This window comes from Diadema antillarum, unplaced genomic scaffold (assembly GCF_040938485.1).
Source record: "Diadema antillarum isolate AM-2024a unplaced genomic scaffold, OU_Dant_1.0 seq00002310_RagTag, whole genome shotgun sequence".
Taxonomy (NCBI): domain Eukaryota; kingdom Metazoa; phylum Echinodermata; class Echinoidea; order Diadematoida; family Diadematidae; genus Diadema; species Diadema antillarum.
The window spans coordinates 7,793-79,881 of NW_027272932.1; the positions used below are offsets into that span (position 1 = coordinate 7,793).

At 38.6% G+C, this 72,089-nt stretch overlaps 3 protein-coding genes across 3 annotated transcripts; 2 read left to right on the forward strand and 1 right to left on the reverse strand.

Moving 5' to 3' along the window:
* The first annotated feature begins 10,768 nt into the window (after positions 1 to 10,768).
* Positions 10,769 to 38,029, forward strand: LOC139714540 (partitioning defective 6 homolog beta-like). The gene is made up of 3 exons (XM_071626232.1): positions 10,769 to 10,948; positions 34,666 to 34,888; positions 36,980 to 38,029. The coding sequence occupies exons 1-3, from the start codon at positions 10,850 to 10,852 to the stop codon at positions 37,795 to 37,797; spliced, it is 1,140 nt and encodes a 379-aa protein (XP_071482333.1). The 5' UTR covers positions 10,769 to 10,849; the 3' UTR covers positions 37,798 to 38,029.
* Positions 38,030 to 53,453: 15,424 nt separating this feature from the next.
* LOC139714541 (uncharacterized) lies at positions 53,454 to 59,084 on the reverse strand. Its single transcript, XM_071626233.1, has 5 exons — positions 58,892 to 59,084; positions 58,327 to 58,451; positions 57,614 to 57,779; positions 55,694 to 56,243; positions 53,454 to 53,763 (listed from the first exon to the last, which is right to left on the reverse strand). Exons 1-5 carry the CDS (start codon positions 59,082 to 59,084, stop codon positions 53,454 to 53,456), a joined length of 1,344 nt encoding a protein of 447 aa, XP_071482334.1.
* A 2,164-nt stretch (positions 59,085 to 61,248) lies between these two features.
* On the forward strand, positions 61,249 to 70,251 carry LOC139714539 (NADH dehydrogenase [ubiquinone] flavoprotein 2, mitochondrial-like). Its single transcript, XM_071626231.1, has 7 exons — positions 61,249 to 61,389; positions 64,282 to 64,341; positions 64,710 to 64,772; positions 65,796 to 65,983; positions 66,674 to 66,771; positions 67,756 to 67,942; positions 69,087 to 70,251. The coding sequence occupies exons 1-7, from the start codon at positions 61,351 to 61,353 to the stop codon at positions 69,178 to 69,180; spliced, it is 729 nt and encodes a 242-aa protein (XP_071482332.1). The 5' UTR covers positions 61,249 to 61,350; the 3' UTR covers positions 69,181 to 70,251.
* Positions 70,252 to 72,089: the final 1,838 nt, after the last annotated feature.

Genomic DNA, 72,089 nt, shown 5'->3' on the forward strand with positions numbered 1-72,089 from the left:
GCTGCGGCAACCTACGTGTACACACTGCGATATACAGTACTTCTGTCACCTGTCGTCAAAACATGCCGGTTTATTATTGTGTCGGGTATCGTTGCACAATTACTCCGCAGAACAAAACAGTACTACAGTCATAGTGGATATACAACTGTAATATCACTATAGAGGACATGAGGACATGAGGATGTGTCATCTGTTGACATTGGTTCTGTACCTTGATGCCTACACTCCGTAGTATTATCCGTCCGTTTGACAACATTGACATCGAAATACAGAAGGGATCAAACAAAACAGCATATTATATTGACTTTCTTCGTTTTGAGATAATCCATGATACCGAAATGCTATCTTTGGTTTTCATAAGTTCCTTCTTATACACTGTATTACATACCTCACACACACAAACACGCACTCAAACACACACACACACACACACACACACACACACACAACACGCACGAACACATGTTACAGTGTATACCTTCGCGACGTGAATGAACCAGCTCTCAATGATGATTGCTTGAAAAATAATAAAATTGGCAGATAACACAAATCAAATGCAACGAAATGAAATGCAGATGAAAGTATGATGCCAGCAAGCTCATCTGATAAAACAGTTTCTCAGTTTCCATGGTAACACTTTCATCACTACTGTCACTAGCATAAGAGAGAGTAGGCCTACAATGTTTTCAGTTCATGTTCGAGGAAATTCCGGTGATGATTTCAAAATAATGGCAGTAAAGATGAAGATGAAAAGAATAATATTCATAAATGACAATGAATAGATATCATGGAAGATATGAAGATGATGATGATGATGATGATCACAATAATGATAATAATCATCATCATCTGATAATAATAATAATGATAATAATGATAATAATAATAATAATAATAATAATAATAATTCTATACGGAGAATGTTCTATCTTCATTTTAAACATTGATTATCATTATGACTTATCACGAACATATTCCTTATTCCCAAAGGCTGTGTGCACGTGAGGTGATGGGCAGAAAAACCTTGTTCAAAAGGGGTTATCTTATTTTTTTAAAAAGCATGCACAACAGACGATGTCGTATCGTCACCTATCAAATTTATTCATTTTCTATACCTTAGCACATCGACTTTGGCGCTTTCGCGAATGTTTACTATAAATTGTGTTTACAGTTGACCAAGGCAGGCTCGTGATCAAAATATTTAATACATGTCCTTGTGTCTACTCACACACATGCAGTTTCTCCACAATCCATTCGGTGACACAGTACTACATGTATAGTATTTGTCACGTTGGAACCGCAGTTGACCACATAGGCCACATACATTTTGTACAAGGCACACAGAAAGGTTTAAAGATCATGTTTCCCCTATCTATACAGCTGTCTGCATGCAGATATATGATTATGATTTATGAGAAAGATATAGGCCTACACTGTCTGTATGGGGAAAATAATCTTAATCCCTCCTGAATACTCTTTTGTGGGTTGTGTGTAGAAAACAGAATAATTATGATGTCTCAGTTTCCATGTTGCATGAGAAAAACAATATAATACACACGTACACATGCAAACTGAAAAAAACAAACAAACTGACAACTACAACGACAATGGAAATGTATAAGAATTGAACATCGCATGCACATGTGGAACATACACAAATCAGGTGATTCGTCAGGCATCTTACTTACCGGTTTCTACATTCTGGTTGGTGGAGAAGGTGCCAGATACGAATAATAATGTCACCAGCAGTTGAGTCAATACCGAATGACCCATTTTTGCAGTGTCTTTCGATCCTATGTGTCTTGTCGTCTGAAAGAAATCCACGCTTCTGACGTGTCCCTGAATGGAGGATGCTGTATTACCCGCGATGCGAAAAAACACGTTCGCCTCCCCCAAGTATCAGCTGCGGGTGAGGAGAGAGAGGTTCTCCAGACACACAAACGACATGGAAGGAGGGATGAGATATGAAATATATCATATATATCTCTCTCAAACGGTGCTGCCACTACGTCTCATACAGTCGTTTGCTGCTCGTGCTCCATTCTCATCTGTGGAACCACTTCACTGTTGTCGTCTCCTGCGAGTATTTCAACCGTCAGGGGAACATTATCCAAATTTTAATCCCGATGGAAGTGAACTACTGGCTACTCAGAGAAATTTCTGCCCAAGAGAGCTGTATGACGTGTGTGAGTGTGTGTGTGGTTGGAGAAGATTTGGCCAAATCACTGCCACAGAGGTAAATGGCGCACACGCTCGATGTGTGTAGCGATTGTACGCTAGGAAACCCGGCGTACGGAGCCTCGTTCGCTTGCCCCGACCACACTGCTCTGCTACAACACACCAGCAGCATGCAGTGTATTCGTCTGTCAAAAGTTACTCCCAACTTCTCAGCTCCGCTCCGAGCAGCTGCGCGTTATCGCTTCAACGAAAGCTTCGTAAATGCGAAGAATTTGATGAAACCTTCCGGAAGACAAACTGCCGAAAAGATGAAGCTTCGAAAATACGAATATTAGAAAGAGAAATACAGTTGTCGTGCGTCTTTCAAGCACATTACGAGACCGCTGTCAGATTACCAGTCCCGCAAAATTCCGACAATAGTCACAACAACAGACGGTCGTTTCAGCTCAACGGCCGTGCAGGTCCGTGCATTCGCCCCGTGCATTTAGCTCCGTACAATGGAACGCTCCATCCATATGCATACAGAGCGTGAGTCCATTGATGCGGCTTGTCATATAAAACACCAGCGGCGTGTGATGCAGACCCGCTTTACTCGAAGCAGCGGCGTGCATGGGGGGCCATATAGAGCCGAGCAGTGTACACAAACCTTCCCTCATGCATTTGTTTACCTTCGCCTCTCCGATGAATTCCACGCTGGAGTGTGTGTGCCGGTGTATGTGTGCTGTGAGTGAATGGTGAATGGGGGGGGGGGGGTAGCTTTGTGGTCCCAAGTTATCCTTCCACCTTGGTTGGCCTACAAAACGGTAAAAACCCGAAGAATACAAAGAAAGAGGTGTGAGAGCTGGGAGAGAGCCACCGGGGAGAGACATTGATGTTGCGGGGTTTTTTTTTTTCTCTTTTGGTTTATGTATAATATTTTGTTCTTGTTCTTCTTGTTCTTGTTCTTGTCTATCTTACCCGTTTGATATCTTTCGCCAATTGATCCTTAGCTTTAATTCTACACTGGGTGACGTAGGTCCATGACTGCCAATTAATGGGATGGGGTGCGTATGTTACCCCCTTCTACCTAATTAGCCTTTGCAAATCGACTCAGGTGCGACCTTTGACTCCCAAGACGTGCCACTCACACATGCCACTCAGGCTTATCACACCGATCACCGCCCTCTCGGCAGGCGAATGAGATTCGTTTGCAGGTGCTGCCATGGCCCTTTATTTCCACAAGTCTTCGTAGGGGGTCTCGAAGAGAAAGCGCCCCTCTAAAATCAAAACTCATGATAGTAGTAGTAGACACGTGGTAACAGTTGCTTCATTGTCCCATTGTAATATTTGTATGGACAAAATCGACATGGAGATTGTCCAGGCGTTACATGAATTCTCAATTTTCAGGGATATTTATCGTACAAGAAAGAAAGGAGAAAGAGAGAAGGGTCGCGCATGTGTGCGTGTGTGTATCAAAGAGCCTCCACTGACATGCCCACGACGCCATTTTCCTCGTTTATTTTCTTTTTTAAAGTGCAGACTTCTTGATCGAGGTAACTTCCTTTAAAAAAAAATCTTTCGTTTCGCAGCTGTACTCTGTACACTCAAAATAAAACAAAGCTCCTCCGATTCCAAACTCCAAAGTCTAGTCTCTGCTAATGTTTGTACAAAAAGTAATGAAGTGAAAGTGTAATTTTGAATGATACAGATTATAAGTAAATCTTGATATAACTCTTGTTTTCTATAGAGTAATGATGACAGGACTGTAGGCCATAATGTGTGATGAGTGTTTTGATTTGTTTGTTTGTTTTTGCACAGGATGGACGGTTGCCGTTGTTTGTTTTTACTTTGTTTCTTAATTCGTTGGCTGGGGGTCAAAAACAATCAATAATTATGATTGACTCTTGTTTGTGGTCAACAATGTATACCTGATAACTATGTGAAGATGGAAGACCAAATCACGACTTACAATAAGCATGGACCTACTACAACACATTATAGACGGAGGTCTTTCTTTGATCCCATCATCACCGCCACCACCTGAGTATGTGCATCTTGATGTATGATGAGTACATTCAGATGTTTGGACAATGACAATTTGTGTAATCGTGCATCGTCACTGACAAAAGAAGCGTTTCCCTCATTTCGGTCTTATTTGGCTGAGGTGTATTTTTAAACTCAACTGGCTTTGAATTAATACCTATGATGGGGAGCAGCAAACCTCAAAACATTAAAAAAAAATGTGTGCCATAAAGTTACTGAAGTGGACACGAATGTTAATGAACGTTGCTTAATGGTAAGGAATACGTGTCACCTACCGTTACTGTCTATGTTTGCTCTGAAACAATGTGCGAAAATGGGAAAAATTAGCTTACAAATCACATTCAATCTGCCAATTTGAAAGTATATACTGTTCTCGAGTAAAGTACGTGTATTTCGCACATGGAATTAGCTGAAAATGATTTTCTAATATATACTACAACTGCACATGTATTTTTCTTGATTTGAGAGGGTTATTATCTTCTGTGCAATAGTTTTTAGATTTCTCAAAGCGCCGTCTTGTTTTATCTCGGCTAGCCGTCGGCGGTCATGATGAGATCAAAGCAAGTGTAATGTCCCTATGTTTTTATGGCACTTTTGACATGAGTATTGTGTAGTAGGTCCATGCTATAAGTGTCTCCAATGGAGAATGGACGTAATGTCATGGCTTGGCAGGCCCTACTTGCTTGTTTAATAATTCCTTGTGCATTTATTACTTTAGCATAATATGCTCCTTCTCCCGGGGTTTGCTTCACAGTCAATGTATATCAATTTCGTTTATGACAGCCCTTTAGAGTTGATGTCTTTTTTTCAATCGCATGCAGATGTTATCTATAAAGGGAATGCACATCTAAAAACGCGCATGCACAGCACACAAACACACACACACACACATCTAAATACACACAAGCATGTGGTGGTTGTCATATCAAATTAGTGATACTGGTCTTTTCCTCTGATCGCTAAATCGTGCAGAAAATCACCCATGTTCGTGCACAGATCTAGTATCATGGTTCATATCCCCTCGCGTCATGGCTGCAAACGCAAGATGGCGCTATGCAACAGATACCTACCGATGAAGTACGTTTTAGTAAAATTTGTCAAATACAGAACAACTATAGACCGTGTTTTACCTTGCTTTCTTTTCCCCTTTTTCTGTCCCCATGTTTCTCTATGTGTGCTCCAAAGGATACCGATAAATGACCGGTTAACCCGTTGAGTGCTGATTGGCACAGAAAACCAGATGGCGTTTTATACACTGCAGTCCAAAGTCCCTGGCACAAAAAGCGTTGATAAAAGCTTTGTTATCATGGAGAGTTGCTACTGGTTGCAATGTTTTTAAATACCCATGGTAGATTTTAAGAAACGATTGCACAGGTCTTGCAGACAAATTGCTGCATCGTAGTATGCTATCATAGACTCATAATTTATGATAATTGATAAATAGGGTTTTATATACAGTATATACACGCACGTACAGATTGAAGTAGGAGAGGGAGTATACTCCCCAGCAAGGCAATAAACAAACACACGCAAAAAGCACACAACAAAAATGATATACGAACTATCTGACTAAAATTTCTGACATCAGTGATTAACAGCAAGATACCCAATTTAGCACATCCACTACACCACACCGACCTTCAAACCACTCACCAACCCCAAATAGTAACACCTATTTTCTAGTTTTTATTCCTACGTTTTACGCACGAGCAAATTATCGTCCATCTTAAACCTATAGAAGAGAAAGAGAGCGAGGTGATAGTTGCGCTTTTAGAAGTCAGTTGCTATATCATTTTTAGTCACGTCATAATCTGTCGAGAGACAGCAGCGTACACACTGGTCATTTATCAATAATTAGTGTAAATAGGCAGTAGTATATACATGTACCCGTTCGCACCTCGTGGAGCAGTGGAGCTGTGGAGCGGTGGAGCTCCACAGCTAATGAATATTAATGAGCTCATGAATAGTAATGATCATGAATATGTATGAATATGTATTTATGTAAATGTACATGCATTATGTATGAGTGTGAGATATAATAGTCTGTGAATGGGTGTGGCAATAGCAATAATGAATTGTGGAGCAGTGGAGCTCTATGACCTAGCATATCATATTAGTGAGCTTAATTTATGAATATGTATGATTATGCAATTATGTTAACATTGTATAAACTATGCGTACGCGGTGGAGCTATGGAGTTGTGGAGTTGTGGAGCGGGAGTGACTCTCAGGACAAATTAGTGAGCTTAAGCCATGAATATGTATGATTATGCATTTATGTTAACATTGTATAAACTATGCGTACGCTGTAGAGCTATGGAGCTTTGGAGCTGTAGAGCTGTGGAGCGGGAGTGACTCTCTTGCAACATCATGGCTAGTGTGGAGTGTGAGATGTTGTGGAGTCTTTTATTTTTGCACGTAAAGTTGATGCGAATACAATTATGCAAATGCGTATGACAGTAAGGTGCGAAGAAATGAACATGATCAATAATGTAGAGCTTCAAGATGACCTAACATATGAATATTAATGAGCTTAAACCATGAATATGTATGATTATGTATTTATGTAAATATGATTTGTTTATGCGTGTGGAGGTGTGGAGGGTGACTCATTGCAACCGATGGTATCGCTTGTGTGGAGTGTTTGTTGTGGAGTCGTATGATCGTCATTTCGTCATTTCGTCATTTCGTCATTTCGTCATTTCGTCATTTCGTCATTTCATTTGTTTGATGACGTCACTCCGACAAGTTCGGACCTGTCCTCTAACCAACGCTCGCCCGATCGATAACAAAAGAACTTTAAAAATAAAGAAATACATAAAAATGGGACTCGAGCCCGTGACGAGTTCGGACGTGCCCTCTGACCACCGCTTGCGCAATCAAAGACAAAAGAACTTATAAAATAAAGAAATACATAAAAGACTTGCGAGCGTCGGTCTGAGGACAAGTCCGAACTTATCGTGAACTTGAGGTCCAGTCTTATGTATTTCTTTATTTTATAAGTTCTTTTGTTTTCGATCGGGCGAGCGTCGGTCAGAGGGCACGTCCGAACTCGTCACGGGCTCGAGTCCCATTTTTATGTATTTCTTTATTTTTAAAGTTCTTTTGTTATCGATCGGGCGAGCGTTGGTCAGAGGACAGGTCCGAACTTGTCGGAGTGACGTCATCAAACAAATGAAATGACGAAATGACGAAATGACGAAATGACGAAATGACGAAATGACGATCATACGACTCCACAACAAACACTCCACACAAGCGATACCATCGGTTGCAATGAGTCACCCTCCACACCTCCACACGCATAAACAAATCATATTTACATAAATACATAATCATACATATTCATGGTTTAAGCTCATTAATATTCATATGTTAGGTCATCTTGAAGCTCTACATTATTGATCATGTTCATTTCTTCGCACCTTACTGTCATACGCATTTGCATAATTGTATTCGCATCAACTTTACGTGCAAAAATAAAAAGACTCCACAACATCTCACACTCCACACTAGCCATGATGTTGCAAGAGAGTCACTCCCGCTCCACAGCTCTACAGCTCCAAAGCTCCATAGCTCTACAGCGTACGCATAGTTTATACAATGTTAACATAAATGCATAATCATACATATTCATGGCTTAAGCTCACTAATTTGTCCTGAGAGTCACTCCCGCTCCACAACTCCACAACTCCATAGCTCCACCGCGTACGCATAGTTTATACAATGTTAACATAATTGCATAATCATACATATTCATAAATTAAGCTCACTAATATGATATGCTAGGTCATAGAGCTCCACTGCTCCACAATTCATTATTGCTATTGCCACACCCATTCACAGACTATTATATCTCACACTCATACATAATGCATGTACATTTACATAAATACATATTCATACATATTCATGATCATTACTATTCATGAGCTCATTAATATTCATTAGCTGTGGAGCTCCACCGCTCCACAGCTCCACTGCTCCACGAGGTGCGAACGGGTACATGTATATACTACTATAGGCATACACTACAACATTGAGGCGCATTTCCATGACGCATGTTATCACTGTAAGTCAGTTATCTTGAAGGCTGAACGAATATTCACACCCCTGTACAAAATTTGAAATACATGTAATAGCAGCTCTTTATACAGTAAGTATATACAACATGTTCATAGCTCCTCTCATGGAAATCACCCAGTCCTCACGACGAATATCACAATAATCCCCACCCTTAAACTTACAAACCATTCCTCTTTTTCTAACCATTAGGACGTCTTCAAAACCCATAAGGCGAATCGCGATGATCAGGCTTTGATACCTATTTTATTGCCAAGAACACTTGAAAACCTTTTTTGATGGCTGAAATGTTAATCATTGTGATGTTCACAAAAAATATACACATATTTTCACAGTTACTCTCACACTCCCCTTCCCCAAAAGAGGCAGCACACGTCTTCGAACCCGACCATCCAAATCCAAGAACGTCATAACTTTTTCTGAAACTCAAGAGACGGTGGCATTAAAGACAACAACTTAAAAGATTTCTAGAAGCCCCCCACCCCAAAAAAACAAACAAAAACAAAAACAAAACAAAACAAAAGCAGATAATCACGCACAGTTCCCTTTTTCCAACTTTGCTGACAAAGCATTAGGGTGAGTGTTAGGCCAATTATTTTTCCTCTGAGTACGATTTGATAGCCGGTATTCACGTATAGTGGTAATAACGGTACAATGCATTCATAATATCCCGACTTAGATATATCAGTAAACTGGCCCAGTTGTTTGACAGGGCTTGACCAGGAACTTTGGAAACTCCATCGGGTTTATTTTTTGTCAATCAACTGATAACTTGATAACGGCCTACAATGATACAAATTCAAATATAGGATCGGCATGCGATCGTCAAGCCAATATTGTGACAGTGCAACTCAAGTAGGAACAGGGGCGGATCCAGGAATACCGTAAATGGGAGGGGACTCTACAAAATTAAAGGGGGCGCACCCCCATTTTTTGTTTTTATTTATTTTGTTTTAACAAAAAATAAAGAGGGGGCGCGCGCCCGGTGCGCCCTCCTCTGGATCCGACACTGATGCAGCAACTCAAGCAAGATCTACACGGCCAACCTGACATCATAATACATGTATATGGTACCTGGCAAGAAATGACTGACTGTTTTTAGGGCGGCATACCTTGTTTCGACCATTAGCAAGCCCAGCCGTTTAGACCTACAGAACGGTCCGCCAGGTGCGTGTGTACACAGTTTCGGCACTGCGATTATCACTCGTTTCGTCAACAACAACAACAACGACGACGACGACGACGACGACGACGACAATAACAACTATTTACAATGATACAATGTAATACCAATAACGACAGCAACATATTATAAATACGTCTGGGATGGTAATTGTAATAACAGATAAAAATAGATACGAAGCATTAATTTCATTCTAATTTTAGCGACGATTCTTCATAATGAGCAACTTGCTATGACGAGGAATATCTCAAGATTTGAGATTATCTCGTAAGATTGTTTTTTTTTTTTTTTCAATGCCAGTTGATTCCATCTGGCATGCTTTGTCCGTTGCACGAATCTGGAGCTTCTTTTTTACCAACCGTGAATGTTCTCGGTAAGGAAACAAACCAAATAAATAATAATAATAATAATACATTTATAAAGCGCATAATAAGCAAATATCATTCTCTCTAAGAACACGGCAGAAGTTACGTATTTTCGAGATCATTCAGAACAAAATAATATTGCTTTCCACCTAGGCTATACATGTCTATGCTGTTGCTCAATCTCGCGAACGCAGTGGTTCCGTCAGAAATCAAGGACTTTAATAGCGCCATCTGTCGTCAGTAACTCACGAACGCCGGGTTCTCGTTTTAAGTGCACAGTGTAGCGCAAATCCGATTCCAGAGAGGTGTGTCAAGAATGACTCAACTAAAACATGTGAACGCCCAGTTTCGTGGGAAAACTACCAATTCCAGGCAGTGGTTGTAGGGAATATGTGCAACTTCCTGTTGAGAAATAATGTGAATATCCTACAAAACTGTCATGAGGAGAAAACGTTTATTTAGTTGTTTTCTTAAATTCCAAGGCTGTAGGCCGACGGACAATTTCTGGTTGAAAGTGGAACGACAATAATAGAATGCTAATGTTGTTGACAACTTTTTATTCAATTTAAACTCATAGAAACACAATATGTGGAGCCCTTAACTGTGAAAGGTATATATCAGAATCGAACCCTCTCGGTCTCTTAAACAAAATAATGATTTTGTAAATTTCTGTCATGATGGAATGAGCTGAATTTGTCAGACTGAATGCTAGCAACCCCCAAAGTGTACCACTGGAATAAAGTAAGTTTGAGCGTGCTGCATGCAATAACAATCCCATGTACGGGAACGGCGAAGGTTTGCGTTACACCCACTGGGACAGCACTGTGTACGCGTACGTAGTGTCGTAGTGTACGTTTTCTACGCCACACATACACAACACGCGCGCACCACGGTTTTGGTTTTGGAAAAACGTCGGGAATGAGCGGTCTGCTGGTCGTGTGATCTGAGTATTCATTACAACGGCCAGAAATCTGCACTCAGAATTTAGAAATTTGTGGACTTATAATTTCCCGCAACAAATGCGGGACTCGGTGGGCATGATGGCAAAAAATGGATCTACGGCAATGCTCAATGGGAGCAACAGATGGGCTAAAGGTTTGAAAGAAATCAAGAGCAAGGTGAGTTGCTTAGTACGTAAACTTGTGCTGTAGTTACGGGCTCGTGTGTTTTGTACTGTGTTCACGTCACGTTTAGTGCAGGTGCAGCTAGCTAGTGCCAGAGTGCAGTGCAGTGGCAGTGGGATGACAGTTCGCCGTATCGCAGTAGCATAACTGCATAGCCATTGCATTGGCATAGCATAGCGGTGTCAATGGTCAAAAGGGCGTCCCCGGTGACACAGGCAATAAACCGATCATGTGGAATGGCTTCATTCTGAACAGGAAGCCCCGACCAAGAGCAGATTTATTTACATGATGTTCAAGAGCAATATTCTGTCATTACTAGAATCTAATGTTACGTATATTATTATAGAGATTACTAGCCTAGCCCTAGTAGAGTAGAGATCTCAGTTCTAGAATACTAGATCTATTCAAATGAGGTGAATGTTCAGCCTTGTTTGGAGAAACAGTCACTAACGCTAGATTCTAGAAATTCTTGATTTTTGTTCTACTTACTAGACCATGATCACCAATCGTTGTTGTTGTTGTTTTTGTTGTTGTTTTGTTTGGGTCTATCTAGTGACATATAGAAAGATCTAGTGTAAATCTTAAATGTAATGTTGCCACATTTTCTAGACCCGGATAGTATGATAGCCCTACTACTTATCGACCACCTTCTTTTAAATCGACCGTGTATTAATTGGCGCACTGAACACATAGTACGCACTTCTCTGCGCGCAAAGCACATAAAAATGGATTGGCTTTGAATGTTGATGATGATGGTGTGGGAAAACGTGAAAATTCACTGTTCATTAATGGTTTTAATCAAGGACAAAATTTCGAATTAATATTTTCACCGAATTGTAATGACAGCACAATGTAATATCTATGGAAGTTTCTAAAAAGCTTCATACAACACGGTGTTCAATACAACTCGGTTTGCGTGCATTGTCAATGCAAAAACAGCGGTTGATCCTAATAACGAGCGTTACCGCGGGGAGCTGAAACGAGGCCACGCAAGTTCGTCGGCGATAGTTTTGCACTGAAACTTCGAATCGAAAAGGGAACAAGGGCATTTGATAGAGCTGGATTTTCTCAATCACGTACAGTAGGTCAAGTTTTTTACGTGAATTTCAGTGTTAAATATTCTTATCAAGCAAATAAACATTAGGCGGTCGATGAGTAGTAGGTCCAACCATACCTGCTTTAACGGTTAGTAGGCCTATGTTGTGTATGAAATATCCAATTGGCAATCCAGGGGTTGGGCAATCCAGGGGTTGGGCAGTAGTGTTACGGCCCAACTATGGCACTTATTTTATCTTATCTTACAAGTGTACCTCTCTTACAACAGAAATATATTCTGACACGTTTCAGCTTCACAACATTGCCACTGACGCACTGTAAACCAACTGTCTTTGGCAATCAGAAATTTGCCAAATGTTAATTTAAAAATATTGCCGGATGCCTGCAGAAATCACAGTAACTGATTGATTGATTGGAATTAGATATGCAAGTGCCCCAACAATCATTACTTTGCTATCAGTTTGGGGAAGACTTCCTTATGTCCCCCACCCTAACTCATGCATTATCACTTTGCCAAATATTTGTGGGACTGTGAATGCGTGCATCCGTGCGTAAGCTAGCAAGGGTAGGGTAGTGGTAAAGTGACATTGAAAAATAAGTGGGGAAGGGGGATATACTGTACATGTACAGAAGTCTTTCCTCAATTTGAAATCCATCTTACAAAAAAGAAAAAAATGATGGCGAGAATTAAGTGAAAACCACCAAGAAAGAAAATAAAATAGTCTGCAAGGTACAAGAAGTAAAGGTTATTCTCTTCGCTTTAATGAGGTACCGTAGTGTGATGTACATACAGTATGCTGTAATTATTTTTCGCATACAGATATATTCAGGAATGAGGAGATCACAGGCATTTTCGCGAGATGTTATTTTCGTTAAGTGACACTGATGCTGTCATAAGTGGACTTTTACCTAAGCGCATGGCGACATTTTCATGTGTTTCTGGATTCCCACTCCAACAGTGATTCACGAAAATAGTAGCTTATACTAAGTTATAGCAAAGTGATGTGGCTGAATCCAACCTCTCCAGCCATGGGTACAGTCTTGTCACATGCATGTGGCTGTATATCTAGCCTGTCATACACATCACTAACACTAGTCATGGATGATACATACTGCAGAACTTACAATGTTTAACAGTCTGTATGTAGGCCTACAATGTGTATGTCACAGTCTACCATGGGTCTAGAATGTGAGGTGATACCACTCATCCAAGGCCAACCGTTCTACACAATGTCCAGTATATGTCTCACTTTCCATGTTACCCATTATACGTCCTGTTTAGCCTGTAGCCCTAATGAAGCCAATGTAAATGTGTCAAGCTGTCTGGTTTGATAGTTACAGTATGTGATACCCTGTTCTTACTATTAAACAAAGAGTGATAGTATGACAAAGGTGGTCTGCATGTTTGCTGGGAAAGAAGACCATCAGTACCGGTACGCAGGAGAAAAGGGTAGAAGCGCTCTTGAGTCTCATTGGATGGAACTGTAATTCCTGTCTTCAACTGTTCATACACAAAATATGTCACACAGACTGAGACCACGTTTACAGTGTGAGGCTCGGCCGCGGCCGAGCCCACCTTCATTTCAGTGTAAATGCGCAAAAGGCCAAATGCATTTTGGCCTCGCATTTGGCCACGCTCTGGAGGTGGTCTCGGCCGTGGCCGAGCCGCGGCCGAGCCCGGCCTTTTCTCAGTGTAAACGCAATCTGGGCCAAATGCGCGGCCAATTTTAGTGTGGCTTCCAAACCCTCTGCCTGTACTATTTCACTATTCAGGATATTAACCCCCTCAACGTTGAAAACTAGTAAAGTTTAAGGTGGTTTTGTCCTGCAAAGGATTTTTTCCTTCGGCAAAGGCCTTTGCCAGAATGGCGACTTTGTCGTCATGGAATTCAGTTGGCAAAGGGTTTGAAAACCAGACAATACCAAATTGCATTTGTTTACAAGCAGAGCGCCACTACAACAAAACATTGAAAGGTTTGAATCAGAAGCGCTTCCGAGCCCGGCAGTGTAATCGGACAAAATTGCGGGGCTCATCCGTGGTTCGGCCGCGGCTCGGCCCAGCCCCGCACTGTAAACGGGGTCACATACTTGCTGCACAGCAGTGAGCTTGTCATGCTCAGTCCATCAACATTGATGATATTCTAATGACATAATGGGTACCGTAATACAATAAAATATTATCAAATATATGATGTTATTAATTCAGAACATTTTTTTCTATTTAATGAAGAGTATTACCAATGCTATTACTATCGTAATACTGAGCATATAATGTACAATACATACAAAAGTGTACCATAGGATGACAAACAATCACCACTGTGTATCCTAAAGAAGCTAGTGCCAGCGGATGATTGCCAATTAGCTGAATGGCATGGTCATTGACAATGTCACATCTTATTCACCATTCATTTCATATGATGACTTTAATACTTTTCATGTACAGAGACAATCATCATTGGGTACTGTCTTCTCAAAACTATGAATACTCAATGTGTCACTACATGTACACATATTTCATGAACCAGATGTACGCCAGTCACTACAATACACTGACAACTTGAAGAATAAGATGGAAATGAAGTTATACTTGTACAATGTACTTTATGTTACACCCTTTGGAAGTACAATGTACTTTATGTTACACCCTTTGGAAGTACATGTTCCTGTGATCATCACTCAAAGCCAGAGGGGAATGACTAGTTACAGATTGGACACACACATGACATGTCATTTTTGTTTTGGCTTATTTCTGTGAGAAATTTATGTGTGTGACAGATTCCTCTAGTGCATACTGCATTGTAAATGACCATCACAACAATAACAATGACAAGCTGACAAACAAAGTTCAAATATAAAATCTTGCTCACAATTGTGTGTAACTGTGTTTGTACTTCACCTTCACCTCTACTTGCATGGACACACTACCTACAGTGTAGTAGTCTACACTAATGAGAAGTGCTGCTAGTGTCTTTTGAACACAGAGAACATGGAGGTCGTACAGTGTACATGTAGTCATATTATGTGATGTCATAGTTAACTGATTGTACAGATGACGTCTCCTCAGGGCAGGGAACATTACAGTATGTCATGCAGTCTGGTTGGTATCATGCCTACAATGTACTGGCTTCAAGCTGCCTGCATTCTGTACAATGTATAATACACATACAATCACACACATTTACAGGCTCCCCTCTTTCTTATTGTATTTTGATTTCACTTCTTGCTATACATTCCACATTAATTTTTACAAAATGAATATGGGCAAGTCCAAGATAAGGTCCCCTCAGAAGGCAAAATTTCATCTTTGCTCAATATTGACATGTTTGGTATCATTTTGAAGCTTATGAGTTGAAGTTTTGATTTCCATGGAGGAAAAAATGATATTATGTAAGTTTATGCAAATTTCAAGGGCTTCATTTGCATAAATGTGAAACACAGCGTTACGTATGGGACATTTATAAAAATTCATATTAATTCAAAGGAAAGCAAATGATATGTGATTAATATGTGGACATAAGAAGTTCATCAAATAGTTTAACTTGGTATAAAAATTTAGGGATTATGCAAATGATTAAATGCAAATTAGCTCGTGTCCTATCATGAGATGTCCCATACGTAACAAATTGAGGTCATTTTTTTAGGTTTTTTCTAAAATTGCTAAGGATATTTTAATGCCCTTTTGGAAAGTTCTAATTTATTGTTTAGAGAAATTGAATACCATAGAAAAAAAGAAAAAACAGTAAAAGAAATATATTCTATTAGGCATTGAAATAATGTTACGTATGGGACAAATGCGTTACGTATGGGACATCCTCATACATACTGCATGTGAATGCATGTAGCTAGCTGGGAAGGTCTCTCAGTACACAAATGGTAAATCATCCTGAAGAAAGCATCCCAACATTGTAGCTACTTTTTGAGTTTTAGACACTTGAAACAATGCATGTACTTGACTGAACAATTTTCAGAAAGGGGGAGGGGAAAATGGCAAAATACAAAATGAAAAATCAGCATTAAAGGGATGGTATAGTTTTTGTAGAAATGGGGATTCAGTTTTCAACATTTAATGAGATGATTGGAAACCAATTATATGAATTACTAAAGAGCATACAATCCTAAGACTAGAGGAATTCAAAGTTTATGTGACGGAGATCCAATTTGAAATGGTTGTGATATATACAAAAAAATATATAAAGTAAAATCATTCTTTTTTATAGCAAGTGATACACAAATTGTCCTTATTCAGTTTCAATAGTAGCCACGACAAAATTCATGGGTATACATACATGCTGTACTGAGGTGTGACTCAAATCAATGACCTGACTGCTAGACAGACATCATATATCTACTCGATCACAGGGGTTCCACGCAGCAGGTATTGCTTATTTATTAAAATTAATATTTCTTGTGTCAAGTCATTTTTTATTGAAACTAAATGGCAAACTGCCCTTCATCAATGGAAGTAAACACTTTAAACTATTCAATTTTTTAGTAGTAACTATCCTGATAAAAATAGGGCATACATACTCAGGTTGGTCATAAAAAATATAGAATATGATTAAATATGATTATGATGGTAAATATATGGGGAATATTGTTCCCTTGTCAATCTGGAACAGCATTTGAGTAATTTCAACTGATTCTACCTCAGTGATTATGCAAAAATGTGTTTATGGGTATTTTGCAAAATAATTTTGCAAAATACCCATATAAACTGGTTCTCCACACACTAAACGAATGGGGGACAAAGGGCATGCATACTCGGGTTGGTCATAAAAATATAAAAATATGATTGAATATGATTATGATGGTGAATATTCAGGGAATAATGTTTCCTTGACAATCTGGATCAGTATTTGAGTAGTTTCAACTGATTTTACTACAATAATTATGCGAAATACCTATAAACATGGTTCTTCACACACTAAATGAATGGGGGACAAACTGTCCCATACGTAACTGTCCCATACGTAACATGTTATGCCTGTCTTTAATTAGAACCTGTAATTAGAGCTTTTTGCCTAATGACATGAAACTTACCTGTGATAATCTTGAGTGTTGTGACTTTCATCACAGTGAGTTACAAGTTGTAGAATGAAATACTTTCAGAGAGTTTTGAGGTTGAAAAAAATGTTCAAAAAAACAAAAGTTTTCTGGTCCCATACGTAACGGCACATATTTTCTCTTCTAGAATATAATTGTCAAGGTCATTTTTCTCAATTTTTTACATGTTTATACTTCTCCTAGATATCAATCACCATGATGAAGTTCAATATGATCAAAGGCCATTAACACTATTTTTCAGGTCATAAAAGTCTCTGAATGTCCCATACGTAACGCGCGCATTGTCTTGGACTTGCCATATAATATGTGACCTTGCATCACAAAACCAACAAAAAGTCCCCGGACATGGATTTTTAGTTCAGGGTAAATTCTGAAAGAGTAGACTCTAAGCTTTAAAATGATGTATAACTCAACTCAAATGGACTCTCCTAACCTGTCTAAATACTGGAAAGAAAACACACACTCTGGAAAAGTGTGAACTGAGAAAAGAGGCTCTGAAGTACAGGGTCTATTCAAGTGCTTAATTTTTACCAAGCCATGCTACACATGTACAACTGTAGCTGTGTGATGAAAGGGACAAAACACAGGATGTAAACCACTGGAGCAACAACAATGAAGAGATTATCAGATTAAGCTGAAATTGGGCATGCTCTATTAACACATTTTGTCCATGATTAATACCAACTTTCAGAGCATTAGCATTATCCATTCAAAAGTTATTACCTAGACTTGAAAGTAAAGAGTGTGCAAAGGATTTCAAGAAGTGAAAAGGGGCCTCTAAGACATACCTGATCATTCTACTCTCCACCCTAAAAGGGTTGTAGAAAAACTGCTGAAAACACACTTTCCCATTCATGTTATGATCCAAAACTAAAGAATAATGTAGAAGAAGGATAGCTCTTTCAGAAAATATGAAAAACTCAAGATTGACTCAGTTGGCCCATTTCACCTTGAGTCCTCATGTAAAATCAAGGGCTGCGACTTTTTGTTTGTTTTGTGATGCACGGTCACATACAAAACATGCTCAGGCCCTGCTGAAAGGCTGTTGGAATGGTTTATCAAGAGACTAGTACAATCTATGTTCACTCACCATGATTAATATGCTACAAAACTGGAAATCAAGAAACATATTCCGAAGTGATGAAACAGAGTTTCAGAAATACAGTATCAAAATTTGTGGTAGAGAGTATCTACTACAATACATTGTATATGTAGTACTGTGTACTCTGTATGTTATAAATATTTGGAAAAAAAAGATACACAAAATATAGAGATGAGGCTCACCAGTAAAACAAAAGCTATGGATCAAGAGTACTAACAAACTTCATTGCTTTGGACCATGTTATTACATTTACATGTACACAATGTATGCTTTACGTATGATCTGGAGTGGGGGGGGACATACATGTACAAATTGTGTGCAGATCTTCAGAGCAAGTGGTTTTACCCTACATGTTTATCCACATCCATATAAATAAAGTTTTGTGTTTTTATACTCGAAATTACACACTGTAGTGATGGACTGTTGCCTGTGAAAACCTTGTGGAATGTTCTTTTAGATTTGCCATTAACAGGGTCACTAGAACATCATATTCAGTGTAGGTCAGTGTGTCTCAGATAATACATGAAGATGTACAAGTTGTATATACCGTAGATTTTCTTTCATTACAGTTTTGTATCCCGTTTGAGTACAACTTAAAGGTGCTAGCTTGGTGGAGTCAAATACTATGTAGCTATATAATACAGGTAGTATGTTTTACAGGTACATTACATTTATCACACCACTGATGTGTATAAAAATTACTGGTAATGTTCAAACTTGTGTACATTTGTACAATGCTGGAGTATCCCCCTCCCCCATTTGAACATCAATGTACAGCTCAGTCAAGCTCAAGTAGTTTAGATTGAGCCACAGTGTCTTTAAACCTTTGGGCCTTCAACTTGTCCTATTCACAGTTTACACTCCACAGTTGCTGAACCAACTTGTCAAATAACATGACAACAGATATGTTTGACTGGACCTGAACTTAATTTTGAGTTCTAGGACATTCCAAGAGAAACTACAGGTGTAAGGTACAATTGTATGTACCGGTACTTAAAAGCAAAGTTCTGTTCATATTTCTGTGTTCAAGTAAGAGTACAAAGTAATTCCAACTAGATGCAATGTCACTTAAGTGTAAACTTTCCCAGTCCATGCATATCAGATCATTTAATGGCCAAGTGGGGTTACAAATGTTTATTGTTAACATGATTCATCGGCAATTGTAATGTTTCTTAATCCTTGCCAGTTTGAACAGTGTGTAGAGCAGTTCGATGCTGAGATTTTTTTTTTTTTTTTTTTGGTCTAAAATTTGATATCAAGTGCTATAAGGTAGGATTTCTGGGTTATTGTATAAAATCTAAAGTGGGGAAAACTATGGAACTATATTGTACAGTGTATTACACGAGAAGCTGTTGCGCTGATGTTGTGTGTATCTATTAAAATTTTTGAGAAATAAGAATAAAATGGATGGTCCTATGCTGTATAAGCCAGTGCGCAATCAGACTCACCTGCCACATTTACTATAATACATACATGTACTATGTATACCATCCCTTTAATAACTCTGTGACGGGGCCATTGAAACTTATTCTGACTTACAGATTGTAGAGCCCACTGCATTAGTGAAGTTTAGCAGTCAGAAGCCCAAACAATTTTGTAGGATTCCTACGAAAGATTTGTCAGATCTACAATTGTATGCTACAGTAGACCATGTTTTGAGCACTTACTTGCTCACCACGAAAAAGACAAAAGTGATCTCTAGAGATGGGATGAGAAGTCTTGGTCAAGAGTCCCAGTGGAACATGCTACTGCAGACTTTACTAAATATCAAGTGGTTAAAGGGAGATTATTTAACACAATGTGAGGTACAATAATGATATTTTATACAGTTTGGGTTTAAATTGATGATTAGTATTAAAAAGTAAAGTGATCAATATGCCATAATTTTGCAGGGTTTTAAATGGAAGGCCCATCCTGATATTATGTTGCTTTGTTTGAAAACAGAAAAATCAGAAAAGTACAAATTGTAGATCAGTGAAAATTGGGGGGGGGGGGAGGGGGAGAGGAAATCAGACACACCAAAAAGTTATTAACTGATAGAGTTTCAAGAGTAAGACAAATTGGCAACTCTGTGTGATGTACTGTAGGTGTTGAGCAGCTCTCTCAATTTATTTGTACCCAAATTTCACTAATTTTCATTTTTCTCATTTTGTCGCAGACAGAACTTGAATCTAGTGAGAAGAACATGCAAAAACGGGTAACTCTTATCTACATCTGTAGGCCAAGGAAAAAAATATTTTGGTTTGCGGTAACCCGACCGACCCGACCTAAAGGTGCCAACCCGGTAAATTTTATCCTCATAGATGCGCTGCAACCATCGTTCGGCCCCCTGTATTCATTATTCGTCCCAACATGCGCGACGTACCGCGCCGTGCGCTCGCCCTGCCTATGTGAATGTATTAGCGCGCGTGCTATGCACGGGCGAAACTGTATAGGCCCACATACTGTAGTACATCGCACTACGAGAGCGCGGTACTATCCATGTACTCGCACGCTGTGCGAGAGATTCAACACATTCACAACACGTTACAATCGAACACTGGTGATACAGCAAATTCTGGCACGGGTGGCATGCAAAATATAAATATCGCGTAAACGCCCAAGTTATCTCAGAAACGGCTGCAAACATGTCTGTAAGTGTACTTGCTGTATAGATACAATGCAGATAAACGGACTAGTAACTTCAAAACTTGTAATGAAACAAGTCTATATGTGTTGCTATGCAACTTTACTTACAGTACCTGTTACTTACCCGTTGAACTGCTTGTGCGAGTTGACCCGGGATAGTTCGACAATGATTTCGGGGGTCTGGCGACGTGGCCCACTGTTGTGCTCTTCGGAACACGTGTGGAGATAGTTGCATAGTTTGAATTTCGCACTTGATATGCGCCGTTTTTTATTCTTGAATTTCAGTGAATTTTTATTTGTAAGAGTGGTTGATTCATGGAACCCTGTCGAATCAAGGGCCACTTGCTTTACTGCACGCAATTTACTGCGAAGTACCGTATAGCGTACCCGATACATTTTTTACATAATGCCATGCATGTGTGTATGGTATAAAATGCATTTAGATGACTGTGTATGCATTGCAATATTGTGCGACTTGCATATGTTCCTGTAACGTATGCTGCAGAGCTAGGTCTGCTGATACGATACGGTACATGTGTGAAAGATACCGATACGTACCACACAGACATACATTTAAAACATACATGGTATGCTTCGTTATTTTACTATGGTACATACACATTACACACGTACACGTTCACATTGAAACAGAAACCAGATTTTTCTGTAGAAAGGGTAAAATTTTTTCGAAAAATCAAAAAATATAATTTTCCCCCTACCTTCCGACCCACTGTTCTTGAGGTCATGTTACCGGAAACCAACATATTATTTACTTTGGCCCTACCAAAAACATCTTAATAATTTTTTTTTTTCTTGTGAGAACAACGAAAATTTGTGATTTTTTATACAAACGAAATGTAGAGCTGCTCAGGACCTATTTGTGTTTTTGAACAAAGCAACCTACAATTTAATATCAGGATGGAACTTCCCTTTGATTTTTTGTAGAGGTTACATACCGTACTGTTTCTTCCATTTCATTTTCAGTTTATCTGAGATGAATGAGCGAGATTAGATTACCACAGTTATAGCATCTTATAATTGTATAACATGTTGACCTGTCATACAAGTTGGCATACAGTACATAATAATATTGCATGTCTTGACGACGAGTCAAACAAGTTTTTGCAAGTCAGTGCAAATCAGGAACCAGAGACCCCATATCATGATACATTGCAATGTACCATCAATGAAAGATGCTGTACTCTGTAGTCTCTGATCAATAAATTCCTTAGATATTATGGCTTCCATTATAGCTTACCCCAGTTGGGTAATTCTGTTGACAAAAGCCCTTTGTCAACACAGATACACAGTATTGTGCATAGTGTGTGTGAAGGACAGAAGACAATCTCGGTCAGGTTAAAGTTCTTGGAATCCTGATAAGTAAACCTCTTGCAAGGTGTCACGCTCTTATCACATCACCCACTTTGATGTTTGTAGTCTTGTTTTTTCTCCATTATAGGCATAATTCACGATTTGCAGAAGAAACAAAAACCCAGCATTAGTGCTTTAAAGGGATGGTGCAGTATTGGTGGAGATGAGAATTGGGCTTTTCACTTTTTGCGAGATACCAAGAAAAGCTACATTATAGTACAGAGCATGTAACCATTTTTAGAGGAATTCAAAGTTTATGTGATGAAAATCGGGTTTGGAATGACTGAAATATCCAAAAACAAAGTAAAACAAAGCGATCGTAATAAAATGTGGGTCTCACACTTTATTAGAATCACTCTGTTTTGGATATCTCAGCCATTTCAAAACCAATTTTCATCAAGTAAACTTTGAATTCCTCATGGAATTACATGCTCTTTCATATTTTGTATTAAAGTGGTTTCTCATTATCTCACCAAAAAATTTCAGAAATCTGAAATTATCTCAACCAGAACTATACGATCCCTTTAAAATAGTTCTAAAATGTGAGTTAACATGTAAGGATAGAAACAACCACTGTAAAAATTTGAATCCGTATAATTAAGTGTTGTTAAATACACAAAATGTAAACAATACATTGTAGTTACACTGTATAATAAAAGTGTTTCCATCTTAACCGTCAACAGTTACGGTTTAATGAGAAAAATACTGATATCCTTATATTTTAGGCTTTATTGCAAAAAAAAATAAATATATGGTAGGATGTTTTGTGATACAACAGACGTACACATACAATGCATCAAATGTGATATCTTGAACATTTTTTTAATCACTGCTCCCAAAGGTAAACAGGACCTTTAACTTGTGCTATGCAGAGATGCTGGAAGCATTGCGTTAGATTCATTTTTGCACTGAATATACTCCCACCTCTTTCTTTTACTATGGTCACATAGGACACAAATCTGATGCCTCCTTTTATACTTAGCAGATTCACTAGAATCTTTGAATTATGCAATCAAAGTAACTCAGATATTCACAACAAATGGTGTGTTTACATTGGCAAAAGAAAATGAGAAAGAAATCTGTATTTCAGTATTGTAATATTTGCTCTGGCAGAATAATCCAGTGTGAATCTGCTTGCCGTCAAAACTTGTTTGTTAAAGGTTTTAATTTGTTTTGTAGTGTACTGGTACTTGTTATATGGTCAAAGAAAACATGCTACATAACGCATATTTCACATCAGCCACACTACCATAAGTACAGTATTGCTAGTACTAGTAGTTTTGATCTCAAGTGAATGTGTATTAAATATCTCTGTAATTATTGTGATAGAACCAATGGCAGGGATATGATACTGTGGCCTGTACAAATTGTATATCAAGGCTGTATTTCATTACCGTAAAATCTGCATGCATTGTGTTAATGCAGCCATTCACTATGTGTGTACGTGCACGTGTTGTCATAATTGTCGCTATGTTGACATCATCTGTGGAGTGCATGATACAGTACATGTTGGTTGCGATGTGCAGTCTAAAAAAAATCAGAAAATATCCCGACTTATTCAGTAGTGTGTAATGATTTTCAGTACATGTTCTCAATTCTTCTGTATCACAGAAATAGTACAGTTGTCCTCTCGACAAAGTTTTGATGTCGCTCATTTGATGAAACAGTCGATAGGAAATGACCGCCTTTTCAATATCAATCAAATCTGCGCTTCATCACGGAGAGCCTGTTTTGCTTTCGGGCAACTCCCACACTTTGCTCTCAGTCTAATTGCCTTTATAGAGTTTGCCTGTGATGTTTTTCCACAGTATTGTGAGTCACCTCTCATTAAACCCAGTTACAGTTGATCGTACAGAAAGGGACCCGTTGTACTGCATTCCTCAACTGTGTGTACTTGTTGAATGGCTATTATGTACATTTTTACAAAGAAATCCAAACAAAATGAATGCTGGAAAAGTACAATCTACACAAAGTATGTGTTTTAAACACGAGAAGATGACAATTTCCGAACAGAGCTGGTGCCAACAATGGCCATATACACACACTGCTGCCACCACAGCCCGCATGATTGAATAGGAATTTAACCCGCTGTGGTCGAAAAAAGACACACAGTGAGTTCTTTATGGTCCCTGGCCGGGTATCACTGTTGTCATCACATGGGAGACTTTGGGCTTTTGTTGTTTTCCCATTGTGCGAAATTGCTGACCCTTGTGTGCAGGCTTTGTTCCTGTCCCGACTCAAATCTACAGGGATTCTCCGACAGGCAGGAATTCTTGGGAAGTGGCGAGGAAAATGTGGAGGTTTTTCCCAAGATTGGGAAGCCGTAGAACAGCCGACTTGTGTTTTGAGGAGGGCCATGAATTCTGACATGGGAAAATCGTGACATTAATTGGCAAAACATGACATTACAGCTAAATTTTGCTGGCACATGTGCCAAAATCCATCCAAAAACATGACAACTCTGCAATATTAGCAGAAAATCACACTCACCACAGTGCAGTTTAAAAAACAAACAAACTTGTGTTATGATTTGTTGTATTGTAAACCTTCATGCAAAACACTTGCAGTGTTTGTCACACTACTGTAAAACCCAATATTTTCATGGCATTAAATTTTCACGAATTGGAGCCAACTGCCTTCTTTGCAGCATTACATTTTCATGAGTTGCCTCTAACATTCAATGCATGTAGTGTAAACAAGAACTTTGGCGTGCATTTAAAGTTCACAAATCTTTGCTCTCGCAAAATTCACGAAATTCAAATGCACACGAGCATTCATCATTTTACAGGATATTGTCCAAATGTACATATTGCATATACAGTATACAGAATATGTAATCTATTTGTGACTTTTGTGATGCTACTGATAGTACTGAAATTGGCAACTCACGAAAAATGTTGCTTCCCTATGAACACAATATATGCACTGTTGACAGCATCTCCAGGTTAGAAATTTTTAAATTTCATTCTGAAAAAGGATGACATTTATTTCTCATTTTGTCTCTACTGTTTTCAGTTGTGCATTCAACCACTTGCCAAATTGTCTGACAAGTCCCAATATGTATCATACCCACAAAATGTTTGGCATCTTTACCAAGTATCAAGTTGAAATTCCAGGTACCATCTTTGATCATGATTATAGTTTCTGATTGGATTGAGGCATGGAAAATGAGGAGCATTCAGTAAATTCTCAAGGCTGTAAAAGTGCATGTGCAAGAATGAATACTGTCTTTGGTTTAATATGATACAATAATTACATGTATTAGAACTTATAACAGTAGATACAAATTAGAACTCTACAATGTAGATCAATTGTGTCATATTAACTTGTATGGACTTTGATTTTTGAAATGTTGAGGATCATTTTGCCTCGTGGAAATCCTGTTTCTCGAAACTCTCAGCGGGAAAGACTGGCAAAGACAAATGTTGTCTATCCCCCCCCCCCCCCCCAGTACAATGTAGTACTGCACACAGAAGCAAAAGTGACCTACATACTTTAGCACTGACGTTTTGGATGTGGGGGGGGGGGGGGTTATGATATGAAGCAACAGGGGAAGTCCCAGCATATAAAATGTGTGTGTGTGACATGCTATTCATTTCAACTAAACTTGTTTTTTCAAGGGAGGGCTTTCATGGATCATGAAATTTTTAGTTTTATATTGGAAACCATGAGCTGTTGCCATGTACATGTATAGTGAACTGAACAGGTTACCAACTACACTACAGGGCACATCAGTTTAGGTCCTTCAGATAGTGACGTAGATCCTACACAACATTTGTAGGAGATCTATTGTACCCATGAGAAATGCATAATTTCTCACTTACATTGTGTATGCAGCAAAATCACTGATTTCTGTAAAGAAGTTTAACTTTTGAAGATTTTAGTGATGATGCTCAGATACACATGTATTCAAATCCCAGCAAGTCATCTTTAGAAGATAGAATCCAGTGGTTGACATTAGAGTTGTTGACTTGGTCATGTTAATGTCTCTTGAAAAAAAAAAAAATTGGTGATCAGGAGGTCGTAGGTTCGAATCCTGCTCGAGTATGTACGTCCATGATTTTTTATCATGGCTACTACTAAAACACTGATCAATTCAGTGCTCATTTACGTCGATGTAGGGCAATTTATCAATCAGTTGCAAAAAAAAAAAAAAAATTGTTCTATTATTGTGTGTGCAAGAACTGTCACTTCATAATTACATGTCTAACAATATTTTGATTGTACATTATTTTTCAAGATGCATCTACAAGGCATTGAGGTGTTCTTATTTTTTCCAGATTTGAGAACGATACCCTGTACTTGTAGGTGCAACACATACTATAAAAAACTCAATTTTTTTTTCATTATGTGTGCCCATAAATCAAATTGTGATTAGGATGGCTTTATGAAGGTTTATATTAGAGGACCTCTCAAGATATGACTTTCGATACACCTTGAAGTATTTCAACAGTCATGAATACGTTTTGCTGATCTGATGCTTGGCTTTTCAACGATCTTTATTTGGAATGACGTTATGGCGATGAATTTCCCTGGTAACAATGGAATCATGTAGTGGATGCTCATTTGCTTTAGAAAGAAGGAGGTAGACTTGCAAAGCAAAGCTGTAATTTAGTTACAGTTGTGTGTTTGCACCCTTGTCTTTTGCGTTGTGTTGAATTGGAACAGGTTGCTGGTTTTAAGTGTAGGAAATGGCTGACACTCGGCACAAAGCTCTTTTTTCATACACAGTGCCTACTGCATTGCTAGAGCCCAGTGGAGCATGACTCTCAACCGAGGGCCAATAGTGCACTGATGGGAGTGTGTGCAGCATTCCTCTGCAACACTACTGAATGTGGAAACAATGGTACACTGTATGTGGTAGATTATTATACTGTCTCAATGCCACTGAAGCAATCTGACAGGGGACAAAAACGAGCAGTTGAAATGAATTGCATTATCCCACACAGGGTTTAGGTGAACTTTGTTTCTCATCCATTATGATATTCTGTGTCGGGCTTCCTGTTTGGCAAATTATCCACTGAATGATTTTTGTGTACCTCACTGTTGCTGTTTGTTCAGAAACCAATATGATGAAGCCAATACATTTGTGCCTTTTTTCTAGTAAAAGCAATTTTCTTGGTTTGATTGCCACTGTAAGATTGTTGCCTTGTCACATGACTCAAATTGACATTTCAGACATTGCCAATTTTTGTGTGTTTGAGATGTTTATTCTGACTCATCAAATATGAACATTGCACATGTAGGCCTACACTGTACATGTACATGTACAATGTAGGCCATATAGACCGTACAAAAAGTTTTAATTCAAAGCAGAAATCCTTTGAATGTACAAACAAGTTGTGCTATACACAAGTGTACTACGTGTAGCCTACTGTACACCCTGTCAGAAAGGTAGGGCCTAATTCAGGAAGTACATACATGTATGTATAAACTACCACCGATGCAGTCATGCAAGTTATGAAACTGCCATTATGATTGAGGAACATCTATGAAATGATATAATACTCAAGATTTATATAATCCGTATACAATATGTAAGTCTTTGCATGCTACTACTTATCAGCTTTGGGGACAATTTTCAGAGATTTGTGTTCACGTATGGTCGACTGATTGCAGTGATCAGGAGGTTCCCACCTCCCTGCAGTGATACAGCATGATCTTCATCAAGTGAAGCTGCACCATAGTTGGAACTTGTCATATATACAAAGTTTGAAATAGCTGAGAGAGTGAGGGGGTTCGCATTATAGGCCTATAATGGAACCTGTACAAAGTACATGTACAACTGTACATGTACCTTCTTAATGATCTTCTTTTCCTTTTCCTCCTCCTCCTCCCTCTCCTCTTTCTCCTTCCCGTGCTTCTTTATGTGGAAAAATGAGCAAAGAAAATGTGATTCCATCGGGATTCGAACCCCAGACCTGTGGATTGCTAGCCCGATGCTCTACTGACTGAGCTACACGTATAGAAAGCCATAGTTCAGTGTTTGTCCCAGAAACCTTAATTCTCAAATGTGTAACGTTTTTGCCAGTTGACACCATTCACTGTCTAGTACCAGTCACTTGGGGTAAACCTCACAGGGTTAGATGTCATTCACCTCTTTCTCTGAAGGTGTATAATGTGTGATAGGAAAGAAATGAATGCCTCCCCTGTTCATCCTCCTCCCCTGAATATGCCTCAACAAACAAAATAGATAAACAAATATAAGAAAAACACACACAGAAAAAAAAACACCCAGCAACAATGGGAAAAACCTGTGGTGGTCATTTTGATGGTTTCTGTACATAGGCACCTACCCGTCTTGTGTCTTCTTTTTTTGTTGGCCGTACAGTGGTATGAATCACCTTCATTATGGCAGGCTCCGGCAAATGTTTGCACAGTGGTTTGTGAATGAAACAAAGCTATCACACTCAGGGCGGCATTGATTGTGGCCTTGTCCTACCCTTGACCATCCCTTGTTAGAGTTCACCTGATCAATGGCACCAACACCTCTTCTCAAGCAAGCGCCATGTGAGAGGACACACAATGTAGGCCCATTTACAAAATTGAAAAGATATCATGAAATTGGAGTGGTTGGCATGGGATTAAAGACTAAGCCTCTATGATTTTGCTCAAAGGTGTGAAAAGGGGGATTCTGTGAAGAGTGAATATTTGCTTTGCGATTATCTGTAAAATTCCTATTCAGTCATGATGATAATGTTGGCTTGTATACACACTGTACATACATTACATCATGGTGTTTATTTTTGTTATGAATATGCCATTATCTTCAGGTTTTTTTCTTTGAGACATGTAGTTTCCTTGAATGCAAAAAGAAAGGAATGGGGGTGGGATGCTCTTTTGATGAAAGATATTTTAGATGTCAAATGAGCCAGCAAGTTTGCAGGGGTCATTGAGAGGTTATTTTATTGACGTACAGTAGCAATTTCAGAGATCAACTGTACACAAGATAGCTGTGCCAGTTGGAATTAACTGTAGTATTTATACCACATACAATTCATCCATGAGCAACCAAGTGAATAGATTGTCAACAATATGCTGCAGCAAATTCCCACAAAAGGAAGAACACAGGTGTGCACTTTCACACAAAAAACCCCCACATTACAGTTTATAACTGAAACTGAAAATAATAATAATGATGATGATGATGATGATGATGATAATGATAATAATAATAATAATGATAATGATGATGATAATAATAATAATAGGAAAAAGATAATAATATTAAAAAATGATAATAATAATAATAATAATAATAATAATAATAATAATAATTATTATTATTATTATTATTATTATCATCATTATTATCACATTATTTAGATTCAGGAGAGGTAAGTTCTCTCTATTAGCACACAGAAATGTGTACTTGTGACAGTCTAGAAAGAGAGAGAGAGAAAAAAAGTTGCATTAAGGGTATTAAAAGCCTACCAACTTTTGTGAAAAAGTGCATCAGTGAGCAGCTTCCATGAAATATCTTTTATGGAAATTAATTAAATTTTCTGCTGGAAAATTAATAGGTTTTATTTTCACACCACCTGAGATGTCACATCAACAACTGTGCACTGTGTCAGTGATGAATATCAAAGTACAACATTTATGTGTGCAAATTGAATCCTACTTATTAAATTGAGTTGTAGAATTGCCATATGGCAGTAACTCCACACATTGAAATTGTCTGTCATCAACTATAAAACAGATGTGCAGCTGAGCTTTACATCAAGCTTGAGCAAATTCATCTTGAACATCAGTCCCGGTTTCTTCCGCATGACTTCATGCTAGTTTTTCATGAGGCAACACAGTGCTATAAACACGAATGCTGTAGGCCTAAACGTCATGATCTGTTTAAAAGTGTTTCCCTTTCAATGATCAGTTACTGTATATGGGGATCATTGTGTTTTGATCAGTGTGCAAATGTTCAAGGGGGATTTATTGTGTACTTTGTACATTCTATACATGTAATGCACTGGGATGGGGTATTGAAGAGGATCTCTGTTTGGCTTCCGTTTGAATGAATGCATTCTGCAGGCACAATGTGTAAATTGTGTCTTCATCCTCAAACGCTCGGCATTGGTTTCAAATTGTGTGACATTTTGCATTTGTTTATCATGTCAATATTGATCATGTTTCTGCTTAGAATACAATACACTACAATGTATGTAGGCAGTTGTGGAGTGGAATCCTAGCCCTGCCCATTGTATTTGTGACGATGTGTGTATGAAGTGATTTCATTGAGAAATATTACACATGTTTCCCTTCAAATAGATCATAATTTTGCAGTGTTAGACTTGATTTCTGCAATATTCTGAATATTGGTATTACTGATTCATCAGCTACTGTATTTGAGACAAAAATATGAAATGCCACATATTTTAACTGTTCTGTTGATCAAATTCTCATTTGTAGGTTGATTTGGTAGGGAAAGCAAATCACAAATGTTACTAGAAGTAATCATGTGTAGGGCCTACTTGTTATCTAAGTAAAGCATGGCTACATGTACAGCTGTAGGTCCTACACTGTACCTCTTTGTAGCACTTTCATACCTACACACACACACACACACACACACACACACACACACACATGAAAGCTACATGTAGCAAATACATATTTTTCTGCAGTGCATGATGCAAATTTATGTGTAATGATTTTAAAGCTTCAGGAAAAATCAGCATTTATCCTTTGCCTATTGTAAAAGTACTGAAAGTTACATTTTCTCTTCAAAGTTATTAAAAATCATATTAATCCTCATTTCTTTCATTTTTACATTCAAACTTTGTCTTTAACTCATACGCTGTCATGGTTAATCATGTGTCAATTCACAGCCTTTTAGGTATCTATATGATTGAGTTTTGCTTAAATGAATTAACAAAATTATAAAGTAAAGTGATCATACCATTATAAGGCCATCAAGAATATATGCCTATTACTAGAATCATATTCTTCGAAATATCAAAGCACACACACACAAAAATAATCGTCATGACAACATGTGATACCCATGTCTTTTGTTATGTTGTTGGGTTGGACTGCACCCTCAATTAAACTGAAAGCCAATTCCATGTTGAAAGTGAAAGTTGGTCAATTACCCACGTACTATTACAAGTCCTCATGGTTTTCCATGTATTGGTGAAAGCGTACTCCGCTATTGCGCAGGCAATCATTTGGGAAAAATAACTCCCTCTGTGCAAAGATTTGTTATGATTACACTGTAAGTGTATATATCACCGTTGAAGGGGGGGGGGGGGGTAGGGGAGGGTGAGTGGTTGGGGGGTTACCTGAACACCTAGCATATATCCATTGCATTTGGCATGAAATAGCTGGTGGCATTCCTGCTGTGCTGTAATACCCTGCATATTGCATTGTCTCTGCCCCTGTGTCAGGGGAGTAACGCTGACCTTTGAACTTGAGAGTCAGAAGTTTGATCTGTGCGTGGCTAGTAGCATGCAGAGACATGCTGCACCACTGTCACTGGCCCAGGTAAAGCCGTCTGCAGAAAAACTGAGCATACTATCTACTGTCTACATAGCCCTACTTCTTCCATTTCTTCTTCCTTTTATTTGAAGAAGCAAGAGAGGTTTAAAATTCACATAACCAGCTGAGCCAGATTTTGTCTGGTGAGAAATCAGCCAGTGCAAGATGTGAAAATCTTGGATGTCTTCACAATCACAGCATGAATTATTACTGCAACGTTGATTTTTGCATGGAAAGTGTCACCGAGAAAGTGAACCTTCTCCAGTAATCTCCTGTATTACTTGTTTTTAAATATCAACACATGAAAAAAAAAAATTATACTAAATATAGCAGCATGGAGTTTGCTTCTGATAGAGGGCAGTTGAGTTTTTCCCCTCATTGTTAATGTTATCAAAACTTAAACTCAACCTTGTTCATCAACAGGAAAACAATGCAAGCAGATACAATATGTGTTTGCTTGTGTGGATGTGTTTGTGTGTGTGTGTTATTTCAATATCTCACAGCAAGAGATCATTAGCAACAGTTTTATTTCCACATTATTATCTGGTCTACATAAAATGTACAATTTCAATGAACATGGCATTTATTGTCATGGAACGACTGTGTGTAGTCCATCAGAAAGTACAAGGTGATGTGCAGGCTTTACGGGGATTTGAATCATCATATTTCCGATGAAGATGACTAGCATGACTTGCTTTAAGAAATAAAAGTGGATAAATGCAGTGTACAATATGCCCAAATAGTGTGTTATAACTTCAAGTCAAGTCACATGCTCAAAGGTGTCTCTGTTACAACTCACTGGAATTTCCATTCCCGTGACTGTGTTTGTAAATAGGCCTATTCTCTTGGATAAAATAGGCCTATTCTCTTGGATAATTCTCCTTACAAAATGTACTTGCAGTACCTTGACAAACTCTTTTGACTGACAGCTGTTGCATGAAGACACATGGCTACCAAACCCTTTCTTTCAGTATTCCATCCTCTGTGTGTGTGTGTGTGTGTTGGGGGGGGGGGGGGGGGGGGGGACAAAGGGGACACCAAAATGCAAAATCTAAACAGTTGGTTTGTACATACTATACAATGTAGTATGTATCCTTTGTACATACCTTGTATGTATATTTTCACTCAGGGTGCAAGACCTGTGGAGATTTACATCTTGCTGACACATTCCTTGGAGCGACCTCCAGCTAACCACCAGGTTGTAAACATCACCAAGAGGGTCACCAGTGTTATCTCTGCAAAAGTGCAATAAATATTTAAGTTGTGTTGGCCTTCAGGTACCTGTATCAGCTTGAAACTATTGAGGGGGGAGGGGTGGATGATAGCTGGACTTAAAGGGACGATGCAGATGAAATTATGGAACGATAAGGTGAATTAATTAAAAAAGTTCATGAAAATAACAGATAATATTTTCTAGAAACATCCCGACAAAATTGTCCATCAGGATTGTCCATCTTGTGTGTTGGGAGTACTCTCTTCGAACATGGGACTACTGCACAAACACTGCCTTTGATTTTGAACTTTCTCTTGATGTGTAATTCACAAGATAGAGTCCTTTTATAGTGTATGATTATCAAATACCAGTACTCTAAGGAACAATCTACTAATGCAGAGATGCATGTGCCTCTCACAATCAAATATGTGACTTTCTTGTACCTGAGTAGACAGTCTGGACTCAATGATGAATGAACTCTATCAGATAAGGAATGAAAGTACACATATTTTATTATTTTACACTAGAAATAGAATTCAGTTGCAAGCTTTTCAGTGGTCAGTACAATGCCCAATGTGTCATGTGTACAAATGCATGCATGCATTACATGTATGTACCGGTACATACAATGTTTTGGGGTTTTTTTCACACCTGAATGAGTAATGTGTGTGTAGCTGAAGGGGATGGCTGTAGCTGTACAGTACAGACACACATATACACACATTCAGTCAAACACACACACACACACACACACACACACACACACACAAGCACAAGGAAATTAGCATTGTATTACATACTGTACACTTACCACTGCTGCATGCATGGTGGTGGTTGTGGGGCGGACTCACAGACATTCCTCAAATTCCAGAGTTTGACATTCTACTTGTATGATGAATATTGGGAACCACATTGTCTTTGTTAATATCAGTACTGATTGTCTGATTGATAATGTGTATGTTATTGTTCTGTTTCCATGTTGACGTACAGCTGTATGTATGAAGTGTGAGGTGCAAGTACAGCTAATAGAATGTAATATGTTTGAGTTTCATTGATGTACATGTAAACTGTTGTGTACATTTTGAAATGGCCCTGTCATATGTTACAATTATGTGTTAAGCAAAGCTGTGTCCAGTGCTCTTATGATGCAGAACTGCAGTTGCGTGTAGGATTTTTCCACATAAAATATAGGCAGAGCCTTTAGTGTAGAGGTTCTTTGGGGGTAATTGTGTGCATGTGTTTGTGCACGTGTCCAGCTATTGTTAATTGTTTGTGTTGTGTAAAGTACCTTGATTTTTATTAAAGAAAGCATGACGACTGTACATTCATTCATCTCATAACACAGTGCATGTCACTGTCGATAGTAACTTGTGAGCTAAAGAAATACTAATTCCCATCACAACATTTTGAATTAGGCCTAGTAGTTGAAAACTTTTGGAGTTTATCATTGGACTGCCTTTACCTGTAAAATTTTGATAGACAGTTTATAAATGAATATTTTCAGACATAATAGTTGTGTGCATACTTAATTCCTTTTGATTTATGTATGTGTTTTTGATTATGATATAGTACAGTGCTCACTGGATAATCGGGAACTGAGTGGGAGCACCACCTAAACATTAAAAAAGCTTGTCTCCGGACCCATCCTGATTAAGCAGGGGTGACTGTATCAGTACCTGAGCTCCATGTTAGTTTCATGAACTTTACTTCTGACTTATTATTTTACAATCATCGCCTGCAAATTGTCCATTCATAGATGGTTGATAATCTTTCAACCCGCTTCCTTTTCACATACAGCTTGATGCAGAGTTTCGGCGGTTCACCATCAACCCGAACAAAGTCGCGACATTCGAAGACTTCTACACGTTCCTGGAGCGCATGCACAGACTAAACGACGTGCCATTCCTCGTCGGCTACACAGACCCACAGGGTGACCTGCTTCCCATCAACAATGATGACAACTATCTGAAAGCTCTCACATCCTCCAAACCTCCCCTCAGGGTGGTCATCCAGAAGAAAGGTATGAAGCTCCTCCTTTGTAAACTCAAAGAAAAAACAAGAACAGTAAGATATATGACCAATAAATGTATCTCAGTATACCTGGTATTTAAAAAGAAATATTACTTTTTGCCAGGTCACCATAAAAGAAATCTTTATGTTCAAGTTGGCTTTAATGAATAGTGTTTCATCACACAATAGAGAATTATTGATTATTTATAATGATGTTGGAATGCATTTTAGACCAAAGGCAATTTTGTAGTGACAAAAGCAACCCTTGACACGACTCAATGACCACCCCAAGTCTCTACAATGACTCATCTTTAGCCATCAAAATTCCTGAAAAAGAAACTACCTCCCCTGTGTGTGGCAGTGTATCCCTCTTGTGGCTTTCAGTTATAGATCAAGTACATGTAAAGATCCAGGCACTTTTTTTCGTCAAAGCCCTCTGTGCTAGTGTGATGATGTAGCCAGTTAAAATTGCTCTATACATTGTACCTACAATGTACAGTAGTTTGTGCTTGTGGCCGATGCTTTTACTATTAGTGATGAAGTGGGCTTGGTTTTACTTTGGGACACTACATTCTTTTTTGGGGACATGAAAATTTGATGTTTAACAAAAAAGTTATGTGCTGAGCACTGGTCATGTGAAGGTATCTTGACTTTTTTTTTTTTTAACTTAATGATTGTGGAGTGACTTGACTCTCAAATTACTGTTCATGACCTTCTGGTTGACGTATCATTTTTGCCTATTTCCCAAATAGAAGAACATGATTGCTGCAGTCCATACTGGTAACTAAAAATCTTTCTGTCATTCACCAAGAACCAGAAGGCTGCTAACTCCATGATGGACTTTGCACAGGGCTAACTCCCTTCTCTTTTATTCAGCCATCAAGATTTTCTCTTCTGGTTGCTGGAATAAGCAGCTTACAGTGGATTTTGTGATTCAAATGTATTGACCCTGTAGAAGATCCTTTGCATTGTTTGTGCATATATCCCATGCCCTTCATCCTCTTTAACTCTTTATGTGCCATGATGGAAACCCTCTTTGTGCCACATTATTCTGAGACACCAACCTAGTCATGCTTTGAGAAAACATTCTGTTTTTAAAATCTGTGTAACTTTTATAAATTTCTGTTAAGTTGAACATGTAGTGAGCAAAAGTTGTACAGAAAATGCCAAGCTTTGATTTGATGCAAATTGTATGACAAATCTCTCTGTCTTTTTTCTATAAAATGATCAGTAGCTACTTTACTGTAAAGGCATGAACATTGTACACAAAACAGTTACAGAAACTTGTAATGTAGACCCAAATTGACTAGGGAACACCACTTGCTAATCAATCACCACATAAAATGCAAGCTATGTAACAGAGGAACGGAATTACGAGAAACGCTTTCATTATACTGTGACATTTGGCGATTTATTGATCAATTTGGGTGAGTTTGCGCGTTTGAGCAGAATATGCGAAGCTGGCACGCCGTTGACTGAACTGGGCGTGCGAACATGGCACATAAAGAGTTAATCTGCACTCTATTTGAGATGATACAAGAAAAATGTTCATGTCAGAGGGTTCCATTCTGAATATGTCAGAAATAGCGCCCACAGAGTCCATGAACAAATCTAGCTGTACTGTAGCTGCAACTTTTTAGTTGCAGGGAGTAATTTTTCTGGTATCGCATCACAGTTTGCTATGCATTTTGAAAAGACTGCTATACAAAATTTCTTGTGTGTAGCAGGTTTTTTCACATAGGATTGTACAGAACTTTGTTAAAAGTATTTTCCCCATTGATCAAAACAGTGAAGGTGAGGTTGGGAAAGTTTGATTTCTGTTTTCTTCAAATGTGATGCAAGGCATTTTATTAACTATTCAAATCTGTTACAAGTTTGTATTCACATAATTGAAAGCACTAGAGCTATAGATCTGCCCACTAAGTCATCATTAGAGTGTTGTGAATGTTATTACAGTTTCCCCTAAATGTGCTGACTTAACATAAATATTACAAGATGTGTATTAATGTGAATGTCAATCTCATTCCTTTGATTTTTGTTGAAGGCCTGAGTAATATTTGTCCAGACTTATCACTAATTTGGTGTTATCATTTTCACACAGATGAGGTGAATGAGAGCACGGTCACATTTGGGAACACAATACCCAGGAGAAAGAACAAGATCACACAGTACCTTCAAGTCAACACGACGCCAAAGCCGATAAAGCCATTCAAGGCCATCGGCCTCCCGCAGGACTTCCGTAGGGTCTCGGCCATCATCGACGTCGACATCGTGCCGCAGACGCATCGCCGAGTCAAGCTCCACAAGCACGGCTCGGACAAGCCGCTTGGTTTCTACATCCGAGACGGAACCAGCATGCGGGTCACACCACACGGTCTGGAGAAGGTTCCCGGCATCTTCATCTCGCGCCTGGTGCCTGGAGGTTTGGCCGAGAGCACGGGACTGCTGGGAGTCAACGATGAGGTCTTAGAGGTGAATGGTATTGAGGTGTCGGGCAAGAACCTAGACCAAGTGACTGATATGATGGTGGCCAACAGCGCCAACCTCATCATTACTGTGAAGCCTGCCAACCAGCGCAACACGCTCTCCAAGAAGAAGCCCTCCTCCCTCGGCGTCTCGCCGGCGTTGTCACAGTCCATGGCGAGTCTGGGCAGTCTGGATGAACTCAGCGACGAGGACGAGGTGCACGACCACACAAACGATCCTCAGTCTGGCGAGGGAGGCGAGGTCAATAGCGAGGAGACCAAAGAGTCCAAAGGTGACAAGAGCTACCTCTTAGGTGGCGGAGACAAGGGGAGCCTTCGGAAGGACAAGAGCGCGCCGCATGAAGAGATCAGGCAACCTCCGGTGAAGATCAAACATCCGCCAGACGACCAAGAAGCGCTCGTCACCAGTGACAATGAAGAATGCACACTATGAGGTGCAAGGCACGTTGCGTGTCTGAACAAAGACAGAACAAAACATTCTTGCTATTAATATTTCCAGTGGAAGAGGGGAGAAAGCAGCTTCAAGATTCATTCATTTGAGGATTTATATGTGACAAGAATAACCTTTGCCATAATGGTGTGAGTGAGAACAAGTCTATGTTGTGAGGACCCAAGCTGGCTGTATTCAGTGAAAATAGCTGCTATGCGTGTGGCCTTGGCTGTGAAGAAAGAGGTACAGCATACGATGCAAGTTTGATGTCACATCAGTAACAGTGGTCCAGTCAAAGAGCAAACATCTCAGAGAAAGTATTATACCAAAATAATGTCAGGCATTCTGTATTCCAATTATTGAGCATAGCTTATTTCCATACAAGCTTTACTTGGTTGCTGTCTTCGCTCTGATCGTATTGCTCTGAAACAAAATATTGCTGGAGCTGCTGTGAAAATTCATCAGTAGTGTATTCACCAACAGTTGTGCTCCTTTTGCTCCCTGTATCATCCTACTCACTTTCGCAGATCTACGAGCCAAACGCTAGTACAGATTTAGAGCAACTCGTTCAGTGCTGTGGATGAATGACTTGCTTGCGGAGGGATTCGCCTGTATTCACGAAGTGCTTGTTGATGAATACATCATCAACCCATTGGATGTGGGTACCTAGTGTATTCTGTGTAATGTCATGTCCATGGGGATATCATAGGGACAAAGTGAATGGGTTAATATGTTAATGACTTTATATTCCACAAGATTGTAAGTCAGGCCTCTCTAAATGTTAAGAGGGACGTACACCCACATGCCGTGATTCAAGAGAGAGGCCAGTCCTGTATAGAGGGAATCCTCGAAAGTTTTGGTATTATTGCCAGCCTTTCAGGGAAAGCAGCTGGATCAAGCCTAAGTTACCCTGCTGCATTGCCGAGATAACATTCAAGCACCCTGTGAGCCCGTTTGAATGGTCCTGGAACCCCCCCCCCCCCCCCCCCCCCACCAGTATCTTACCACAGAGATGACGCACCTTTGCAAGCGTCATTCAATATGCAATGTCATGCACCCCAGACGACAACTGGAAGGTGGGAGCTGATATGGGACAGTGGCATGCTGTTTCTTGAGAGATGACTGAGTAAAGAGATTCAGTATCATGTTAGAAGTATGTTAGTTTGTTCAAAACAAGCTCTCATAGTTGATAGGGAGGACATTGTTGGGGGGGGGGGGGGGGAGGGAAACCCAGATAAACATGTTGAACAACCCACCTGAACAATGAATTACCTATACAATGTGGAATATATATCAAACAACCATATTGTATGTGGCATAGGCCTGTATTAGGTATACCTTTGATGTCCTAATCTATGATGGGTTTGGTGTATAATTCAATAGAAGCATTATCCAGAGATTTATTACGATTTGAACAATAATTAACTGGGATTCCCACATTATTCATATAATATGCCAGTAGGATTTGTTGACTCTTCTGGTCCAGTCAATGAACTTTGGTGTTTCTTGATTAGAAGGTCGTGAGCAGTGTGACTTTGAAGATATCCTCTCTTAGCTGTGAGACAGGAACCCCAAAAATGTTTTTACCACACTTCTTCATGCAGATAGACAGGCTAGAAGCAGATGCCGTAGGCTGACCCCAGATAACCACAAATTCTTCTCCATTGTTAATCTTTCATACCTTATTGTTTAAAATACAGAAAGATACTTCTTCTCTTGACCCAAATGTGCCTTAAAAATACATGATACATTGCATTGATTACAGTGTCTGATTTTTTCCCCCTAACTCATTCTGCATGCATATAATTTAACTTGATGAGAATGCAATAGCTCAGTCTGCTCTGCATAAAGTGCAGGTTCAGCCCTATATAGCATAGGACCCTCTATATAATTTTGATGTGCATGTCTAAATAACCGTTCGAGTGTCACCATTTTTTATTTCTCTCAAATCGTGCCAGTAAAATTGCCAACGAATAAGTATGCACGGAACTTAAAGTTTGATTTTGAAATTGTGACAGCGTGGCGATAGTATCTAGTACATCCATTACAGTTTGATGGAAGAATGGAACAGAGGTCAACAAAAGCATTGGTCTTATCCGGATTTTGTATTCAACAAAGGCATTGGTCTTATCCAGATTTTGTCTGTCAGCAATTATAAGGTCACCTGACTGTGGGATTGTATAGAAATAAGACACAAACATTCACAGTGAGATATAAGTGGTGAAAGCGGGTGTAGGTTCAAGCTAATCATATTCCTGTAAGGTCAAGGTGTAGTTTTAATTGGCTCACTATATGATGAATGTTAAGTGTAACATGTGCGTATGTATCACACCCGTACTACTGAGCATGGATGCCCATATTCTGTTGATGAATGGTAAATCATATGGTGGCTTAGTCTCATCTTAAACTCATCAAGTCTTAGAAAAAAAATACAACAAAAAACATATCTGTGGTGTATTGTCCCTTCTTTTATCATTTTTATCTTTATTATTCATCACAATTATTTCACAAGGTCGACTAAGAAACTCTTTCAGGGGGGCATTTCATGAAGCGTTTTGTCTGACATATTGGTGGGACAAATTTTCTCTCAGCCAATCAGATGCAAGGATTTCTGTAGCGTGTAACAGCTTGTCAGAAAAATATCCGACCAAAACGCTTCATGAAATGCCCCCCAGATGAGCCCTTGTTTGTTCATACAAGCGTATGTACAATATGAGCATCTATTTGGGTTGCATAATGTTGAAAAATACCAAAATTGCTAACTTTGTGATTGATGCTTAGATTGGCAGCATACTTATTAGTAGAGTAAAGTTCCTGCCTCCCTCTCAAATAAGCAAGTGTTTGTAAAATTTCTCAGTGGATTTTTGCAGATTTAGAAAATGTAACCACTTCCGTCTAATCTTTTCCTCCACATAAGATGTGAAGTAAAATCTCAAGGTGCAAATTTAATGATGACGAGATCAGTTATTTTCTTACTGCAAAGAAATCTTTAGGACTTGATATTTTAAGGCACGAAGACCAGAATGTGCTGAGAATCTCGATGGCCTTCAATCGCTGTCCTTGGTGCAGAGTGATGCAAGTGCAACATTGCTTGGCATGTGCTCTCTTCTCTGTGCTTTGCTGATAAATCACGTCTCATGTAGAGTGGGGGGAGGGATTTAAAGTCAGAACAGCAAGCTTGATCAGATCATGACTTTAGGACCAGAAGAGAGAGTGGGCATGTAAAATGGATGTAATCATTTGTGCCATGACTACACACAGACATCGTGTGTGTCTTCTCAACCTTCACATATGAATGCCACGTGTGTAAGAGCACTCCGACATAAAAGGTTTCCTTTCTTTTGATAAAGAAAGATCCTCGAGATGTTGTACAAAATGTTCTCTGTATGTTTGATAATGATGATGATGATGTGACATTGTTATCATGTATTGTATTCTATTGTTCAGAGCAAAACTGGACTAACATTGGTAAGGATAAACTGTAAGAGTTGTCATGAATATCACATGAGTACTATTTGCTAATATGGTTTTTTTATATATATGAACCAAGTTGTGATTTCTCATTTTTTTTCCCCTCCAGTACATTTGTTTAAGGGTACTGAGTACATTGTATATTGGTCCTTTATTTTTGTATAAGCACAACTATTTTAGAACATCTGTATTCAGCATTCAGTAATGTTGTGTCTGTGTTGACAAAACAAATGAAATTGATTTAGCATTCCATAGACTGTGTGTACTTTTTGATACTGCATCAACTATTAATTCTATTGAAAGACATGGCCTATTACTCTAACAAGGTATATATTCTATTCAAGATGTATTCAGTCCACTCGAAGTAGATCATTCTCTTTTATATGTGTAATGAAGTCATTCAATTTTGTGATATTTTTTGCTTTTAATTTTATGCTAGTTACAGCTGTGTGCTATATATATAAGATGACTAGAAATATAACACACAGTGACCTGCTATCCAGAATAGTTATTTGCCCTCAGTAAACACATGTGTAATTTGAGATGTGAGGGCTAGTAAATGGTTAGTCTTAAATAGTAATTTGTAGACCAGTAGCATTAGTGTCCAAATACTGTACTACTATGGTATGACAGTTGTCCTGTATACATCCCCTCTCCCCCCCCCCCCCCCCTCCAAAACAAAAAACTTTAATGATACAGCCCCATTTCAGACGGGAGAGTTTTTGTAGCGATATACAACGTATGGATATACGATATACGGATATACGACATATGGATGTACAACGTATGGATATAGCACATTTTTTTCCTGTCTGAATGCCCGCCTATTGATACATCGTTTCAATATAGTACATTTTTCAAAAGGATCTTTTTAGCATCGTTTTTTACATTTGGAGTATGCAAGATCTATTCAACATTTTTATTTTTTGCATCTGAAAGTTCTTGTGTAGCCATATGTCAAAAGTAGGTGGGGCTAATTTGCAGTGCACACTTGGGGCCCGACATCTACTACTGATGATTCCAGCACAAAGTATAAACATGAAGCGCAAAGCCTGCACAAAATTGGTACTGGGCAACAGAGAAACTCAATACATGTAATTAGCATCCCACGGAAGTTCAACTGAGTGCAACGTCTGAATACTCCCATACTTTAATCGAACAACGGGGTGTTGTGTCTGAATGGACTTATGTCAATATGTCGTATATCCATATGTCATATGAATATACGAGAAGTCGATACGTCTGAAAGGGCCCCCAGTTACCAGAATGTGGGTCCTATTTTTCATTCAGTGTAACATGCTGCCAATAGGGTTACAAGGCTTTATTCATGACCCACTTGCCTTATTGTATTCAGTTATAATGGATGTGTCTGGAGCTATGTTGTGTAGGACAAAGAAAAACAAAAAGAGAAGATAGAAATACTCATTTGTTTGAAATAATTGTGGCTACATATCAATGAGTTCAACCCTCTATGTGTTCCTTACCTGTGTCTTATTACAACAACAAGAGCACCTTGACATTGCTATGAATGAGGTATAACTGTATTCTGAATGATTACTTATTGACAGGGTTATGAAGAGAGGAGTGAAAGTCAAATTCATGGGGTTTGATTTTTCTATTAAGATGCATACATTTATTTCTGTATGTAAGAAAAATTAGCAAGTATGAATATCTGTGTGTTCACAGCTAGAAGACAGTACAGTGCGTGTATTAACTACATGTCTGCTTCATTCCGTCATCCAAACTGTAACATACAACTGTACTTGATGAAGAAACGAAGCAATCGGCAGTCTCCAAATACTGTTGTGCTGTTGGTAGTGTGTTTGTTGGAAATGTTCAATTGGTGCATTCTGAACTTGCTATTTCTGTCAGAGATAATCCCTTTAAACTACATACAAATGTATGATAAACATAGGGTAGTTTTGCTTATAAAAGAAAAAAACACACCACAGCAATTCCACAAAACCTAGAATTTAGAAAATTCGAAAAAAAAAAAGTATCCTGTAACAACAACATTCCCAGCTTTAACTCCGGAGCCACAGAGCATACCAACTCTACGAAGTACGCAATGCACGTCTCAGTGTTGTTGTTTTTTTTTTTCAATATCAAGAGGACACCAAAACTGAAGTGATTATCGTATTTGGAAAAATTTGTGGTGTTGTAAAAGCAATCTGAATTAATTGATAGTAGATATTTCAAAGTCCCCCTCCAAACTGTGTACAGTAGCTTTGGTAGAAGCATCACAGAGAGTATACTTGCTACATGTGATAGTAATAGTTTTCAAAGTGTATTCCCAAAACATGCGTGGATGTGCATTCTAAGAAGGTGAGAAGCTTTCTGTTTTATGAATTAAAGTGGCATAATACTGTCAATTCTCCTCCACTGGTTTATAAAAACATGATACAATATTTCATATGAAAGGAGATTCTGTGAATGCTTTATGGATGTAGAACTCATTAAATTCAAATTTCATTTGATCTAGGTCTAGATCTGATTTTCCTTTTTATTTTAATTCATCAAAGGAGTGCCTTAAAGAAATATTCACCTTTGAATTTGGCTAAACCAAATAGCTTTGTGAGCATTTTTAACGTGTCTTGCACTCAAGAAATGATAGAAATATATTTTTCTTTCCTTCACTTCAAAAAGTAGTCCTTTTTTTTCACAGCCTGTAGTTGATTCATCTATACATAACAAGAACTCCCTGCAATAGATTAACATATTTAAAAGAATGTGAAAAGCTATGTAGTTTTTCATTTTTTTACTAATTGTAAGCAAACAAGCATGAATGCACATTATGTCTACAGAAACAGGATGTATAAAATTTGATGATGAAACAAGTTCTTATTAATTTCTATACATTTAGTGTAAGGTAGAAGACAAAAGCAACACAGTGCTGGCTGTATAATTGCAATGTCACAGTCATATCAAGATTTTTTTTTTCATCTTTTTTTTTTTGCAAAAAAAAAGAAAGAAAGAAAGAAAAATCCTATCAACTTCAAACTGCTGTGAGCTTAACACCCCTAATTGATGAAGAAGATGATGATGATATCTGCAAATGATAGGTACAAGCACCAGAAAAATGTCAGCTTCAGAAAGACATTTCTAGGAGGTGGCTCATAAGTGGATAATATATCATAGAATGTTTCAATTTCTTGCCACTTACCCCATTTCAAGATATCCTAGTCAAAATAAACACTAGCCACACAGAGGTGTTAAAGTGACATGGACCTTTTTTTTTTTTTTTGACGTTCGTGCGTCAGAATTTGCCTTTGTTTGTAGAAGTATATTATATTGAATGCCAATCAGACACGACTCATCATATAATAAATGTGCTTTATGGAATCTCAAAAAAAGGGTTGGGGGTGGGGGGGGGGGGGGGGGAGGAAGAAAGAAGGAGGGAAATCAAAAGGAAGTACTTGTTAGAGCACGATAGAATCCTGCCAAGCATAGAATCTATTCACTAGTGTGAATGTCGGTTTTCTCAGAGAGCAAGAGTGCATTCATTGACATGTTGTTGCTGTTTAGCGAGTGAATGAGTCGGGATTTTAAGGCAAAGTTTATTTGTATGTTATAGCTTTAAAAAACAACAACAAGAATTCATGCTTGAGATTTTGAGAAGCATTTTAAGCTTCGCACGATGTTTGCTGATTTCATATTGCCCGATGAAGCGTCGAGAGACCAAATAAGCGTGGTGCAAGATTACTAGTAGGCTTGCAGTTCACTTCTAGTACCGAGGAAAACGTTAATCCCGCTATTTTTATCTCATCCCTCGCCCCCTCTGATAAGCGGGATGGGAAGAAACTGTTTCTTGCACATTGCCATGTTACTGTACCAAACATTCACAGAGCTTAATCACTGTTTTATGCTCTTACAGCCGTAACATGAAAAAGGAAGTATGTACAGATATTAATGAAAATCACCTGTGTATGTCCGTATTACCTCCATGCTTGTGAGATTACGTAAGTAGAGTGTACATACGAGTTATTTTTCCATTGTGTATTCATGGACATGTGCTTCCAGCGAGAACTACAAAAATAGGCAAGAAAGAAAATGATAATTTCTATCAAATTAATACTTGTTTTGACAGATGTCAGTGTACTGTTTACTGAATGAGTAAATTTTCTTTAGATATATTTTGATATTACCTTAATTTATCACTCGATACTTTGAAAAGATTCTGCTCATTTGGCACAAGAAATTTGGAATTTGTATATACTACTGTATACAGCATATTATACTGACCTTTTGGATTATTGATTTTTTCTGTTACATGGCATCACACAAACTTTTCAATGTGATTATTTTTCAATATTCTTTTTAATAACTTCGTGAGTACACAAAATATATTTGTACAGGAATATAGTGAATTGTAATTGACTGTTTTATTGTGTAACCACAGACTGTACGTTGCTCTCTTTTTTTTTCAGTTTAGCATTGAAGTTGATGTGAATATATATGCAAGCATCCTAGCTGGATTTCACCATGCATTAAATCAACTCAGAAATATGTTCTGCAAGAGTGGTATTTCTGTCTGTTAGGGCTTGTTAAGTTTTGTACGGTCATGGTAGTCCCCCCCCCCCCCCCCCCCCCAAAAAAAAAAAGAAAAAAAAAGGGGGGGGGGTAGGAAAAGGGGATGAGAATTACAGATTTCCCCATTAAGTCTATGTCATCAAGTCATTAAATGCTATCATCTTTGATGTTTATAGGACATAGAGAGAGATTTTATTACCAGTCAACAGGAGTACAGCCAATCTTGGTGGATAACACCCCAGAAAACCTGAAGAGTACTTCAGCTATTATTTAAAGATGTATTCAGTGATATGTTACGTTGAATAACACTGTAATAATTTGGTAATATTTATAATAAATTTTGATGTTGTGAAAGAAAAACAAAACCCCAACAATAATATCATTTGTTCCCTCGCTTTCTGGATGGTGCCATTTTTCAAGTTTATCAGAGTTTGATATGATGAGGTGAGACTGTAGAGTCAATGTGACTTCATGACTCTACCGTAACTCCCTTCCCTTCCTTTTCCCTTCTTTTTCCAAACATAGAAATGCACAATTTCATTTGGCCCTGCATATCTCAAGATTTGTATAAATCAGGCAGTTTGTTTTGATTTTTGTATTGGATCTCGTTTTCATTTTTTTTTAAATACCTGTTTTTCATTTTTGCAAATGACTGCCTTTCTTCATGCTAACTAAATATGAAAGCTTGTGTGTATTTGTGCCTTTGTTGTTGCATGCTCTGAATGTGGGACACAAGCGAGTCCAAATCCAACCAAAGCATTCCTGTGTGAAATGTGCATGGTCTACATATAGTAGCAGTAGCATTGCTGATTTTGTGCAGAAGTTGATTCTAGACACACACAAGCTTTCTGAATCATCGCCGGCATTTGGTCAAGTAGCAGATTATTCATGAGTATCTGTGTCATGGGAAAAAAAATAATGGTGGTTATACTGACATCACCCCAATTATTAGGTGTGATATTGGCGACAGATGAGCAAAAGAATGTGTAGTTGCTGCTACGGATGCAACCATAAGTGGTAGCCTACATTAGCACCAAACAGAGCCCTGATGTTTAACTTTTCAACTGGAGTTGTGCACTGCAAATACTATTCATTGGGAATAGATGATATGTTGCCTAGCAACACCTGAAGTGTTTATACAGTGTCCTAGATGTTCCTTGTTCCCATATCTCTTCCCTCACTCGCCCCCCTCCCCCCTTGATCTGAAAATCCTCTGACCCAATTTCTGTGAATGGGGTTGCAACGAGATGTTAGCTCCACCAGTTAGCTAGCATATATACACATTACACATTTTCTTGCCCCTCCATCCTTTTTCACCACACTTGATATCCCTACCGTAATGACTGCAATTTCTACTTTTCTCAATGTGAAATTAACTTTGTCAATTTTTTTGTTGTTGCTACTATTCTGCTGATTGTTTCACACATTTACAGGTACACATGGAAGTCCCCTATCTATCTCGCTCTCCCCTACCCCATCTCCTTGGTATGTGAGATTGCCCTATACCATCTGTCCATCTTTTGCATAAATCACAATACATGTTTCTCAGTGCCCCGTTCTCCCAGTCTATTTACCACTCTGTCCTGCATTCACCGTTGAGTCTCTCCTGCGTGTTGTTTGTTGACCATGTTTTTCACTCTCGCTGGGCCGATTCTGGAAGTGTGAGGGAAGTGAAGTCAAAGTATGGTGACCCGGCTCTCTTTCTCCCGTAATCCCCACCATGCATTCCAAGTATCCAGCCTTCAGGCATATACCTGTGGTGATGCACCTTGCCCTCTCTTCCTCCCCCCCCCCCCCCCCCCAACTCAGAGATGACCCTTTGACCCAGTCCCCCTATCCATGAACAAACCTTACTGTACAGGTGTTCGTTGGATAACAAATTTCTGGTGCCTTTCGGCAGGTGATATAACATCTCTGTTGCATACAAATCATAAGTTGTTGAAATAAATTTTAGCTGCCTTCAAATGTGTATCACCAAATACCTTGTTTGATGCCACGTGTAATGCACAAGTTTGTATATCAAACACCAGCTGAAAGATGAATTTCTTGTTTTTGTTTTTGTTTTTTCCATCATATAAAGGGCTATCTTGTTTTGTATTTGTGTTTGATTCCTGGCACGTGACTTTAATTATTTACTAATTGCACAAGTATGTATTGGCACATGTTGCAAAATGGAGTGCACATTATGAATGTATCTTAAGTGATAATACCAGGTATATACTTAACTCCTTTTCTCTATGATTGATCAAGATTTGTATAGAAAGCCAAGGTATATTCACCATTCTGTTTTGCGTCCAAGATGTGGCCGAACACCAGAGTGATTCACAGTCATTACCATTTTTCTGCTGCATGGTGGAAAAAAAAAAGATTATTGTTATTAATGTCACGTACTGTCTTTGCTATATTTGTAGTACTTGGTATTAAAAGGATGAGCTATCTGTAATAAAAGTACTACTTACATGCTAAAAGTATGCCAGTGTGTCCAGTCCTTATGTGATTCGGTGTGCGATGTACACATAAGTCATTGTGAGAAAGAGAGATAGTTTTATCATTTCTGAGCTTCCCTGCACCCCTGGCCTACACCTACACATGTGTGCCTTTTTCCCTCTTGTTGTGGTACTTATATGTTGGACATATTCCCTATTTTATTTCCTCTATCCTGTTGTACTTCTTGTTTTACACTCGAATTTGGCCCAGGTGATATGTGGCCATGATTAAACTTTTACCTTTAGTCAAAATGATTAAACAGTCCTCTAATTGATCACTGAAATAAGAAGTGAGGACAGAAAAATGACGGTGCTTCCTTCAAATATAGTTGCAAATGTTCTCATCTTTTTTATTCCCTTTATATTTTTCCTTCTCTATTTTACTATAGAGATACAGTGTACTCAATCGTACATTATTTTGCAGTTAAAAAAAACAACAACAAAGTCTTGTTCATCATAATCAATTATGTGCTATAGCAATTATCTCATTTTCCCCAAAGAGGCAAAAACCGTTCTCTTATGTCCATGCCCGGCTTCACGCTCCCATTCTCCCTCTCCCCACGCATGCCCAAGAGGATGATCTGTTGCCGGGGGTTACACCGCATCCAGGCCGTTTCCTCCTCAGCTGCCATGAAGGCCTGTGGAAGTATTAATAATCCTTCATGGGATGACCTTGCATGCTTTCACTTAGATTCAAAGTACACATGGTAATTTACCATCATGCGGGTCGCAGTTCTGGTGGCAGATTCCATTAATTTTGAATTGATTGGGGGGGGGGGGGGGGCATGAAACAGGTGAATTACAACGCAGTAGTAATGGAGAGGATTTGAATGGATTGGACTACTAAATTAGCACACAAACACTTGCATACACACACACACTCACACACCCACACACACACACACACTCACACACGCACACACACACACACACTCACACACGCACACACACACACTTACACCAGATATCTATTAATAGCTTATTGAAAAGTGTGCTGAACTGAAATATATACATATATACCTCTGGAATGATATGGGAGACTAATTTATTGTAATCAACATTCTGTAGGCCTTCAGCCCCATATCAATGCAGCAATGCCCTACCTAACTACATGCTGAGCTCTGCAAACTGAGGAATGTGATTTCTTATTTTCAGCCAATATGAAAAACAGAAAGATAACAACAGCAAACCTAAAGTCATCAATAGAGAATATTAAGGCAGTATGATAAAAGTTTCTTCAGAATTTGACAAAAGGAGCTGCACTTTAAGCTACATAATTATTGACCTGACGATGTTGTAACTATCACCATCATACACTGTAATACCATTTTTACCCAAAGCGTCATGTTAAGAAAGAATAAGTCTCAGAATACAAAGAATTAATCTGTTTATGCCATCCCAATTGGCAATCTTGTTATACGCAATGTCAATTGCACAAGTGCATGATTTGGAGCTGGTGGAGCTGCGAATGTAACACCTTGCCCAATGAATACAAACAAAAACATAAATGGAAACCACAAAGTGATGAAAAAACCAACCACCAAAACTAATGGTATATCATTCTTGCAAGGAGTTTAATCACCACACATCATTGAAAGCATAATAAAAAGAGGACGGATCAAGCACTTCCGAGATAATCTGAAAGACAGCCGTGGAGAATTTCAACAGAGTTGTGCATAGAAACGTGAAAATGTGGCAGTTTACAATGATTTATGACATGATTTTAATGTTACACGTTTACAATTCTCTAGTAAATCATGATAAAATTATGACATTAAAGACTGAAGTTGCCATTCAGCCTTCAAGTGCAGAAACCCAATAATGCCCTACAATGGGAAGGGATTATAGTCTCAAAAAGAAAAAAAAAAATGGCAGCCAAATAAAAAAGCAAAACACAAACAAAATATACAGAATTTCTCATTCACCTGCTACAGTAGACCCTTTGATTACCTGTATTTACTATTTTCCTTTCATACTTTCAAATATTTTTTTGATTTACATTTTTTCCCTTCCACCTGTGAACAAAGATATCTAAGAAATTTTCATTCACCATTGCTAAATACACAAGTATATTTTGTCATTATATATATATCATTGTTATATTAACAACACATATCACATTGATATGAAATTTGATTGAAATTTGTGTCAGCTTGTCTACCCTACTATTTTTCAGGCCACAACTGACCTGTGCATGGTTTGAGTGTGGTATGGTATAATAAAACCAGTGAAGCGACTATCAACTGAAATTTGCATAGTTTTGAAATATTTCAGGTGGCATATCATACGAATGAATTTATGCAACATGAAAATATGATGTACTGTCACATGCTAAGAAAATGTTAATACCAAATATTCTATACTATGCAGGTATATGTGATCATGGATGCCTAAATGTATATGATTAATGTTTCAGTAGAAATCACCTTTCCAAATCAACAATACAAAGCAAAATTTCCACATGATACCTTCAGCATAATTTGGTAATCTGGAAACTAAAAGAGCAAAATGTGCTGATGTATAAAACAGACTTATTGATTCAATATCACCAACCAACCTCTACTAAATTCATAGAGATTTGCATTTTCACGTGCGAGAAATAAAAGGGTGACGGAAATATTGTGAAGCTCTTGCTGTCCAAAGTAGATGTCCACCTGAAATTTCATGCCCCAACATGCTAAATAAGATGAAATTTTCTGCAGTAATTATGAAGTAATTTCAAATAGAAAATGCCAATTAATCAATTCAAAACAAATCATGCTTCGGTGGAATATGTCCATTGCAATAATAAGGAATGTAATCACATAATCAAAACTGTATAAAATGGTCAGGTTAAGGGCAGTGGGCAAGATATGGCATATTCACATCTGACCTTTAACAAACTGTACACAAATTTTATATACTCAACTGATATGGCACTATTGGCAGAGAAAAAAAAAAGAGAAGAAAGAAAAACCCAACTTGAACACAACAACTTTTGAATGATTCTGAATATTTGTTGCTGGCATACTGACTCGACAGAAAACTCCTAATTTGTCATTGATAACAAAAATTGCAAATGAATGAAGATGAGGTAACATACAATGTACATCTTGTTGCATTTTGCAAAAAGATTTGCTATGAGCTTATATCAATTATAAATGACTCCATGCCTCAGTGCACTAGTCTACTCAACATTATACAGCAGTGTAAAGAATGAGATTTGGTGCAGAATGCATTAATAACAAATTACATTATCATGATTGTGATCTTTATGGCCCACAAGTAACTGTCAACTACAAATTGAACAAATTACATCCTAATGCATCATTTCACTCGAAAGGGGAAAACAAAAATATGGTCACAATGACTAAAAGCAACATCCTTTCGAACACATGATAGACCACTGTGCACCATGGTTTCATGGTACTGTAGCAAAAGCTTGCATATATGGTATATTACAAAAGATTTGTCTAACTGTTTTTGTATCTCAGTCTCCATAGCATATACAATTTACATGACTCGCTTACTGTTCTTAAACAAAAACAAACAAAAACAAAACTCAAAAGAAAGTGCAAAGACATAATTCAAAATAGGGCTGATGAGCAGGATAGAAAAAAAAATGACTAGATAATGTTTGTGTTTTTTTCATAAAAATGCATTGCTTTCCTGATTAGATAATCTCTGTCATGATAAACTCCAGCTTATGTATTCACCAATATAGTAAGATACACAATCATACTTGTGACTACTACAGTCTAACTCGATGAAATAGCTAAATTGAAGCTGCAAAAATGTTGCATACTACACACTTTGTCTGGCCTGATATGGATGATTTGCTCCCAACATAAATGAAGTAACAGGTTTTCAATTTCCACGTTATTCCAGGCAAACGTTTCATTTGACTTGCATTTCTCGCATTCACATATCCCTTCTGTAGAATGATGAAGAGAAAGATGCATGTCAGTGACATGATGCTCTCGATCTGGCAAATCTTGATTCATTCCTTGCCCACTGGGGTACATTAAAAAACCCTGAATAGCAAATATGTGCATAAAAAAATATGCTAATTGGTTACGGTCGACTCAAGTCAAGATTTTTTTTTTCCGTGTGTGTACTTACACAGACATCAGTGATAAAGCTGTACATAATTAATTAAAGGAGACCTCCGGATAATTTTCAGATTTTTACATTTGAATAACTATAAATCAGTTAAACTGAGGACAGAGTTTCAGGACTTATGATAATCGGGATAAAGAATAAGAATATTTTCGAAATTTATAATAAATTGCCATGAACAAGGATGATGACATGGCAGGGTCACCATAAGAATGTGTGAGTTGGGGCTCAAGGAAGCAGAACAAAAGAAGAAGGCATGAGTAGATTATACACAGGTGAACTCGCAAGCATTACACTGAGCTACATTTCTGAAATATGTGAACCTCCTATGTCATCATCCTTGTTCAGTGTAATTTGTTTAAGGTTTTTCAAAGTATTGTTTCTCTACTCAAGAACTTTAATAAATTCCACAAATCTATACATGGGGCTATTGATTTATGTACAAGATGATGAGAAATTATGAAAATCGTCTGGAATGTTCCTTTAAGGGGACTCGATCTCGAATATACCCAAATCGGGCCAGCTTTCCCACTCGATGATATCCCCATGCTGTTGTGCCAGGTCTTTGAGATGCTAGCCCAAGTCTGTCTGAATCACCAAGGAATACTAGCAGTCCTGTGGTACTTTCCAAGGCAGAAAAACACAAAAACATGCAGTATGCATGCCATGTTACATGTCACAGCGCTACACAGAAAAGTAAAGCTAATCTAAACATGAGTTGGGCCACATACATACACATGCATCATGGTCTATCGGTTTATTATCAGACATGAGACAGTCTAATTTCTCTCTGGGTATAGCAAACCATCAGAAACTTCATCTCCTTCAAGCTTTGACGCTGCTGCACTCATCCCAGTCCTCAAACAGGTTTGACCACAAAGCCCACAACTACATCTTTGAGAAAATGTTGCTCTTTTCATGGAATGCATTTTAATCGTCTTGACATTTGCACTCAATGAACCAATGAGGAGCAGGCTTTAAAGTCACTCTTTGTCTTCGGGAGACATATTTTTTTCCTCCCAGTCTTAAGTTGATTACTCCAAACCATGATACAGCATGAACCTCCAAAAAGATTCAGTTCTGGATCTGAATGGGGTTGAAGATCCCCATCTCTTTCCTCAGCTTCATCATGTCAAAGCCGGTGTCGTCCGGCGTGTTCCTGTCGGGGCTGCGGGGATTCTGGCCGTACCTGCCGCCTTTCGGTACCTTCGTCGGCTCCTTGCCCGCGTTGAGTCTCTTCTTGTCCTCATCCATCATCTTCTGCCGGGCGTCGGCCTTCTTCTTCCCCTTCATCTTCTCCCGCTCTATGTTCTGCTTCCGGGCCAGCCAGTCATCGAACGTTGAGTTGCGGTCGCGCCCCTTCTCTGCCTTGGCCTTGGCACCCCTGTGGAAAAGGATTACAAGCACATTTCACAACTGGTGGACATAGATATGGAACATGTTGATAATCAAGTTGATAATCAAGATGGGACTCAACACACTTGAGGTATACAGTGGACTCCCGTTATAAAAAAGTCCTTGGGACCGGCAGTTTTCTTTCGTTTTATCAAAATTTCATTACACTCTAACATATAAACAGTGAAAAAAAAGAGCAGGTAATTTTGAGGCCTTACTTAATTCTCACTTCATTGTCACTGGAATTCCGTTACAACCATGTTCGTTATAACAGTAGTGCACTGTAGAATGATTGAAAGAAGATACTGTTTCCTTATTGTATCCTCACAATACCTCTCAATGCTACTTTCTACCCTCTTTTCCCAAGCCACATTACTTTTCATCTCAAACTGGTCCTCTAACAGCTCTTTTCAAAACTACCCATACACATAGCGGACGGGTCTAGGGCAATTACCCCCTGGGCAATTACCCCGCACCCTTCCCCTGGCCCTAATCCTAATCCTAATCCTGAACCTAATCCTATCCCTAACTCAAACTCCTAACCCTAACCCTAACCCTAACCCTAATCGTTACTCTAAGCTTACCACTAACCAGTATTTAGCCGGGGGGTAATTGCCCTCTCGGGGTAATTGCCCGGATACGGCTATAAAGAGGCATTGCACAGGATTCCATGACATTTTTTCTTTGTTTCAGTGAAGATGCCTCATTTCCCCCTTTCCTATTGCTTTCTCAAAATGAAAAAGAATGACTTCCTGTTGTGTTCTACTCTTGATTTTCAGATAAATGTTAATCAGGAGAAAAGTTAATCACATCTGTCTGAGGTTACAACATTGATTACAGTTTCTTGCCCATCAACATCCATCAAGGGAAAGACAATGAGAAGCTGAATATTGTTTACCCCCCACATCCTAGCTGCTGGCAGAGCAGATGGATTTCAAGTTGTAGTAATTGTCTCATTCACTAAAGTGTAGTCAGTTGCGAATGACATAAAATTTGATCTAGCAGTTACAATAAGATTCGACTGTGGAAAGAGAAAGGCCAGGAGAGCCAATGAAAGCAAAACAAGGAAAAGTAGAATTTACGCGGTGCATAATATATGTCCCCGCCGGAAGCAGCATTTTGTAGCAAAATGTACAATACAGGTCACAAATCAAGGTCAAAGGTCAAAGAAATCAAAGGTCAAAAATCTGTGTACAAGTTTTGAAGCCCTCACCTGCTGCCATCACATAAAGCAAACGGAATCGAAATCGGGTTAGTAATGGCGAAGGAGTAGCATTTTGTAGCCATTGTACAATATAGGTCAAAAATCAAGGTCAAAGGTCAAAGAAGTCAAAGGTCAAAATTCTGTGTAGAAGTTTTGAAGCCCTCACCTAGTGCCATCACATAAAGCAAACGGAATCGAAACCAGGTTAGAAATGGTGAAGGAGTAGCATTTTGTAGCAAAATGTACAATACAGGTCAAAAATCAAGGTCAAAGGTCAAAGAAGTCAAAGGTCAAAATTCTGTGTACAAGTTTTGAAGCCCTCAACTAGTGCCATCACATAAAGCAAACGGAATCGAAATCGGGTTAGAAATGGCGAAGGAGTAGCATTTTGTAGCAAAATGTACAATATAGGTCAAAGGTCAAGGTCAAAGGTCACAACTGAAATTCTGTGTAGAAGTTTCAAAGCTCCCACATAGTGCTATCATATAAAGCAAACAGAATCAAAATTGGCTCATAAATGACAGAGAAGTAGCAAATTGAAGATTTTGATCACACACGGACGCACACACGGACACATGGACGGACACACAGACGGACACACGGATGGACACACACATGGACACACACACGTATGGAGCCCGTTTCATAGTCCCCTGCTCGAACTCCTTCGGCGGGGACAATAAAGGAAGAGAGATACAGTGAGGGATGAACTCACTTTTGCCCTTTGCCAGCATTCTTGGCTGCTTCAGCTGCCTGGACATTCTTCAATGTCTCCATCCCCAACCGTACTTGTGTCCCAACCTCCTCTCCATCAGCCAAGGACCAGCCATCATCTTCAGCATCGCCATCACTCGCCCAGCCACTGGAAGCGGAACCAGGCCGATGCTTCCGCCTCGGAGCGTCCAGCCCGCTCCCCGAGAACTCGCCGGGTGGTAGTATCCTGGCGGTGTACATTTGCGAGTATGCGCCCTTCATCCACGTCTTCAGCTTGGAGTCGTACATCTGGTGCGCCATGCGTCCCGTCGTCCTGGCGATGGGCTTCTGCTTGGCTGCCCTCTGTTGCCACTGGTAGAGGAAGATCTGCCTCTCGCACGATTTGTGTCCCCACAGCCCCGCCAGGACCAGCGGTGATTTGTTCTCGATGTCGGGGTCGTCTATCGTGGCTCCATTGTTCAGTAAGACTTCTACAGCATTGTTCTTACCCTGGGCGGCAGCTATGTGAAGTGCAGTCCGGCCGTTGGCTGTTTTTGCATGAACATCTGCCCCTAAATTTACATTGGGAAAAAGGATAATGAAATCTGAAATCTCATTCTGCCTAATGAATATGTTGGCAAATACCCTCCTTTTTCCAGGACTATTGGCATATGTTACACATGTGCTATCTTTTCTTTTTCTTTTCTTGTTTTTTTTTTGTTTTTTACACATTCAAATTCAGCTACAACTTAAAAAGAAATCAAGAGACCAAATCTATTAACTGGGGCAACAAGACCTCGTATCTACAAAATGTCAAATGTTCAGGAGAGCCAAAAAACATGGTGTCCAAAGCACTATAGCGAATGGGATAGCCTTTCCGTTGACATGCCGTGGTGGCTTCATTTTTGGAGTAAGACAGTTGGGATTTGGACAGGACATCACTTAACCTATTATTTGACTATTAATCCAAAAACGTCATTTTCCCCAAAATTGCAGATACAAGGTCTTGTCACCCCAGCGACGATATCCCTGTATTAAGGGTTAATGAACAATTGCAACACATTTTTAGTAGAAATTGAATTTAAATATAACTACAGCAGAACTGGCTCTCCTTATCTGGTAAACAAGCTTAATCATAAAGGACATTGGTTTAGTTTTAATAGATCTTCAAGAAAATGGTCCAAAAGTGGCAAATTAGGCTTTATCATTAGCATCATCACATAATCAATCTATTAAAGGACAAGTTCACCTTTATAAACATAAGGATTGAGAGAATGTAGCAATATTAGTAGAACACATCATTGAAAGTTTGAGGAAAATCAGACAATCCGGTCAAAAGTTATGAATTTTTAAAATTTTTGTGCAGCAACCGCTGGATGAGAAGACTACTGCAGTGTATGAATAACTTGCGTACAACAATATAAGGAAAATATAAAGAGAATTTCACAAAATTCCATCTTTTGAAAAAAGTACACCTTCCCCTGACTCGTTACCGACAAATGTTATGGGTAATATTATTCCCCTTGCCTGTAGAAAGAGGCAAGTCAAGAGCTCTCTTATTATGCGAAAAAAGTGAAAATATGTTGAATTTTCTTTTACAGTTTCTTTATACTGTTGTACGCATATGACTCACAAGCTGTAGTAGTCTCCTCATCCAGCGGTTCCAACACAAAAATTTTAAAAATTCATAACTTTTGCATCGATTGTCCAATGTTCCTCAAACTTTCACTGATGTGTTCTACTAATATTGTTGCATTCTCTCAATCCTTATGTTTATGAAGGTGAACTTGTCCTTTAAGTACCAGATAAATAGATGCACTTCACATCAGTACTACAAATTTTTGTAACATGAAAATCTTGTAGCTGAATATTGCTCAGAACTGGTCCACAGAAGGTCCCCCTAAAAGGGATTTGGGTGAAGCTTTTCTCCCCATGAACTTACCTCCTACAATAAGCCGCTGTACAAGGTTAACATGCCCCCTGTGAGCTGCAATGCAGAGTGCTACAAAAGCCCTGTCTGCAATCCAGGCCTGCTTTGATTTCTCTCGCATCATCTGTGATGATGGCGTCTCGTATGTTGTGTCCTTTGTCACTCCCAATTTCATGACCTGGATAAATTGGGACATGTCACAAGGGATACATACGTATTCAAAATTTTAGTCTGTTCCAATATTTGTGATACTGTGCATACTTACGTAAAATCAAAAAGTGATTATTGTTTTAAGCAATTTGATATGTCCGAAAGATGTTGTCTTAAAAAATCAGCTAGAAACTCTAAACTAAAAGGCTAACAATATTTCCAGATCATTTATCAGACACACCACATGTCAAGGTAAAAGATACCATCAAAAGCCTTGACTCTCTTTGATTGATAGATTCGATTTTTTTTTTTTTTTTTTGCCTCTGATGCTTTGCCAACCGAACAGTTGACAATGCAGCAAATGTTTTAGCTTCAACATGATGAGTGAATCCTATAACAGCTGATGACTCTCACATAAAGTCAAGTTTACGTTACAGGGTACCCAGGCGTATGTCATGCACTGCAATACAGTTTGTCACTATTGCCTGGTAATGATGGCAGATCAGAACTGAGGGGTCTCAAGCACATGTTGGAAAATCTTTTCAATAAAAAGATACAGTGGTGACCTGACCTACCTGGTGGATATCACCTTTTGCCGCTGAAGCAATGAGACTCTTCCACGTGTTCCAGACGTCCATGTTGATTATCGCACCAGGCACGATGTCATGGTGTCTGACATCACTATCATCCATCATGTCAGCTGGAGAAGAGAGAAGTTTATCTGGGTTTAGCCATAGTGATCTCATGTAATAGAATTTATCAGGCAATGCATGAAATGACTAGCAAGGAGCTAAAGGCTAAGCACTCCTGCCCCCCCCCCCCCCCAGAATCTATAAGAAATAAACAAAGGTGAATGGCACTGTCAGCTGCAACTAACAGATAAGGTGATAACAAAATATTGTACCGTGTATTTTAATAATGTGCAACAGTTTTGACGAAAATGCTTTGTTGTAGGCAGGAATTCAGTGAGTTTATAATGTCAAAGCTGATTACATGCAATTTAGTATCAAGGGTTAAGATAATCAGATGTCACAGCAGGGAATTGAGATGTCTATCTGCACTATGTAATAAAGAAAAGAGTATACACTATCTCTCAAGCAGCTGGAATTCTTCAAAAGAATGTATAATAGCTATGAGTACCTTCATCAAGATACGTCAAGCGCTGGAGGTGGCTTGGCACCCCTGTGATGAACTCCATCTTGGCCTTCAGAGCCCGCACCTTCATCTCATTGTAGATCTCCTTCATGACGAACACCTCCTCAGTGAAGAGCTTCACACGAAGGTCAAAGAACTTTCCTTTGTAGGCCTTAGTGCTGCCCGGTTTGTCCCCCATCTTTGAGAGTTGTGTGTAACCTGCGTTCTTAGCACAGCAATGCTTGCCTATGTAGTCTGATTACACGCGATGATTCTCCTGATCCTGTTTCAGAGAAAGTACCGGATACTCAATCCCATTCCATGAAGGCATGTTCTCATCTGGGACAAAGATATGCAAATGTGTACAACACAAGGTACATAAACATGTAAATTACATGAAGATGTTACACTTTGTTTGCATTGCAAGATTCTGTAGACTGCGGTCTGTGATAAATGGGATATGCATACTGTGTCTCAATTCAATAGTCAATGACTATGTTTTCTAGACTAGAACATATATCTACACTGTATATTTGCAGATTCACATTCAAAACCATCTCAGTTATAAAGAGATTTGCTTGTAACTTTAAGTTACAGTTGGTAGAAAATAGCAGCTTTGGAATCAGGATGTGATTCAAAATAGTCTATCTTTAATTTTGAAGGCACCCTTGTGACTGTTTTTGCTGGACAGTTACTAGAGTCTACATTGTATTCACTTGAATACCACAATTTCATCTTTATAAAAAAAAGAAAGAAGAAGTATGGTACATAGACAATAGATCTGTGTGACATTGCAAATGCATAGCCACAGTAAAGACCAAAGGCATACTGTTATCTGTGTATGCAGGCTAATGTACATCAATATACTTATGATCTACTGTATGTCCCCCTAAAAAATTACACTGGGACCCTCCACAGTGATAACTTTAAAAAAAAGTGAATCAATCCAAATACAATTTCAGGGAATGAAACCATAACTTATCATCCACATCTTACAGAAAACCCCATCTGATTTAATTGCTTCAGTGGTCATCTGGAAATGAGGATCTTTGTACTTGTAGAGCATGTCAGGAATCTCTCCTCTCCAAGTTCTGCCCGTTATGTTCACACAGTCCAAGTGCTAAACTTGGAAGAAACAGATGATGCATGACATGATTTACAACAAGCCACATTTCTCTGCACTGTGACCACTGAGCCTTGAACCTTGAACCGTGAAAGGAAAATCCCTGCAGCAGCTTGTAGAAAGCTAAACTGGGATGAACTGTGAGATGACAACATTGGCCGATGGTGCTTGAAAGTGCTAAATTTATAGCTATTTACAATAAATGGCATGATGTGCGTGCAAATAATAAAAATTAGGCTGCCAGGCATACAGCATTTTGGACCCTACAGGAGACTGCAACCTTCTGATGATTGGTAGGGCAGCCTTCTGGAAGGTACCAACACTGAAGAGGCCTTTGCAAGTACCTCTTCCAATAAAAAAATAAAAATAATAATAATTTAATTTCTGTTGCCCGTTTTACTAGAATACTACTAAATACCCTTGAAAAGGCCTTAACCTGCCGCAAACTGGGTCCGCTACTCGTTCTATTTTAAGACCCTAAAATAACATTCACACTGTTTCATCATATTGAAAGTTATCAAATCAATGACAATGTCGACAATGCGGAAAGGGGACATAGATTCACTAGACCTCTTGTGAATAACTCAACAATTAGATTTAGCTAGTTAGAATTAAGAGTAGAACTATTAACAGTTAGATGTAGATCTAGACCCCGGTCTAGATCCCCAAAACACTCTAAAGAGTCTACTCTAACCTTGCGTTAACGTTTCAGAAGAGAGCGAGAGAGGTTAGACCAGTAAATTTACTAGTACACTAGGCTAGCTAACCTCTCACGTTTTTTAACCCATTTAAAGAACGTGATCAATCTTTATAGAACACTTACAGCGCTTGTTCACACAGGTATCACAGTCATGCCCAAATTCACTGAAATGTTTCACTCCCAAAAGATCACAGTCGTTGACGCGACGTGTTTCGTTCTCCATAGACCGTCTAGTCCTACCGTGTATATTACGGACGTGGACGGGATATATACGGAGCGTCTCTAGCAACATGACCCACAACACCAATTATGTAATGCAATCACGCATGCGCAGTTTGTCTAAAGTGTCTCCGGCTCTAACAAGATGAGTCAAAAATCGCAAAAAAAATTGATTCATGAATAATTTTTGAATGGATTAAAACAGACTAAAATATATATAATTTCAATTTTAATATTTATATTAAGGGTATTTTGATGAATTATTATTTTTCAATCCACTCTTATCATTTCACAATACCAATTACTCATGGAACAATTTCTTCGGCCGCTGGCAGTGTCTAGTGCCGAATTCCGAGAATAACACCTGGAATTTTGTCTTTGCAATCCAGTATCAACACTAACGTAGAAAAATCTGCAAGCAAAATGATCAGACTACCTCTTGCAACCTTTGTTCGATCATCAGTAAGTTCAGTTTTCTGCAAATAACTGCACACACATCTGTCTTTTTTGCGTAATACGTGTTGAGTGTGCAGTCCCGTACCTTCAAATCTATGTAGTGGAATACTCGCAGAGTGATCAGCGCAGCGCGCAGCGCTAGATAAATTCATTTTTAAATTAGAGATCTAATTTACCTGCTATTATCTCACCATGAGTGCTACTTTTATTGTGATTCTCATAGGCATACTTTATGCCACGACAAACCCTGATCCATCGTAAGGTTAAAATCCTGGAGTATTCCATGCACATGTCATGGACATATGATGACCCCATGCCCATGCATGGCCCCAATACCTAAAGCAAAAACAAAACGACAATCTTTGTCTTGATCATTCATTCGATTAAATTGACATAAGAACCGTATCAGCTTCTCACCCTCTGCTCAGCGTTATAACTTGGTTTTTTTTTTCTTTTTTTAAAATCATAATTATAATGTGGTTTCTGATGTGCTCCTCAGTCACCTTTGATGGATAAAGTTATTAAAACATTGAAAATTTGTACGTAAACGACCTTCCTGATGTGTTGTTAAGTGGCAGATGTGAAGTTAAGCTCTTTGCTGATGATACCAAGTTGCCATCATTTGTAGTTGACAGCCCATCCGTGAATAGTTTCAAGTCTAACCTAGAGAGGTTCTGGAGTCAAGACAAGAACAAATACAACCCTGATGGGATATTTTTTTGTCCATGTTATTCTGCACAGCGCGTAACTAAAAGTTATTAATGTCATGTAAAGACTGCACTGAGGGGCAAATATGTTAAGTCTAACTTTACGCCCACCTTCAAGGTATGTTATCCAAGGTATGAAAGTGATGCACACTTGGTTTGGACCTTGGACTCGGCTCGGTCTCGTCTGTAAAATTTAATGGTGCACACCATAGACTATGCAAGGGGGTCTAGTCAAAATTTTGATGCACATCCGTTATTACACAAACAATTTTTGCATGCATTTCATTCAAGTGTTTTCATTTTCTTTTGCTTCGTAAACATAATTTGTAAAAGTTCTAGTTCAGTCTCATGAGTCTGGGAAATCCGCTCATGAGGGGGGCTCCGTCTCACACGAGGCACTCTCCCCCTCATGAGCACCTTAGTCTGAGGTACTCTAGATGCGAGGCTCCCTCCCCGATCGCGCAGTGCTCACCTCATCCATCTCACATCTGGTATATTTATAATTTACATGGCCGCAAGTTGGCACTGTCTGTGATTTTTTTGTTACACATGATGTTATACACACACATGTCCACTCTCCATGATGAAAAGAATACAAATTTCAATCTACTAGTATTTGTTTTGATTAAAACTGGATTTTTTTCAAAACAAATAGATTCTTTTCTTCTTCTCATCATGGAGAGTGGACGTACATGTCTATGTAACAAAAATTCACAGTGCGAACTAACTATACGCAGCCCTGTCACTGGACACAAGTTTCGCGACAGGGCTGTGCCTACTGGAGGCCACGCAATCTCCAAATTTCAGGGCTGTGACATGATTCTGAATTTATTACACGTTACCGGTGCTCGGACTTTGTAGGATGAAAACTTGATCTATTTAGCTTTCGTCTTTTGCTATCGATATTAATATACAGAATTCACAACTTACCAAAAATGAAGATTTGCATATCATATACGCTCGCTCAGTAAATGGCAGTGATTCAAAATGTAACTTTAGTCCCAGCACTGCAAAGACAACAGGAAAAGGTGGCGCTGTCGACCGTGCGGGCGAGATATGCAGCGTGTGCACGGAGCATCGTGGTTCCAGCCTCGAATTGGGTTATTGCAAGATACATGTGCACTGCTATGCGGCGCTCTATTATCTTTGCGCACAATTGTTGCATCGTTCAAAGCTGGGGCCTATGTATTCTGAATCGTGCTGCGACGATAGTCAGCTTTCCGGTTTGAAATTGCAATTTTTGCTCAGTTTACGATACGTGAGGGCTCCCTTATGGACTAATATATCATTTTTTTTTTCATGTGAGTAATTTGTGATTTAGAATTGAGAATGTAGGCATTTTCAACATCAGCAGTTGCATTCAAAAGTGTTGTGGTCTTGTAGCTGTGTTTCAAGGGGTCTCTGGAGATTGGTATATCGGCAGCTCGTCTGAGGCCGTGCTGGCGCACGGGGACGCCGTGCGAAGCATGGCATCTAATCGGGCTACAGTGTGAACTTGCGACCATTTATATCAGATGTGAGATGGGTGAGAAGTGAAGGGGAGGCCTCATGAACACTGCGGGTAGGGAACCTCTTGAGTACCCCGAGGTGCTCATGAGGGGGAGAGTGCCCTGTGAGACGGAGCCCCCCTCATGAGCGAATTTCCCGGACTGAGTTTCCCTTACCATTACCCTGTACATACTGCAATAAGTCCCTTGGAGCTCTGCCACACCAATCAATCCATATTCTGTGTAATCCATACATGCCAGACTGTGCGTCTGTGTGTGTGCCAATGTGTGAAAGGCATGCCTTGTGTATATATGTGTTTCTTGCTTGGTTGAACGCAGTACATGCAGTTTCCGTTCGATAAAGGAATCATAGTGTCTTTTACAAGCAGAAAACAAACGACTGTTCGTCATTAAATAGACTGAATTAGTAATCAAAACAACTTCATGGTTCAGAGAAAATTAAAGTTCTGTGGAATTTTTGGAAGTACGGTATCACACAGTTTTACCAAATATGAAACCACAAGAAGCTTTTACATTGTAGCTTTGAGATTGTCAAGTGTAATGGTAATCTCAAAATTTTAAGCGACCTGACTACAAAGGGTTTTATTTTGATAATACATGTTTACATTTGATATACTCCTCCCACTCAGTGTATTACACTAGTAGTCAAATTCCTATTGTGCACCTACTTACTTTCTTTACAGGCTCGGCAGCTGAGGGCGATTCATTCAAGCAGTGTGAAAGCTTCTGATCAGCTGTTTGTGGTATGTAGTACAGACATTGATCACGTATGTCTAAGGCCAAATATGTCATGCAAGTAGCATTCCAAGTTTTTGTTGCCAGTACAAGATTTGTTCACGTAGATATTTATTTGTGTGTGTGTGTGTGTGTGTGTGTGTGTGTGTGTATGTGTGTGTGTGTGTGTGTGAAGACTGCAGAAAAACGAGCAAAAAACAAGTGCTCAATAAATTTGGTGTTTACTTTATGTCTGCTACACCGCTTGAAGAAGATGACATTTATCTGCAGTAAATGTAGCACTGATAAACCAGCACTGATATGCCTTGAGTGAGTATACATATGATATGCTTGCAACTCGGTTGTACCTCATAATGTCTTATTTTCCTACCAACAGCACAGAGATTCAGATGAAAACAATCCCAACACACCATTTGAATTTACTCCAGAAAATATGAAGGTAAGTCACTACCTACACGGATATCAAAACCACTTTGATAAATACATTTGACAGAGACAATTTATCATGTGCAGTGCATCTTTGACGCTTACATTTCTGCTAAAATCTTTGCCAGTTTAATGTCGATAGCTTTCAAGTATATTCTAACTCTTTGTAGAATGTTGTCTGCTAAATTGCTGAAGATTTTCAAAGCTATGTATTTCCCCAATATTACATTAACATAAAAGTTCCTGTAGATAAAACCTTCATGGTCACAGTGATCATTACCTTTCTCCGTAAAATTTGTAGGAATCTTTAAAACACGTTTTTGGGATTTGCATTTTCTGTGTGCAAAATACTATACCATAGATTGAATGCTTTTACATAATGGGATATTTGTGAGTTGTGTTTTTTTATTGTGTCCTTGCAAAGGCTGTTCATTTCAGAGTATCCATACACACAGCAACGAAGATGTTGTAGGTATGCAGCGTTTAGCTGATAGGTGCCAAAAGATAAGACAGAATGCAAGTTTTTAAGCAGCAGTACTGTGATTATCAGCGAATTGGATCTATAAATCTTCCATGAGGCAATGAAGATTGTGAAAGAGTGTGTGTTAACACATAATTGTATGCTAATTTGCACAGAGCACTTGGGCAAGGCAATAGCCCCCATGCACTGACTCATTTAAAAGAAAAAGGAGATAAAAGAAGATATTGTGGAATTATTTGACTTACACAGCTGACAATCTGAATAGCTGAAACTGGATTGAAAGAACTGTAGCAAGATTATGTGCATATTGGAGAAGTGGGCTTTTGAATATGAGATTGTACAAGGTAGATGATTATCATTGTGAGAATGAGTTCATCATTTTCATTTTCTGTATTTTGTTTGGCTAAGCAACCTTTGATTTCTGCCACCAATATCTTTTATTATCTCTAAGATTTGCCCAGATGAGAGAGAATTTACTAAAATAGTATTGCCACTGCCAAGTGATTTACAAATTTGAAGTTGTATATAATGTTATACTTGCTTGAATATTTGCAGAGAGTAAATGACATCATAGCCAACTACCCAGATGGTCACAAGGCAGCAGCGGTCATTCCTGTACTGGACCTTGCACAGAGACAGCACGGCTGGACACCCATCTCCGCCATGAACAAAGTTGCGGACATCCTGGATATGCCAAAGATGAGGGTGTACGAGGTCGCCACCTTCTACACCATGTTCAACAGGTAGGGGTCTCTTTTTCCAAAAGTATTTTAGGGTTCATGTTGTTGTTTGCAAGAACATGAACAATTTGTTGATGGCTGATGGCAACCAAAAATATGTTGTAGGCAAACTTTACAACAATTATCAAAATCAGGAGGCCTGGTGGGAATTTTCCAGAACAAGCCTGTGGTGATTCTGTAGTTTTTCGTTATGTCATGTCATGTTGTTGCCACATTCAAACAATGTATGTTGAGGCTACGATATTCATAATTTGACAGCATATTAGAGGGATATTTTCAGGTCCAAGCGTCCTACATGTAAATAGGGAAATGCACATTTTATTATTTGAATCTAATATTAAAATGAAGATTCACTTACATTATCTTTTACAATCCAACAAAATATCTTTCACTATCCATTGCATGGACTGGTCAGTATACACTTCAGGTTACTGAATTCAGCAAGACATTAATGTTAGTGTTTCTTTCACTCCTTGTATCTGCTGACCATCTCCTGTCTTTCTGTGCTTTCAACTCTAACGAGTTAGCCCTTTTAGCCCGTCTGCTTGTGCTGCTGCCAGTAGATGCTTGCTGCAGTCTTTTCTCTATCCTTATTCAAAGGTTATTCACATTTGGAGGTGTTGCAATGCCTAGTGCAGAGAGATGATTTGTGTTTCATTCTGATCCACCCCACCCCCCTTCATTTCTTTGCAGGAACCCCGTGGGCAAGTACCACATCCAAATCTGCACAACGACACCCTGTATGTTGCGAGACTCTGACTCGATTCTGGACATCATCAAGTCAAAGCTAGGTAAGGTTTCGCCAAGTGAGAGATTTAGTAAGCTTATCAGCAGCACTCTACTTGTCCCTTGGTCACCCGTACCATGGTGTATACTTTGAAGATATGTTTGGTATACTGTATAGGCTGTTATATTTGCGGATGAGGAGGTCAAAGACATTTTTTGCATGATGTTGTTTTCACAAATCGACACAAATGTACACTACTACCTCAACACGTAGTGACATTTTCGCGTTTTGTTCAATTCGCAGTCCAACTGTGATTCCCGGAATTCACGAAAATTACCCTTGCGAAAATAACAGCTTATACAGTATTTTACCTCTTGAGTTACAACTAAATGTATCTCTTGTATTGAGATCTCTCTGAGTTCAGATTATTTCCCCAGTTGCACGGAGAGGTTTATATTTTTATGATGTGGCAATAATGCGATACAATTTTTAAAAGCTGGGAATGGCTCTATGCATGAATAAATAAAGTCATTAAGTTATGTCAGCATTACTGATGAATAAAAAATACCGAATTATAGATAACTTATGCTGTTCAACATGATATACCCCCATGAATCAGAATCTGTGTATAACTCCAAACTAAAGGGATCCCAAACTTCTGTCCTTAGTTTATTTCATTGAGCAATGTCTGTATCTGTCACTACTACAAATTATTTGTCTTATATGTGTCCTTTTGTGTCTTTATACAGATGATTTCGGTCCCAGTCCTCCCCCCCCCCCCCATGTATCAATGTGAAGTACTGCTCTGAAATATTCATCCAGCCCCAGTAATCAATTTTTGATTGGTCTTAGTGATGGGACTGTTTCTGCAGCAAAGAGCTCTCAGAATTACCATTTTGGGACATGATCATCCATTTTACATTCTTGTCTCTTGCAATCACCCCCTCACTACCAATCCTGTCATGTTGCCAATCATTACTTGGGCAAAGCATTAATTTAGAGCAACACTGCATGATTATAATGTTTGCTGCTCCCTCTTGGTCTTCAGGTATCAAAGTTGGCGAGACGACAAAGGACAAGATGTTCACTCTGACCGAAGTGGAGTGCCTCGGAGCCTGTGTGAACGCACCCATGGTTCAGATTAACGACAACTACTACGAGGACTTGTCAGTGAAGGACATGACAGAAATCATTGATGATCTCAAGGCTGGCAGGATGCCCAAGGCTGGACCAAGGTTGGTTAAAGAAGAAGAAGAATGATCCGTTTTGATGTTGTAGTGAAAAGTCTTGTTTTGCACTGAGAAGAAGTCCTGCCAAAGGTTATCTGCTGTTTTTCTTTGACTAATTTCTGTAGAAAAGTGAAACACATACTCACTTGCTCAATGTTTTGGCAAGGCTTTGATTGTATTTAATGAATGCAAAAAGGGTATACACCCTGTACATGAGGAGTTTTTAACGTAACTAGTGAGCAGTGGGTTGACTGTGTGAACACTAAGAGTAGTGAATTGTTTCACTTGTACAAATGATTTGATGCCAAAAGCTGAACTTGTGTTTCCTGTTCTACTTGCCATCAGTTTGTAGCCCTTGATATGAGATGACTTTGTCTATGCCATGTGCATAGTAGTAACACACTTAGCTGGAGGCCAGAGTTGTATTCTTTTGAAGGGAGTAGCCATTTGTTTCACAGAGAACTGTTACAATAGATTCCTGGTATCTGTGAGATGAATTTCATTGCTATGCATGGGGCATGTCAATTAATTGAAAACATAAGGTAATATTACATCATGGGTGAAAACTTGCTGAAAACCCAGAAATATTTATAAATGTCAATATAAGGATCACGTGAAAGTACCTGATAGTTCTTAGTGAGCAAAAAAACTCCAATATTTTTCGAAAGACACAGTAATGCATTTATTTACGAGTGATATGGTAGTGTTCATGCTAAATTAAACGGAAATGAGGAGTGTGTCTATATGTCTGTGAGTTTTAGACTGTAACTGATCAGAATTTTCAACCATGACAAAAAAAAAAAAAGATTGTGCCTACTTGTCCTCTATTTGATAGGTAGTATAAGCAGTAGTTACACAGATGATACTGGTAATGGTAATGGTGATGATGATGATGATGATAACATATGTCATTATAATGTTGATAAGAGTAATGATAATGTTGACAATATTATTACTAACGTTGATAATCCTAACTACAGTGAAACATGAAAATACCTTTTATGATATGGCCAATTTCTCTATTTATTGTGATGAAATTATTTAAAAAGATATTGAATGTGATAATTTGCAGCTCAAGCTTATAGAAGTTATGGAAATGTTGATTGTGAAATCTGATAACTAGCATCATATTTTTTTCTCTTACCAACAGGCGTAAACGCTTTGCATCGGAACCAGAGGGCGGTCTGACAAGTTTGACGGAGCCGCCCAAAGGGCCTGGCTTTGGCGTTCGAGATGATTTGTGAAATGGAGATATTTTTATTGTTAAATACTAATTATAGATATGTATGTTTTGAATGTCAATAGCCCTTGATGTATAGAGAGAAAAAAGTTTCTCCCTTACATCTGTAATGTCTTTGCTCTTTTTCATTTTGAGTATTAGACAAAATGTTACAGGATAAACATGACTAGTGTTTTGTTTAAAAGCAATCATTTGTCACATTTTCCCCTCTACACTACTTGTGAGCAGATATCAACATGGTCTAACTACCCCATTTGCAACTCCAGTTTGTGTGAAATTTCAGTGAGTCGCACATTATACATAGCTTGCAGTTTTGAATTGATATTCCAAACTGCAATGTCCAGATTTGCTAAGGATCAGCCCAAGCACTTGGCTTATTACCATCTGGTAAGAGTTGATGTTCTTGAATGTGGAATCCCTTAAGAATTCTGGCTAGGATACTGTATAAAGCTGTTACTTTCGCGTGAAAATATTTTCGTGAATGCGGAGGTCACAGACATTTTTGCAAGCTGTTTTTGTGATTTTGACCTCAAGGCTGTCATAAGTGCACTGATGCCTGTCAGTTCAAGATATTTTTGTGTTGTTACTTTCTCAGTCCAACAGTGATTGGCAGATTCACGAAAATTAAACCCTCATGAAAATAACAGCTTATGCAGTAGTCTACGCCCTGCTAAAACTAGGGAATGCAAATGGCTTCCAGTAGCAATATGTCAAGATCTTGATCAGCAATGTACCAAAAACTTGTCCATTTTAGTTCAGCTTATAAGCTGGCAGTTATTTCGTAGTACCCCATTTTCTTGAGAGGCTTTTTGAGCCAGAGGAAAATTTTAGTGTGGATGGCCCACTGTATTGAAGATACTGCCTCAGGGTTGACAGTGGTGTGTAATAGGATGTTTCAGATTATATGTATTTATGATTGTTTGGTTAGAAACAGTCAATTGGTGCATTATCCTGCTTATGGCATTTCTTTCTTTCTCTCCTATTCCTCACTGGCAAAAATTTCCTCCTTGGCTCACTCGATACTGTGTGCATATGTCTGCCATTATCTGCCAAGATTTGTAGAGAAATACCTGAATGTGACGAGTCATGTTATTAAATTCTGATATGCGATATGTGAATTCAAATTGATGTGTGATTTTTGTCTGTTTATGTTTCCTTGTGTCTGCATGCCTTGGCTGTTCAATATTTAGGTAAAAAGAAAAAAAAAATATGAAAGAAAGTGGTAGAGTTTTCAAAAGCTTATCTCAATCATTCAAAATATGAGCAAAGCGAGGCAAGGAAGGACAAAGCTGCTCTTTTTAGATAGAGAGATGACAAGGGTGCCACCTCAAGGGCAAATTGCAGTTTACCCTTTGAGTAGATTTCCTTCTCTTCTTTTGGTTGAATTAGTTCAAATGCATGATATGTCCAGAAGATTACATTTCTGCATCCCATGTCTTGACTCTTACTGAGTAGTCTGAATACATGCATGTGTTAAAAAAACCCCATCAAATCTCTCTCTCCCTCTCTCTCTCTGACTATATATATAAAACACACACATATATGATTTATATTTATGTATGTATGTATGTATACATGTATATATATATTTTCTTTTTCCTTTTCTTTTGACATAAGTAGTATTTGATCATGAATGCACTCTACCAGATTATATGCACAACAAATGCTTAATTAGCCTAAGTGCACTTTTATTTCACCAAAGCTGAAGGATTGCACAAATAATTATGCATTTGGAGTACATCCTTGCGCAAAAGAATAACCATTTGTCATACAGTAAGAGCAGTTATTTTCGCAAGTTTATATATATATGTGTATATATATATATATATATATATATATATATATATATATATATATATATATATATACCCCCTGAAAATAAGTTCTGCAATCAAAGTTTGATATACTATATTTCTCTTGTACAGGCAGTATTTTTCTTAAGTATGACATAATAAGAAAGCCTGATCAATTATCTTTAGAATGACACCTCACTTTGCTTTGATTGGGTGTTACTCAACATGTAATGTGCAAAACAGCTGAGTATGGGGACAGATCAAAGGTGAAAAGTAGCAGCAATTCTGATATTGATGATATTCTGTTTTAAAAAAAAAAGGTCATTTGAATAAGCAATGCTGAATTGTGAGCACTCTAAAAAACTCTCATTAATGACTGGTCAACCTTCATGTTTGATTTTAATCTGCAGATACTACTGCAGTTTTTAATTCATGGATGAAGCCTAATAATCTAACAATAATCTTACATTGCATTCTTTTTAAGCACATGCCTTCCCTGAAAAGAAAAAAATGGGATTATACTGCTTGACATAACACCTTTTGCACCATTGTGCAACTGTTCACATTTGTCCTTTCCTCATACTCTGTCGTACTGTGCATTCCAGGAATGCATAATGTGAGTTGTCATTGTAAAGAAAATTAATCAGGCTTTCTTGTGACGTCACATTTGAATAAAATTATTTAGTTTGACAAGAAATATGATACATTAAACTAGAATTGCAGGACCTTTTTTTGAGGGGTTTATATATAATTTACAGATATACATGTATCTGTACATACAAATATGAAAAATATAAGAAAATACGATGACTGTGGATAAGCCACTTTCAAATGACAGCTCACCTGTGCCATTTGAAGTTTTCCATTATAATTTTGTCTTTATTTTGTGAAAGTACTTGCTTCAATTTTGAAAAAAAAAAATAGTTTCAGTAGGATTTGGTGATGTAAAGTATGTCCTGTGAGGTATGTCTAGTACAACACAGAGCTTACAAACACCAAACAAATAATGTAATAGTGAGTCCACTTAAAGGGATTGTGTAGTATTTGTTGAGACCCAACTTCAGGTTTCTCACACTTTTTGGGTGAGATAATGAGAAACCTCTTATGTAATGTGTAGGAG

Bases quoted from the DNA above. Each gene is read 5' to 3' on its own strand.
- LOC139714540 (XM_071626232.1), top strand. From the start codon at position 10,850: ATGCGGGACTCGGTGGGCATGATGGCAAAAAATGGATCTACGGCAATG. The intron at 10,949-34,665 runs GTGAGTTGCTTA...TTTCACATACAG, and splicing joins TGAAAGAAATCAAGAGCAAG to CTTGATGCAGAGTTTCGGCG. The intron at 34,889-36,979 runs GTATGAAGCTCC...ATTTTCACACAG, and splicing joins GGTGGTCATCCAGAAGAAAG to ATGAGGTGAATGAGAGCACG.
- LOC139714541 (XM_071626233.1), bottom strand. From the start codon at position 59,084: ATGGGGGACAAACCGGGCAGCACTAAGGCCTACAAAGGAAAGTTCTTT. The intron at 58,452-58,891 runs GTACTCATAGCT...TCTCTTCTCCAG, and splicing joins CTTGACGTATCTTGATGAAG to CTGACATGATGGATGATAGT. The intron at 57,780-58,326 runs GTAGGTCAGGTC...CAATTTATCCAG, and splicing joins CAAAAGGTGATATCCACCAG to GTCATGAAATTGGGAGTGAC.
- LOC139714539 (XM_071626231.1), top strand. From the start codon at position 61,351: ATGATCAGACTACCTCTTGCAACCTTTGTTCGATCATCA. The intron at 65,984-66,673 runs GTAGGGGTCTCT...ATTTCTTTGCAG, and splicing joins TTCTACACCATGTTCAACAG to GAACCCCGTGGGCAAGTACC. The intron at 67,943-69,086 runs GTTGGTTAAAGA...TCTTACCAACAG, and splicing joins ATGCCCAAGGCTGGACCAAG to GCGTAAACGCTTTGCATCGG.